Genomic DNA, 60,948 nt, shown 5'->3' with positions numbered 1-60,948 from the left:
TGATGTTAATGGAGCAGTCTCCTGCTTTTTGGGGAAGGAAACTGGTCTGCTTCTTCTGGATGGCACTAATTACCAGGGCTTTGGTTATGTACAGAAATAAATGCAGTGGGTTTTTTTTGTATTTTCTCTTTGACTCTTGACTTCTCTGGACAGAGAGGTGATCCCATAGATGCTCCCAGCCCAAACAACATGGCCAAAGCCCCCCCAAATCCGTGCTCCCCAGGGACCTGCTGTCTGGGTCCATATTTAGGGTGCCCTAGAGATGCGTACCCAAATGCCCCCAGCAGCGCTGCAGGATGGGGACATGAGGGGCCACTTCTGCTCCTGAAAACCCCCAGAGCACCTTTAGGGGTGACAGCAGCCCTGCGAGAGGTATTCCATGGGGCAGGAAAGGTTGTCTTATCCTCTCCTTCCTGTTCCTGGGAAGGTATTGGAGGCCATCCAAGACACAGCTTGAAATTTGGGCTTCCCCTGCATCAAGGCTCCGCTGGTTACGGGACGATCTCGCACAGAGCGAACCTCAAGGATGCAGCGAGAAACCACCCCGGGACTTGCCCTCGGGTCTGAACAGGAGGATCTGGGTGACCGTGGGAGGAGGCAGCCCCTATCTCCTTGTTGTGCTCACCAGCTCGCTGATAGCCGGTGGGTGAGCGAGGGAGGCAGCAGCAGCAAGCCCCCTCTTCCTCCACGTCCCACTCGCTCCCCATCTTCCCCCTTTCCCCAGGGAGCAGCCCATCATTTCCCATTTCCCATCTCGTGGTTGGGATTTGGGCGTTTCGCCAAAAATAGGTGGCACTATCTGCTTGTAGGACACCTCCTGGAGCACTTTTAGCAGCTTCGCGTGCGGAGCTGCAGATCAGCAGTGACCTCCAGCGGCTGCAGCCGGTCCCCGTGGGGGTGTCCACCCCAAAAACCTCTCCCCGTGGCCATACAGGGTCTGGGGGCACAGCACCAGCACCCTGCTCCTTCCCTCTGTGCCAGCCCATGCCCAGCACATGGCGTACAGCCCCTGGGGACACCGCCCACCAAACGGGGTGATAAAACCCTATCTGCCTGTCTACTTCAGCTTTCTGCAGACAAAACTAAGCCAAAAAAGCGTGCACAGAAGCGAGGAGGATGTGTGTGAGAGGACAGAGCACCCCCGGGGCCAGGCTCCCCACAGGAGGCATCAAGGTGCACATTTAAGGCACTGGGGCAGGACCCTTAACATCCCCTGTGCTTTCTCTCCTTGCAAGAGAAATAAAAACCCAACATTTCCAAGCTGCTAGGCCTCAGCAACGGCACAAACCCCATGGAAAAAATCCAGAAAAAAAGCAGTTTGCGACTCACCAGGTCTCCCATACAGCTGGGATCAGGCTACAGCGGGCATCCCAAGCCCAGGAGCACTTTGGGCCACGCACATCACCCACGCACGGCTGCAAGGCTCTCACAAAACACGTGCACAAGCCCCCAGGAGCATGCCCTGGTGGAGGAAACCATCCTGGAGCACCTTGCAAACACACAGGGGGGCAGCATGGTGGGTGGGGGGTGCTGATATACCCGCTGCAGCAATCAGGATGCAAGGAAGAAAGCTGAGGGGCTGCAAGCGGGCACAGCTGCGCAGCCCCAGTGGCTGTGGCGTGGGGTTATCCCCGCGGGGAAGCTCCAGGTGGCCCCATACAAGCAGGGGATGGACCAGGCAACCTCCAGAGGTCCCTTCCAGCCTCATCTGTTCTGTGATTCCGTGGTTTTGGATAACACGGGGATGTTCCAGAAAGCCCTCCTGGGCACCTTGCCCAAATATTTTGGCACTCGCAGCCTCGGAGGCTGGAGTCGAGCCTCGGAGGCTCAGCTAAGCGAGCCACGGTGATGCTGAGAGAAACAGAAACATCCACCCCTCGGCTACCATGGCTGGAGGAGCCCCTCCATGGCAAATATCACGCAGGGTAACACGCCACCGGCTGCTGTTCCCAGCCTGGCTGCGTGCAGCCACCATCCTCAGCGAGCCAGCCAGGGCTGGGGACCACCAAATCCGCATCTCAGCCGCGTCCCAGCCGCAAAAAGCGCAGCGAGTGCTGGCTCAGCAGGACGCACACCCTCTCCCTCCAGCCCCTCGCCGTGTCCTTGAGCACTCCTTCTGCCCAGCTGCTCCCTGGCAGCACTCCTATCTCCAGGTGCCGCCCCCCAGGCCGCCCATAAAGGCGCGAGGGGACGCCGCGGGGCGCCTGTCCCCGAGCCATGCTGCAGGCCACCGTCAAGCTGTGCTGCGGCATCGCCCACGACCACCTCCGCAGGCTGCCCGGTGAGTACCCGGGGAAAACGCAGACCTGAGGGGCTGGAAGGAGGTGCTGGGGGGGGTCAGAAGGAGAACTGGGGAGGAGATGCTCAGCAGGTCCGAAAGGAGATGCTCAGGGGGTCACCATCGTTTGTGGCAGACGCAGGAGAGCCAGGAGCCTCCTTTCCTTTACAGCCCCAAAAAAATGCACTTTTTTTTTAATGGTTTGCATTTTTTCACATGCTCAGTGGTGACCAGCACACGTCTCTCCCCCAGGCCTGAAGCTAACAGCCGTGGCAGCGATACAGAGGGACGTGAGAGGGCTGGTGCTGAGAGGCTCCCACCACCTGTCCCCCGAAATCCCTGCTTATATCCAGAGGCTCGTGGGGAAGGACGCTGGTAAGCAGCCTGCTCAGCCCACACCATGTTTTCCAGCCCCCTTTCATCGCGGGATGGGCAGTAAAATGCCCTGATTTGCCCCGTTATTATTTGGTGGGACAGAGCTAATTGGCTTCTCGCCTCTGCACTGGTCTCCAGTAGCCGAAAACTGGTGGCAAGCTGGGGCAGACGCTGAGGTTTTGGAAAGGCCAGGGCTTGGTTTGTGTCTGCAGTTCCACCTGCTTACCTAAAGTCCTAAAATATGGCAAATTCATCGGGCTTGCACTTCTCCTGTGCCCGACCCCCTATCCCAGACACGTGCAACCCCAAGCAAAGCTGGGGACGGGGGCGAGCAGAATTTTTCATATTTTTCTGCGTTCACGCTTGCTCCTAAAGCCAGGTGCGCAGAGCCCGGAGGAGACATCAGCACCCGCCGGTTCTCCAGCACAGATCTCTCCTACATCCAGCAAGGAGAACGAGCCCTGCAGCGAGCGCTGAGCATCCTGCAGCACCCCCCGAGCTGGCAGGCAGAGCCCGTGCTGGTAAAGCCCCCGAAACCAACTCCTTTACGCGCCACACAAGCTCGGGGGCGCTTGGGGGAGAAGGTTTGACGCGGTGCTGTGCTCCGCAGGACGCCGGGGCCGCCGTGTCCAGCGCCGTGCTGCCGGGGCTGGGCAGGGTGTTTCGGGTGGAGGCAGTCCTGGGCGCACCGCTGGGCTGGCTGCACCGCCAGCTCTTCGAGGAGCTGGAGCAGATGCCCCGCTGGAACCCCACCCTGAGCCGCGTGGAGGTAGGCAGGCACGTTTGGCCTTGGCCAACGTCCCATGGGGGTGGGAAATGGCTGCAGACCGAGCTCTCCGGGCCCGCAGGTGCTGCAGCGCCCGGGTGAGGACACGCTGGTGACACACGAGGTGACCAGCGCCAGCCCCGTGGGCCGCAGGGACTTCGTGAGCGTGCGGCACCGCCGGCGGACGCAGGCGGCCGTCTACCTGGTGGGCACGGCCACGCGCCTCGAGCGGCTGCCGGCACAGGAGGGCTGCATCAGGTAAAGCACCGGGGCTGGAAGGAGACCCCGCAGCGTGACCCCAGAGGGACCCTCGCCCCCTGAAACTCCCCTTCTTCGCCCGCCACAGGGCTGAGACGCGGCTGAGCTGCATCGCGCTGCAACCGCTGGCGGGGGACCCCGGCTGCACCCGCGTCACCTGGCTGCTCAGCGTGGACCTCAAGGCGAGTGGCACCCAAAACCGCCCCCGGCCTCGCACCCCGGCTCCGTCCTGACCCTTTGGGTGCTTTCCTTCCCGCAGGGCTGGATCCCCTCTGCCGTCGCCGACCGCGTCCTGCCGCGGTGCCAAGCCGACTTCATCGGGCACCTCCGCCGGCACCTCTCGGCCACCGCACGGCCGTGACCCCCACATCGCCCCGGGGGCACCCCAGACCAGCACCCCTTCTTTATTTATTTGGAACAGCTCCGCCCTGTATTTATACGTGTGTATATATGTACATAGGGATAGGATTTTCCCCTCCTGTGCCACCCGGAGCACGCGCAGCCGGAGCAGGGATCACCGAAAGCGCTGCAAAAAACACGGCGTGGAGGAGCAAAGCTGCACAGCCCCTGCTGGGGGTCACGAAACGTTAGGCAGCCCCTTCAGGGTGCTTGTAATTTATACGTCCAGCTTTTCTTCTGTCTTATTTATTGGGGAAAAAAATCGCTGTTGAAACAGCTAGGTGAAACTGGCTGATAAATAGGAGTTAAATAAAACAAAGAGCTGGTTTCTGACCCCGTGAGACTCATTTCAACCACATGCAGGTCACACGCTCATAAATTATTCCCCCACCTACACCCCAAGTAAATCAACAGAAACAGAGAGTGGTGTGCATTTTTCTCTTCTTTTTCTTTTTTTTTTTAAACATTATGTTAGAGTTCCAAAAAAAAAAAAAAAAAAAAGGCGAACCCAACGAAATTAATAAATATTAAAAGTTAAAAAGCTCTGAATCTGGTATGTACAAAACTTTACACATCGCATCGCTGGTGGCAGCGCGGGAGGGAGCAGGAGCTGCTGGGGTACGAGGGGCGTGGGGGCAGCACCCCTGTGCCAAAACCTTGTCCCCTCTGTGGCACCGAGCGCCCCAAAAAAACAAGGCACCGACCCCCTCCGCCCTACAGCAATGAACCACTGCAAAAAACTACTGCAAGAAAGCCCTAATGCCCAGGACAGCACCGACCAGGGGAGCACAGCTGGTAATTTTTTTTCAGGGCACCCAGGCAGCGGGAGAGGTCCGTGCAGCCTCCCGCCGGGCTCTGCACGGGGTGGGGATGCTCCGGGGAGCGCAGACGGCGCCCGAAGCGAAGCGTTCTCTTTGGCACAATAAATAAATGCTGCCCCTCCCGGCGGAGGGAGCTGCAAAAAGGGGCAGGGTGGGGTGCACCCCGCTCTGTCCGCGTCCCACAGCGAGGTGTGCCGGGTGCTTGGCTCGACGCGTGGCCCCGTGCCGTGCCCGATTCGTGCCTACGGGCAGCGGTGCGGGTGCTGTTCAGAGCAATGCTCATCCAGCCTCGACTCGGAGGTGATGGGGGGCAGGAGGAGCCTCTCCACGTCTCTTTGGCCCTTTTGGGATCATTTGAGTTCCTCTGAGCTGCCCTGACCTCAAACACCTTCTGACCACGCACCTGCTGTGGGCGCAGCACCCTGCCTGCGCATCCTAAAGGCTGCCAGCACCCCTGGCCACCTCGCCAACGCGCCCTGGAGACCAGGTGTGGGCGCACACAGCACCACAACCCTGCTGGATCACAGCCCGGTTGCTGGAAAGGGGGGAAAAGGAAGAGCACAGAGGAGCTGGCAGCCTCCTGCAGCTCTCCGTGCCCCGTGCACACAATGCATGGGTTTCCTTCCTGGAACCCGAGCACCGAAATAAAACCCTGTCTGCCACCTCTCCTCCGGCCACAAGAGGGAAGATGCTCAACGCCTCCTGTGCTCCCAAAGTGCTGTGCATATATTTAGTACTCGGCACAATGTTTTAAGGGCATTATTCACCCCCCTTCTCCCACTGTAAAACAAAAGTTTGGGGGGCGAGAGGGCAGCTCCCACCTGCAGAGGAACCCTCACCCCTTAGAGCTGAGCCCAGCGTGATGCCATGGGCACAGCGGCGTTCCTCCTGGCATCGGGGCTTCCTAGCTTTCCCCACGGGACCCCACAACATCTTGGTGCCCTACAGACACTGGACACAAGGGAGGAAAGATTGGGGTTTTGGTCATGGGGAGGCTGGAAGTTGGTGTTAGTACAAAGCTGGCCACGGGCAGTATTGGCTAAAAAAGTCACCGCCGGGTGACAGGCATTGTGTAAACCCTGTTTCTGGTCTTTGGCCTTGTCCTTATTGCTCGTGCTACGGTTGGTCCTCGTAGAGGAGGTCTCAGAAAAGAGGTTTTTGAAGGAGACCCCAGCTCCTACCCCCAAGCTGGGGCACCACAAGCACCGTGCCAAGCGCTCCGGCAACGCGAGGCGGGTCCTGCAGGAGGCAGGGGCTGGCCGGGGAGCCAGGGTCCTCCTCCCCATCCTATTTTGTGCTCCTGCTTGTGGGGAGAGGAAAAGGCAACATTAAAGCCCCCCGTTTAGCACCTGGAAAGGCAGTGGCCGGTGGCTCCCGGCCACCCGCAGAGGTAAGAGGCCCGTCCTGCAGCCGAGCTGCTTTTTACTCCTTTTGACCTTTTTCTTTTTTCATCCCTGCGGCACTGCCAAAAAAGTGCCATGGCAGGGAAGGGGGGAGGAATAAAAATCATGGGGAAACAGCGGTTTTCCCAGGAATTTCGGGGTGAGCCAGGTTGTCTCCAAACCCGGCTGCCTGTGAAAACCACTGCTGGAAGCGAGGGGAAAGAGAGGGGGAGATGGAGAGGGAGGAGGAGGGAGGAGGAAGGCTCCACGTGGCCAGGGGGTCCCGGAGGGGTTACCTGGCTGCACGGCCCCTGCCCTCGCCCTGTGTCCCCTCCGATGGCTCGCTTGGGGCTGGGGTCCCGGAGGTGGCACCCACCCCAGGTGCCCCCGGCCCTGGGGAGCCAGGGGGCAGCGGGGAAGTGGGGCCGGGGGTTCCTGCGGGGGAGCTGTGGGGGGTACCAGGAGGCGAGGCGGTGACGGAGGCTTTCTTGCCGCAGGACTCGCAGCACAGCTTGTTGTAGCCGGGGATGGAGCAGTAGCGGGCCAGGACCTCCATCTGGCAGAAGATGGACTTGTCCCCGAGGCACGGCTCCCCTGGAGAGGGACGGGGACAGAGCGGAGAGCGAGCATCAGTGAGCACGTGGGGGCAGAGCTGGAAAAAGGTTGAAGGCCAGTGCCCAGGGAAAGGCAGAGGCAGTGTGGTGGGTCCCCAGCTCCACGAGGTGGCAACCGAGCGCCGGGCTGTGCGCCACAGCCGGGCAGGATGAGGCAGCCGAGGGTCAGATTCAGCCCAAGGGGGCTGCGGGACGCATCCTACCCCCAAAACACCCCCACAGGAGATTGCAGGGGGTCACACAGGGGCTGGTAAGGAGGCAGTGAATGAGGACCAGTTCTCACCCTCGGACACTTACTGGGGGAGATCTTGCTAACGGGGTTTTTGGGCCCCTCCTGGGGCACCCACTGCCCTCCGGGCGTGACGTGGTCGCTGGTGTCGGCGCTGGCCGTGATGCTGGAGGGCTTCCCTGCGGAGAGAGCGCTGGGTCAGCGGGGACACCGTGGGTCAGGCTGCGGGCACTCAAAATGGATTAAAAGCGTGGTTTGGGTGTTTTGTTGTTCTTTTTACATAGATATTTATTTTTTTTTTAAAGACACAAGGTCCCTAGGGGATCCTTTTTGGGATGGCCACCCAAAATAAAATCCACATGCCCTGGGGGCACACAACAAGGCCAGGTCCCCCATACCCCCCGGTGCCACCGCTCTCACCCGGACAGACGGACACGTGGCAGCCCCGGACAGCCTCCGGCTTGTCCCCGTGGCAGCGCCCACCGCTCTCACCACCCTTGCAGACCACCTGCCGCTGCTGCACGCCGTCCCCGCAGCTGGCTGAGCACTGCCCAGGGGGAGAGAAACCGTGTGGGTGACATCTCTGGGGACACCCCGGTGGCTGGGAAGGGTCCCCAGAGCCCCAGGCAGCTCACCTGCGACCAGGCTCCTGTCCTCCACTGCGCCGGGCAGGGCAGGCGGCCGCAGGGCCGGCGTGTCTCCGGCCGCTCGCCGCTGCAGTACTTGGCGTGCAGGGTGCGGTTGGTGCCGTCCCGCAGGCGCTGCACGCACTGCACGGCCCGCGCCTGCAGCCCCAGCTTGCCGCAGGACTTGCTGCAGGCGCCCCACTCCTCGGCCACCCAGCTGCAAGGGTCGGGGGCAGTGTTCATGGAGGGGCGGGAGAAGCCCCCGCTCGCCACGGTTCAGCCCCGAATTGTTCGGTGAGGTGGGACGGGAGCAGACACACAGCCACACAACCAGCCACCCAACCAACCCATCCATCCACCCAACCAACCCATCTATCCACTCAACCATCCACCCAACTAACCCATCCATCCACCCAAACAACTACCCACCCAACCAACCACCCATTCATCCAACCACCCAACCACCCAACCATTCACTCAACCCATCCACCCAACCAACCCATCCACCCAACCAACTACCCACCCAACCAACCACTCATCCATCCAACCACCCAACCATTCACCCAACAAACCAACCACCTATCCACCCACCCAACCAACCACTCACCCATCCACCCAACCCATCCACCCAACCAACCACCCAACCACCCACCCAACCAACCCATCCATCCACCCAACCCACCCACCCAACCAACCCATCCACCCAACCCATCCACCCAACCAACCCATCCATCCACCCAACCCATCCACCCAACCAACCCATCCACCCACTCACCCACCCAATCACCCACCCATTCACCCAACAAACCAACCACCCATCCACCCACCCAACCAACCACTCACCCATCCACCCAACCCATCCACCCAACCAACCACCCAACCACCCACCCAACCAACCCATCCACCCAAACAACCCATCCACCCATCCATCCACCCAACCAACCACCCAACCATTCACCCAACAAACCAACCACCCATCCACCCACCCACCCACCCAGGGGGACTTACGCAGGCTGGGAGCACTCCTGCAGGTTGCACCGCCGGCGGATGGGCTTGGGCTTCTTGCCGTTGTCGCACAGGTTCCTGTGCACCATGCGGTTGTCGCTCTTCCGCCGGCAGCCGTACTTGGTGTACTGGATGCCTGGGGGAGCGGGGTGTGGGCACTGAGGGGTCCCACAAGGCTCCCCGGCCCCCTGCACCCCTGTCAGGATGGGTCCTCGGAGCTCCCGTGGGACCCCAGCGCACCGCAGTGCTTCACCCAGGCTTGCCGAGGATGCTCTGAGGGGTGCTGGACCCCCCCGGGGTGCACGCACAGAGAGGGGCTGCGAAGGCTAAGCAAACTCAAGACCTCCCCCAGAACTGGGTGTGTTTTTTGGGAAACTGAAGGAGCACAGCTGCGTTTCTGCAGCCAGGAGGCCCAATCAGCACACGGCAAGCGCGGCCAACGCGCTGCTGCGCTCTGCCAACCCAACGGCGCTTGCCCAGGAGCGGAGCAGATCAGGGCTAAGCTAGCGTAAAACGTGAACTGTCTGTCACCCCGCGGGACAGCCCCGCTGCAGCACGGCCAGCGGAGCAAGCGAGGGCTCGGTTCCCATCTCTGCGCGTCCCAGAATCTTCCAGCAGCCACGCCAGGAGTGGCAAGGCGCGAGCCAGCACAGCCTGCTTCAACCTTCTCATTTATTTCAGCACGGAGCCGTGGTTTACTCGCTCTGCTCCTTCACCAGCCTTGTGGCAGGAGGAGGAAAAGCCCAGGGGAAATAAACGCACCCGCCCTCCCTCTCAGCACCTCCTGCTGGCTATGCCTAATTCCACGCAGGTTTTGGTGGCCCACAAGATGCTGCTCCTTGGCCCAAACTGAACCCGCTGCTGCCTTAAACCAAAAGTGACTGCTACAGAGATGCCCCGAAGGGCTCAGGCACTGCCTGACACCCAAACAACCTCCCAAGTGCCCCCCGGAGCCTCCCACGAGGGGAAAAGTACCTCCTCCGCACGCCTTGGAGCACTGAGACCAGCTCTTGAGGGCCCACTCGTAGGAGTCCATCTCCTCCAGCAGCACGTTGTTGTTCCCGATCATCGGCAGCAGGTCCTCGTGGATGATGTACCTGTACATCAGGCTGCTCCGCGACTCCTCCTCCTCCCGAGGGACGACCTGGTGGCCCAGAGGACAAGCAGAGGCAGGGAATGAGACCGTGGGAGAGGGGAAGGGAAACAGAAGGCGCAACAAACCCCGTTACCACCTCCAGCACGGTTAGGTGGGCTCTGAACACAGAGCCTACCCTTTGGGAACTCACCTCTCCAGTTGCAAAGAAAGACGCTGCCCAAATTTCCCAACCCCAGCCTTGAGCTGCGTGCCCTCTGACTCCCAAAATCCCCAAATAAATGAGATCTGGATTAAAACGCCCTTCCTCAGAATCCTCCCGCACCCCCCCCATGCCACCCCAGACCATCTCCCCTCCCTGTCCCGTTGGGCAGTGGTTGTCCCCGATGGTCCCAGAGGATGTGTCAGCCACTTACCAAAACGCTGATGGCTTCGTGCAGAGGGCCGCTGGTTTTCAGGCTCTCCTTGCCATCTTCAATGGTATATTCCCACTCCAAGCCCATCTCAATGAACGCTTTGCTTTTGGCTTCTTTGCCCTTGGCATTAAGGATGAAGTTACCTGTAGCTTGATTCTTAACAGCTGGATAAAAAAAAAAAAAAAGTCAATATTGCAACTACTTCTCCTCCCATCACCACCTCTGAAGTGTTTGAATGACCTGAATAAAAGCCTCTGGGTGGGAATAGTTGGAAAAGGGCTGAGAATCAGCCGAGGGAGAGGTGAAGAGAGCTGAGCAGGGAGCAGGGAGCAGGGCAGGATGCCACCTCCACGTGGCTCCCCACCTCCCCAGCACTCAGCCCAGGCTGAGGAAAGCCATCCCTGCAGGACTCACCGATGCTGTGGGATGCCGGCTCCATCTCTTCTATCTGCACGTGCCTCGCCCCAGCAGGAATCTCAAACATCTTCAGAAGACCCACTGAAAGGGGCGAGAGGGGAGGACGGAAAGAGAAAGCTTTCAGAGGAGCAGCGGGGCGGGTGGTTTGGTCCCCTTGGATGCCACCTCCTCGTCATGCTGCCGTGGGACAGAGGTGGCTCCGGGGGTCCCCGTCCCGCTGCCCCCACTCGCAGGCTGGGCTACGATCGAGCACAACCCCCTCACCCTGCTGCTTGGGGGTCTTGGCCAAGGTGCCCTTCACCGTCCGGCAGTGGGAGTTGTCCCCGCCGCAGACCCCGCACTTGTCCTCCTGCTTCAGGGAGCCCACCTCCTTGTCGCAGCCGACGTGCTGTCACCCAGGGGGAGAGAAGGCAAAGAGGGGTTACGTCCCCACGGCACGGCTCTGCAGTGCTTGCTCCCCACATCTCCACCACCACCATGTGCCTGGCTGCACATCGGTTGGGTCTCCGGGCTCAAATCCACGTCTCCAACCCCAAAAAGTGTTGGGCGAAGGGAAGGTATGAGGTGTGCCCTCTCTCCTGGGCAGGGTCAGCTCCTTACCACGCACTCGCCCCGGACACAGATGCTGTAGGGGTCCCGGTAGCTGCACCTGGTACCGTCGTGAACAACCTGGTTCATGAACACCACGTCCCCCGTCCCCTCGGACTGGCAGATCAGCTCGCACTTCTGGGCATCTGGGGCAAAACACAAGGCAAAAGGGGAAAAAAAAAATGAAAAATGTTTGCTGAGATGCATTAGGCTGGGTGAAAATAGAAACCCGTCTCAGCTGGTGCCCGTGAGCACAGCCAGACTCCAAAAAGAGATGTCCGGGACCTGGCTGCTTGACACTGGATGATTGTTTCCAGCTCTGGAGGTTTCTACAACCCAAAATTCTGCACGTGTGGCACAGCCGCCAACCCAAAGCACTTGCCACCAGCACGGTTTCTTCCGGCAGGCAAGGCTACCGATGGCTTTTTGGGTGAGAGCACCAAGAAGGTGGAAGGGAGGCGCACGTCTAGGTATAACAGCACCCTACAGCAGGTCCTCGGGGAGCCACTACCACTCACCGTCGTGATGCTCGTAGGGCAGCCACGCGTGCTTGCTGTTGTCGTGGGTGTAGTAGGAGTTGCGCTTGGAGCACTGCTGGGCACGGAAATCCTCGTAGGGCCCCGGGCACTCCTCGCTGTTGCACACTTGGTGCTCGTAGGTGGCTCCCGGGCAGTGGCGCCCGCCATAAGCAGGACTAGAAAATAAAACGAGGGCGTTACGAGAGCACTGGGGTGGGGATGCTGCTCAAGCACGGTGCATCTCCAGCTTCGCCCAGCACGCTGGAAGCCACACGTACGGCGGGTCGGTGCAGCTCCGGCTGCGGGAGCGCACGCCGCCGCCGCAGGTCCTGGAGCAGGAGCCGAACTTGGACCAGGAGCTCCAGCCACCATCCTGGCTGTACAGCTGCTCCGACGTCTTCCAGATGCAGTGGCCCTTGAAGCACCACTGGAAGAGAGGAGAAAGAGGGGTGGCTCAGGTCTACAAGCAGAACCTTTGATTCCTTCTGTAACACCACATTTTTGAGATCCTGGGCTTCATCTGCACCCAACATTCAGCTTTCCACATCTCCTGGCTTCCCATTCCCCGTTCTCTGAAGCTGCAAGTCCTTCCGCATTCATTTAGTCATCATCACGGGCAGGTGGCTCAGAAGAACAAGGTCCTCGCCCGAGCACAGCCACGCTGGGCAACCAGAGTGGAAAATGGGGCATAACGCTACTTATTCAAGCAGGGGAGATGCCAAAAAGCCACGGCAAGGGGGTGGAAAGCCAAACACCCCCCGACACCAGAGGCAGGGCCAGTACCTTGCCCGAGGAGCACTCGGTGCCATCCAAGGGAGGCCCCTTCTTGGTCTTGCAGAAGTAGGGGTTGTCCGGGTGGCTGCACCACAGCTGCTTGCAGGGGTCGAAGGTGCGGAACTGCAAAGCCAACGGGACACGGGGGGTGGTGGGGCTCCCAGCACCCGTCCTACCCCATGGAGAGCCTTCTCCCAGGGCAGGAGAAGGCTCAAAGCTCCTGGGGGGTGCAGGCTGGGGCGATACCAGCAGGGCAGGGGCTGTACTCACTGCCGTGCAGGTTTTGTAGCCCACGCCGAAATCGAAACGGCACTGCTCGTCCATGGAGTAGTTGATGCCCGGCAGCTCGGGGAGCACGGGCCACTGGTGCTCAAAGGGGTCGTCCAGAAGGCAGTCGTAGGAACTGTTGGATGTGGGCAGAAATCTGGGGGGTTTCGCTCCTTCCCTCACCCCCAGCCCTCTCTCCAAACCCGGATATTACAAAATCCCAATTCTCTGAGCTCCATCAGCAGCCAAGAGCAACCCAATGACCTGCTCTGTCTTCAGGGTTTCCTGCTACTCTGCACGCCCCCCCCGACACACAAAACCACTCTGTGTGTTTCTACGGCCTTTATGCAGCACAAAAAAGAAAAAATAATGGGTAGCCTAAGGGCCTGGCACGGCCACGCCACGGGAGAGGAGGAGGAGTTGAAGGCGACCTACTGGATGTAGCGGTTGAGCTCCTGCTTGCTGCAGCGGGACCAGTGGTAGCGGTGGAAGGCAGCCTGCACCAGCGGTGCCATGATGCTGCCCATGCTGGTCTCGTCGGCGCACCGGTTGCCTTGGCCATCGTGCTCCATGCCCAGCCTGTTGGGAAAAGCCAGCGAGGCAGGTTTCCCACCAGACATGGCTTTGCACCCAGCCTTTTGGGCAGAAAGGGGTGCAAGAAGCTGCTTGGATCAAGCATTTGCATGGCAGTAGCTCTGTCCCTGTCACCTACACGTGGCCGGTCTCGTGGGCGACCACGAAGGCGGAGGAGAAGCCGTCCTCGTGGTTGAGGGTGCAGCTGCGGAGCGGGTGGCACATCCCCGTCACCGGCGCGTAGCCTGGAGAGAGAGAGGAGGAAGGAGAGAGGAGGAGAGGAGAGAGAAAGCTTTTGAGAGAGGCAAAAAACAATAAACACAGTGATAAGCAAGAGCTGAGCCAGTGGCAGTCCACGGGCAGGTCCCTGGGAACACAAGCCAAGGGAACCCAACCGTGCCAGAAGCTTGCCGCAGGAGCTCAGGCACAGAGCTGCACCTCCAGCACACACCTCGGCACTCGGTGGCCCCGGAGGGTCAGGCTGGTGCCCAAAACCCAGCCAGGGGTGCACACAGAGCTGGTCACCCTCAAACAGGACCGTCACCTAAAGGTGCTCGTAGTTTTCCTAGAAAGTGGTTGGTTTTCCTCTTCCCCACGTTCAAGCGGGCAAAGAGACATACTCGACACAACAAGCCAGCTCTCAGACAGCGACTGCTCCCCCAAATCGTGTGCTCCACGGACACCGCACTCAAAAGGAGAGCAAAAGTCAAAGCAGGAGCTTGGGAGCAAGACTCAGGTAATTGGGTTTAACCACACAGTAACGAGTCAAATCCTGGGTAAATCGTTTTAAAGGATTTTTTTTTTCCATTAAACTTTCCACAAGAAAGAGCAGCGATGTGGAAAGTTTTCTGCAGGAGAGCGAGTGTATTTTGTCTGGAGTGAGAAGGGGATAAATTCCCAACCCAGGAGGCTGTCGGTGTCTGGCAATGAAACGGGGCAGGGGAACACAGAGAGGTCGGTGGCTCCGGAGGGCAGGCACTGCCTCTCATAATTAAGACGTGGTGAGAAGAGGAAGAGGTAAAGAGGAGAACAACGATGAGAATTACCTGAAAAATACTTAATTGACACAGACCAGACCGCCTGCACACACGTATCAGGCGCAGAAGTGAGGACATGCTGATGTCCTCGCTTTATCAGCCAGACACAAACCAGTCTCCCGCTTCCTCCACACGCATTTCCTTCTTCTGCACGGATATTTTCCACCTGCTTTCAGCCCCTCTGACCATTTCTCCCACCTGGGCACGCTCGGGGGCCAACCACGCATGACAGAGGCGCAAGAAATAATTTTACACCTTGCAAAATTATCCTTCAGAGGAGGCCAGAAAGATCTCCAGCCGTGCCTTCTGCAGAGGGACACGGCGCTCCCCTCGCTCAGCCGAGGGGAATTGGGCATTTACCACCACCTGCCCGCCACCCAGCAGCATTTATCTTGGAAAAGCAGAGCCCACGTGCGAGGGCGGCGCGGCTCAGCCTCGGCTTCGCGCCCTCCGGCTCCTCTCCGCTCCAAAAGCCAGGATTGCATCAGCTTTCCAAGATTACTCAGTGCTGGCCACCGCTGCTCCCATCCATGCCGAGAGCTGCTGCCAACACCGGGAGGTTTTTATAAGCTCCCCGGGGCTCGGCTTGGCTCGGCAACAGAGAAGAGGGAGGCTGCGAAGCACGGCGCTCCGCACGGCCGCGCGCCCGGCTTCACCTGACGCTGTCACCGGCACGGGGAGGGAGGCACGAGCTGTGTCCCTGAGCCCCCAGGGATGGGCATTTTGGCTCCCTTCCTCCTGCCAACGTGCCAGAGAAGCTCCTCTTGCCTGTGCTCTTTCAGGCACAGTCACCTGGACAGATAGGTTGTAGAAAAATGGAATAAAAACTGGTCTTTCACACAGGGTGCCTCATGGCACCAAGACGAAGCTCCCAAAGCAGTAAGCACCCAAGGTGGGCAGCTGGCAGGGTGGGAGCCAGAGCAGGAGGCTCCTCTGCTTCTGGATGGCCAACACCACCTTCCAGTGGGCTCCCTTTGCTATTCCAGCTTTTTTCACACCATTTTTAAACTGCTTAGGGCACTTTGGGACAAGGGGAGGACTGGCGCACAAGATGAAGATGCTCTTTTATCCATTGGGGTGGATGTCCTGGATTAATTCTGCGTTTCTTCTGCTCCACACAAAAAACACCCATTTTTATGGCTTTTTCCTAGCCCCTGCTGGCCAATCAGCAGCCTGTGCTTGCGAGAAATCCTCTCCCCTTGCTGGCTGTCCCCCAGCAAACTGCACGTACCTGATGGCGATAAATACAGTACCTTGCATACCTGCGGGACCAAAATCTTGCCTGGTGAGGAACACGGCGTGGTCGTGGTGCTCGGCGTGCTCCGGGTCGGAGCGCTGCTGCGAGTGAGCCCAGCGGCACACCTGCTCCAAGCTGCGGGATGGGTTCCCTCGCTCTATCAGGCTGACTGACTGCGGGCAGGAACAAAAAAAATAAAAATAAAAATAAAAATAAAAATATTGTTATTTTTTTAAATCCACCGCCTGGATGCGCTGGAAAGCAGAGAGCATCCTGACTACGACAGAGCTTGACCCAGCAGGTGGAGGTGCTCCAGGGCTGTTTTAGAGATAGATTTAGAAAGAGATAGATTTAGAAATAGATTTTCATCTATTTTTCTTCACGATGGGCATTTTGCAGAGGTGCTGACAACAGCCTCCCAAGGGCTGAGCTGCACCTCATCGCCCCGGCTGGAGCCTGGATCCCAACATCTGCACATCGCTCCCACGTCACCCCCCGAACCTAAACAACGACAGAGCCGGACACGCCAGCTGCCTCCAGCGCAGGGTTTCGGGAGGATTAAATCATCCTGAACACAGCCCTCGAGTCCTCATCCCTCCGGTTGTTGGCCGCAACCCCAAAGCTCCGAATCCCTTCCCCTCCATACATCATCCCCCGGCCCCGAGCACGGACGGGGCTGGGAGGAAGCCAGGCACGCTGCTGGCTTTTGTGCATGGAGAGGACGTTCCCGGTCTGCCAGGAATCTCCCCAAATGAGCCTGCCTCTGTTTTATCCCCCTGCTCCTGAGAGCCATCGCTGGGTCTCTAGGATGCGCTTGTTTTTTTTTTTCCTGGCCAAGCAGAAACAAGCAGGGCTTTTCCTCCAAGACCTCTTGGGGCTGCTTTGTGGACCACACACAGATGTGACCGTGTTGGACTCATTAATTTTCTTGCTGGAGCAATTCACGTGGTGCAGGGGCTTGCCACAAAACCTATAGCAAACTGCACCGCTGCACAGAAAATCTTTTGGCTGCCGCACTCAAAAGAGCCTTAAAACCAAAAAGCAACCTGAGAAACCAGGAGAAACGTCCCCGTGCTCACTCTGCCCAGCCCATTCCACCTGCTAAATCCTACAGTGATGCCCCAGGGCTGCAGGGCAGCCGGGCAGGGCTGCTGGGACACGAGATACCTTACCTGGCGGTATCCCACCATGATCATCCTGACCAGCACGATGTTGATGTGAACGCCCAGGGACTCGTCGTGATAAATTTCATCCACCTGAGGGGGAAAAAAAAAGCAAAGCAGAGGGCAGCTCACGGCCTTCACAGCCCCGAAGCAGGCCGGTGCCTGCAGCCGCTTCTCCCTCCTTGTCCTCCGTGCTCAGCATCCTCCCACCAGCTCCCCACTCCTGCGCTCTGCTGGAAGAAGAATGGGTTAAAATAATCACCTTTTGGGGTTTTTAAAGCAAAACACTGGGAGGCAGAGCTGGCGGGGGTCCGAGGCCCGGGCCCGCTCTCTCATTCCTCTCCCACGTCCCAAGACCTCCCAAGACCAGGTGCAGAGAGCGCGTCGCCTCCCTCCTCCCAGCCCAGCTGCTTTGCTTCTTGTTGCTCTCGAAAAACCACAAAGCAAACCAGCCAAGTCTGAATAAGCGAAATTTCCCAGCAATCGGTGGCTCGGATGGCCAGGGACATCCCTGGGCCTGTCAAGAGCCTTCCCCCTGGGGACCTCCTCCACCAGGAGCACCTCACAGCGAGCCTTTGCCCCCTTGAGAGGACGAAATTGTCGGATAGAAGGAAACCCTTGGGCTTTTAACGTCCTTGAAGTTGGGGAGAAGCGAGAGATCTTATCAAAGCAAGGGCATTACTCAGTTGCAGCAGTGAGTCAAGTTTGACCCAGCACCTCAAAAACCCCCAGGAGAAATCCACAGGAGAAGCAGAGGAGCAGGGAGGGCTCGTGAGTCAGTGCCATGGACACCAGCATCTGCTGCTCTGCAAAGGAAATCATGAGTTACAGCCTTCTTTTTCTGTGCTTCAGGAAGAACAAAGTCTGAAAGGGTGGCTTTTCCCCCACCCTCTGTAAGTGCCACAAAAAGGATTTTTTCATTCATTTTTTAAACTCAAAATTCAGAGCTCACCTCCCCGTGTTCCCAAAGGAGGACCCAACAGCGCCCTGCCCCATCACCCCACAAGCGATGTGGGGAAAATGATTTCCCTTGGCTCTGCCACTGCTTTCCAGACTAGAACATGATGTTTATAAGCCAGATTTACAGCTTTTTTTTCCCCCTTTTCTATTTTTTTTTTAAGCTTACACTTGAAACAGAGGGCCCTGCCTGTGACAACCGACACAGATGCAGCGCGGACCCGAGGCTGGGATTTTCCAGGCGACCTGAGAGCTTTATGAGAGCCACGATTGACAGCCCGGGCTTCTGTCTGAAAGCCCGAGTCAGTCCTTTCCTAAACCCATGGAGAGCCAGCATTAACGCCGCCGCGTGACAGCCGCTCGGGGCTGTGCAGAGAGGTGCCCCCAGCCCTGATCCTGCCCCATCTTGAACGCGGCAAAACAGCCGAGAGAAATAAAGAGGTAAAGCCCTAGACAGGTGCCCGCTGTCTGAAGGCAAGGGATCTACCCAGGTGTTTGCAGCCCCTCGGCGGGGCACCGAGGGCTCTGAGCCCCCCAGATGCCAGCTCTGCAGTGACCTTTGCAGATAATTCAGGAAGCAGCCGTGGAAGCAGACTGACGGAGGCGGCCGGGGCTTGTTCCTGCAACCCCTCCCGCAAGAGAGCATTTCGGAGCAGGGAGGAAGAAGGGATTGGCACGAGTCCCCCTGCCCTCTGCGGATGCCATTAGCAAGTCAATGCCTTCGAAGAAAATCCCTGCAGCAAGCCCCCGCTCAGCAGACCGCCGCTGGAGGGACAGATGGTGCACAGAGCCCCTTATCTAACGCCGTCAGATGCCCGGCCTCTGCATCCCCGTCCGCTGCCAAAGAATGCTCTCCGATTTCACTGAGCAGAGAAACAGGGCAGAAAATGTTTTAAAAGCCCAGCCTAGCCGCGTGTCGGGGCACCAAAGCCGGCCCACGGGACCCCAGGGGGCAATGGCAAGGGAGAGGAGAGCGGAGACCCCGCCGTGTGCCGAGCCCAGGGCAGGCACCCGCTCCCCGCGGCGAAGCGCAGCGCGGCCGTCTAGACTTCCCCGCTCTTGAGGGAAGGCAAACAAAACGAGAGCACGAGAAGAATTTGCCAGACGAGCAGAATAGCTGACATTTACAAAATCCCAGATCTCGCGGGCAGCGCAGCCAAGTCATCTTCGGCTTCCCCTGATCCCCCTCCTTCCCTCTGCGTGCCCCCACGCGACAGGCTGCGCTGTCCCAAAAGCAGAGCAGCAACCACACCAGCCGATATTCGGGGCAGGGAGTAGGGGGGGGGCGAAAGTGCATGCATGTGTAAGAACAACACCAGAGGTATTTTTTGTTGTTATTACATGGCTAGCAAGGAGGCGGCTCGTGGAGCAGACTTTTATTTTATTTTGCAAGCTCCACGGGGAGGAAAGAAAATCTCCGCCGGTTTAGCCCCATAGTTAGGTAACCCCAGGTTAAAAATAAAGCAGGAGGCTCGCTTTTTCCCCCAAAACTATCATACGTGGGGTCTCGGCAACACTTTTTTTCACTTGCAAACAATGAACCTCCCGATGCGCCGGAGGGAGCACACAAGTCGCAGCCTGGATCTGACTCATGGGGTTTCCTTAGTAACCCGAAACAATGGGAAAACACCTCCGTGCTGTTACCCAAATTCTGGGGATGGCCCCGGCACCCGGCTGTGCTGGTGGGAGAAACCCCACTGGGTGCAAAGAGGTCCCACGGAGACCGCAGGGGAGAGGACCTTGTGTGCGCCGCGTGGACGTGAAGACGACAAAACCCTACAAGGACTGCGGGTTCCCGACGTTTGCCCCAAACCACGCTGTCTGAGCCCATTTTGCCCAGCCAGGCTGGCGGCTTTGGAGCGAGGCTGTGGTTTTGGAATGAAATGTGCTCTGTCGGGCACCTCCAGCCTCCGCGCCAGCCCCAGCCCACCCAGGACCTCCCAGCTCCACCACCGCTTGGTGCAAGCTCCTCCAAGCCCACAGCTCAGCCTCGCCCCCCTCCACGGGGCCACCCCAAGCCTCGAGAGCATCGGGACGAGCAGTAGGAACCCCAGCAAGACAGGGAGCTGACACATTCTGCTCCCCAAAATCACATTTCCCATGGCTGGGCTTTTAATCACCCTGATTTAATGGGGCAACTCCCGCTCCCACCCAACCCAGCTTCGGGGAGGCATTTCTCTGCATTATCCTGTTGTTTTTTTCCCCCTCCTTTCTTGACGTTGCTCCCCCCCCCCTCGTTGTTTAATTCACTAAAATCCCCGGCGCTGCCTTTATCTGAGCAGCCGGCACCCCGCGCATTCCCTCCCTGAAAAGCGCTGCCTCTAAAGCATGAAATGCGGCTGAAAAATGGCCTTTTGATGCGAGCTGGCAGCCCCCAGGCGCTCCGCCCGGCCCCCGGTGGGAAAGGGCAATGAGCTCATCTCCGGCACCCGAAACGCGGGAAGGGCCCCGGGTCAGGCCGGGGACCCCGGGGCACCTCCCGCTTGCAGGATGAGTTAATGAGAAACAAAAAAAAAACGTTCCAGAAGTGGATTTGTGAATACGGTGCCGGAATTTCAGAAGCCCCGGGAGAGAGCGGCTTTCCCGCTGCCCTGCCCACCTGCAGGACCTCGCACCAGCAGCGCTGGAGATCACAAAGCTGCAGCCAAGGCATCGGCTTTTTAAAAGCAGCCACTGCTCCGATTCCTTCTGTGTGTTTGGGGCTGGCCACGTGAAAAAGAAAACACTTGGGGTTGCCCTAGCAGCGGGGCAGACAGGCTCATACCTCTTCTACAAGGTGGCAAAGCAGCCAACCCTCACCCCTCGCGTGGATAATTCACCCTCCGCCACTGGCACTGCGGCTCGAGGCCTGCCTGCCAGGGCAGAAACGCTGCCAAAACAAGCAGGAGAGCAAAAAAAAAGCAAAACAAAACAAAAAAAAAAAAAGCAAAAGCATCCTCCTAGCTCAGTTATTTCGGAGCTGGCTGCACCTTTCTAACACTTCCCATGGCCACGCGAAAGGGAACTAAAAATAAAAATAGAGCAGAGGACAGAGCATAGAGAACTAAACCTCAAAAAAAAGGTCCAAAGCACCAAAAAAAAAGTTTTTTTTTTTGTTTTTTTTTCTCTCTCCCTTCCCAGTTTCTGAGGACCCCGTTTGCTATTGCGCAGCATTCCCCGAGGAAGCCACTCGAGGTAACCCTGGAGAGCAGCCACGCTCGTGCACCTCTGCCCCGCGGGGACAGCAGCTGGGAGAGGACGGGGCTTGGCTTTGGAGGAATTTCTCGCTGGGACCCATCTGGCGCGCAGATTTCTCCTGCAAACCTGAACAATCCTCCTCAACAGATGGGGACCTTTCAAAACAGAGGAGTGGAAGGCACCAACCTCCTTCCCAAAACTCGCCGGGATCTTGGCCGCACGCTCACAGGGTGATATAAGTTGGAGATCTTCAGGGCCACCAAGCCCAACACCAGCCCAACCCAATGAGTCCCACCACTAACGCACACCCCTTAGAACCATGTCCACGCGTCTCTGGGACACCCACGGGGACAAGAGCCCACCACAACCCATCCCAACGCCTACCCACCCTCTCCACAAAGAAATTCTTCCCGACACCCACTCCAAACCTCCCCGGCACAACGTGAGAGATGGCGACATCAGAAAGAGGAGGTGCCCTGGAGGTCAGTTAGCCCCCAAACCCTCGCCGATCCCCCCCCGAGGAAAGCCTTACGATGTTCATGAGGGTGAGGACGTAGTTCTGGACGTGCTCCTTCCCGTGGAAGCGCACCACCGAGTCGTCCACCGCCAGCAGGACCTCGATGTTGTAGTCGTCCTTCCTGGCGTGACGCCTCTTGCGCTCCGCCTCGCCCAGCCGCTCCTCCAGCAGCTCCAGGGAGTTGGGGAGCTCGCCCACCCGCACCCCGGGCACTACAAAGGGGGCAGAAGGAGAAAAAGAAGAGTTGAGGAGACCCAACACAATAATTTTGGGGCTGAATGGGGCACGAAGTGACTGGCTGGCCCCAGAGGAGGTGGTGGAAAGGACGTGGGGAACACATGCTGCCGGGGGTTGACTCCACTTAAGGAGACTCAAATGGCCTGGAAAAGCCCCAAACTGCCCCCAGAATGAGTTGAGGAAGTGTTGCAAAGCCAAAAAGAAGCTCGTGGTGCTGGGGGACGGGCGAGCCCTCGCAGGATAGAGACAAGGTGGTTGGGGGGCACCTTCCTGGAGCACCCCCCATCCTGGCACAGCCGAGGACTTTGCAAATCGCAGAAAACAGCACCGCAATTCCAGCCGCGATGCTTCCAAAGCAACGAGCCCGTTTGGGAAAAGTCAAAACCACAGCCCTGCTCAGGGAAGGCTTGCTAATTGCCGGGTTAATTGGCAGAGACGGGCTGAAGGCCCTACCTTCGGCGCGGAGGTGCTGCCGGATGGCGGAGCGGCGGTACACCACGTGGGCCCTGCCGCGCGCCTCCGTCTCCTGCTGCCCCCGCTCCAGCGGCTCGATGAAGAACTCGGTGCTGTCCGTCCGAATCAGCCCGGCCTGCACGATGAAACAGAGGAAAAAAGGGGAAAAAGGGGTTGTTTGTTTTTTTTTTGTATGCGTGGGTACACGTGCGTACTCAGGGCAAGGAAGGGGAAAGTCATCCCGAATAAACAGAATGTCCTGCTGCTGCCCCACCATGCTGGTTTAAGGTCTAAAGCCCACGAGAAACCATCGCCACCCCACGTCTCCTGGCTGCGGAGCTGTCTCACCACACGGTTGGACACCACAAGCAGTAATTTCGGACGTTACATCATGTTAACTCTGTGATTCACAGGGTGAGCTTGCTGTTTCGGGGCCAAACGGGTTTGTTCGACCACTGCACCATTCGGGAGAGCCATCCTACAAAGATGCCCGATGCCTCCACCTTGCCCAAACCAGCTTGAGGTGCCAGCCAAAAGTCACCGCGTGCACTGGGCAGAATTACAAGAGTCACACACCATGAACCTTAATTTCTTCCATAGATGGGGAGGAAAAAAAAAAGAAGAGGGGAAAACCAACCAAAAAAACCTGACCACACTTGGAGTTATCTCCTTTCTATGGCTCAGAAGCTCCTTCCCTTCCCATCAGCCAGAGGTTCCTCTGCCCCCTTCTCCCTGCCGGCGGTCACAGGCTCCCACCCGTCCCCAAACCACATCCAGATGCCACCAGGAAGGAACGTGGCCGTCTCGCCGGTGCTACTGACGGCGATCGCAGCAGGGAGGAATGAAAATAAAAACTCATCTTTGCCCGTGAAGCGTTTGGAAACGAGCGCAGGGGAATCCCTTCAGCCCAGAAGCTGGAAAGCGTTACGAGTCCCACTACCTCCCGGACCAGGGGAAGATGAATGAGATGGCAAACGCCGTTGGAAACATTGTCCTGGCTACCAAGTGCTCCTAATTAACGCCAAGCTCCCACAAAACCTGCCTGGCCGCCGGCCCGAGCGCTCCGTGGCGCAGGCAGCACCTCCAGCCCGATGGTTTTGGGAGCTCTGAGGACAAGGTGGGACGGGGCCATCGGCGCTGAATTTGCTGGCACCCATTGCACAGGCGCCTGGTTGCTGCTCCAGGGCTGCCTGCTGTTGAATCCCTGCCTGGAAAGCGCAGCAGGACCTATGGATGCGTTCCTAGAGCAAAGCCTCCCGCCGTACCTACCTACTGGAGTACTCATCAGGGTTGTTGGCACGGCTCTTTTCATCGAATAACGATTCGGAGACGTGCTGCACGGGGCTGGGCTCTGCCAACAGCAGGCTCCCCCTGGGCCACCCGGTCCCCCTCGCGTCCCCACGCTCGCCGTGGCACCAGCCAACCTGGCTGCGGCACGCTTCGTCAAATTTCCTGCTCCACTTCAGTTTTATTAGCTGCTGAACTCCTCTGGAAAGCAGGTTTGGGTATTTTTTTCCTCCTTCAGGAGGAATTTCGCCACGCTCGGCCGTGCCGGGCCCAATGCGCCTGACACGTGCACCTCAGGCCCTGCCTGCCACACGTCCAGGCCGGCTGCCCCAGGGGACACGGGGGGGACCCCAAGGCCACCAGGGCAGGACGTGACCAGAGCCCACCCCAGCACCCCGAGACGAGCATCTCGGGCTCAAGCAGGAGCCAGGAGCACCAGGCAAACCAAGACGGAGCCAGCCCGCCGGCCAGGTCCAGCAACAGTTGGGCAGAGGCTCCAAAAACTGCAGTTTTACCCCCCAAAAATCTGAATTTGCACATCACCTTTCAAAGAAATGCAGCATCTCAGCTATTATCACGCTTCTCCTTGCTGCCTGCAGCCCCAGAGGTTTTGGGCACGGGGTTTTACAGCACCCGTTCCCCATAGATGTAAAGGGGGAAGCTCTCATTTCAGGCATCCACCTGCCCCACCGAGGCTGCCAACAGCAAAAAAAAGGCGTTTGCCACCCAATTTCAGACCTTCCCCTCCACCAACGGGAGCTGCCGAGGTTACCCCACAAAGGGAGGCAAGCCAGGCACCCTCTCCTTGAAATAAAACTCGGAGGGCAGAGCCCCGGGCAGCCGCCCCAGGCATCGCAAACACGCTGGGATTGCGCACGCCTCAGCGCGCCGAGCATTTCCCACCGACGGGCGCCAGCTTCCCCGCTGCCACCCTGGCGCTCCCCCTGCTTCCCACCTTCCACCAGGGAAAAGGGAAAAGGTTCGTTTTGCGGGAAGAAAAGCCAGCACCGGCGCCTCTGCCAGCACACGGAGGGTGAAGGCTTTTTTCCAGCCATGGCAGAAAGGAGCTGGCCTCGTGCCACCGGGACCCACGAGCACCCCCCGAGCCACGGGGATGCCCCCAGCAGCTCCTCCCCGACCCCAAGGGGTAAAAGGTCCCCCGGGACCTCAGGAAATTCTGACGCCTCCCTGCAGCCAAACCGTGGAAAAATTAATAAACCCCGCTAGGCTCAGCCAGGGAAGCAAACAGCGTGGAGAAGGGGGGAGCAGAGACGTGCATATGGATTTTTCCTATGCGCTTCACACTTAATTTGGACAAAAAGTCCCAGAAAGCGGCACTGCATGAACGCACACCATGCTCCACACCCTTTGCAGCCAGGGGTCACACGAGGAGAGGGGCTTTGGGCAGGGGCACGGAGCCGTCCTCCGTTAACTGCTGCTCCCCAAGGCTCCTGCTGCCACCCCATCCCAGGGAAATGGGGTCAGAAAACATTATCTGTAGGGCTTGTGGCTTTGGTTCAGGATGAATGACTGCAGGGAGCAAAACACAAACACGGAGGCTGTAGAAAATAACCAGAATAATTCTTTGCCCTTCCTCCCCAGCAAAGGATGCGAGATGTGCAACGAAGGGCAGAGAAAACACAAAGCTGGCAGGCGCCCCGCTGCCGACAGCGCAACCCCAATTGCTCCAAATTCTTCTCCCCCTGAAAGTCAGGGCAGCCCCAGCTCGAGTCCTGCCACATGCTGCTAGAGGAAAGCCGGGTTGCCTGCAGGGAGATGCGTCTGCTGGGGGAGACTTTCTGCCGAGCGCTGCTTTAGCGTTTAGGAATTCGGTGGCTTGGACCAGCTCTGAAGCCGTGTTTTGGAGGACAGCATCTTCCCACCCTGCTCGCAGGAAAAAAGGCAGATTTGCACGCGTGGGTGCCTGCGGCAAACAGCAGGCAGGAAAGGTGCCGTGGGCTTGGCATCTCCAAAAAAAATTACAAAAAAAAATAAAAATCAGATCATTACATGGCTAAATGTGGATTTAGGAAAGGCTTAATTTGCACTGTCTTTTTCAAGAAATGTGTTTTGTTTTTTTTCTCGTTATTTATAATCTCAGTGCCTGTTTATACACAACATAATCTCTCTGTGTACACATTTGCAGTGTCCCAGAGCACTCTGCCCAACCAGAACAGAGCAGTCCCGCGCCTCCCACGCGCGCCATCCCGAGACTGGAAAAGCAAAAGATGCTCGAGGTGGATACAGCCCCCAAATCCCACCATCCCCACACTCGCCGTGCCACCAGGAATTGCATTTGCATGCAACCTGCATTACAAACCCAATTCCCAATGCAGAGGCAGCGCTACTGGTTGCTTGCTGGAGTCATCGGAAATATCTCCAAAGCTTTCAAGTGTGTCCAAATTCACCAGCCCCAGCAAGATCTGGGTCACGGAGAATTTTCTGCAATTTCCCAGCCTCGTCAGACTCAAAGGAGAGGCTTCCAAAATTGTGGATGATGAGCTAAAATTGCTGGCAAAAAATAAGCTGCTGGATGTATGCGAAATATTTATTTCTAGCCCTGCTGCTCTATCATTTCTGCTTGTATAGTAACACCACGCGCTGTATAAAAAGAAAGGAATGCCAAATTGTTTGTGCTAGCAGCCAAAAACAGCTGAGGAACTGCCAGAATAAAACAATAAAAAAAGAAAGGGGGGGGGAGCGAAATAAGTTTAGAGCAACCAAATAGTAACCTGGGAAGCAATACCGGGAGAAAATAGCAAGCACTGTCATGGAAAATGAGGACTGAATCGGGCTAAATTGGCTCAAAGGAAGTTTGAAGAGCAGTGATTCAAGATATAAAAAGATAAGGACAAGTTTTTAAAGTGCATCAAAAATAGGAGCCCCACGGGCAGGTCGCAGGCTGGGGATGAAGAGGGAATGCAGCCTGCCCCGAAAGCTCCAAACACATGAGCTATTGCCATAAACACCACGGTGCTCCCCAAAAAGATGCTCGGAGGAAGCAGGAGCTCATCCCGCTTTGGTTAAGAAGCGGGAGGCGTGGAAAAAGCCACCAAGGGGTGAGCGGGGAGGAGGCAGCATCACCCAGCTCCCCGCGGTGGTACCCAACATTTCGGCGCAGCATCTCCAAACCCCACACCTTGAGATCCTCGCCTCGAGCGACCCGACCCGCCGGCCTCGAGCTTACCAGCCCGTCGCAGTTGCTGATGGCCACGGCGGCGCCGGGCATGCCGGTGACGTCCCCGGTGAAGAGGCAGCGGTGCCGGAGGGGCTCTCGGAAGAGCACCCCGAAGTCCTCCTGCCACTCGGCCACGGCGCCCGGCGGCACGAGGCGCAGGTTGGGCCGCAGGCGGAGGTGCAGCTCCTTGCCGAAGACGGTGACGTTGAAGTAGAGCGAGCGGCCGGCGGCCCCGCCGCGCCGCGGGGACCCATGCAGGGCGTCGCGGGGGACGCGGCGGCGGGACGGGGATGGGGACGGGGACGGGGGGCAGGTGGCTTCGGCCGCCCTGGCCACCGCCGCGCCGCCGGACACCACGTGCGAGAGGAAGCGGCCCCGGCAATCGGCGCTGAAGGGCACGATCACGCCATACTCGCTCAGCTTGCCGGACAGCAGGAGCTCTGCGGGGACAGACGGATGGACGGATGGATGGACGGACGGATGGATGGATGGATGGATAGATGGTTGGATGGATGGACGGACGGATGGAGAGGGCTCTTGGGGAGAACCCAAGCGCAAACCTCACCGCGTCCCTCCGCTCCCACCCTCTCCGCTGCCAACCCAGCCGCCCCCTACCCACCTCCTCGCCCCTTCCCCGGCCGGGCAGGACCCGGTGCTCGCCCCCCGCCTCCGAAACCCCCTCCCCAGCCCCCCTCCCGGCTCTACCTGGGGCACCGGCGGCGGCCAAGCAGCCGTGCAGGGGGACGAGGCAGGAGAGCACCAGCCGCAGATAATCCATCGGGGGCCGGCGGCTGCGGGGCGGGCGGGATGCGGGGCGGGCGGGGAACGGTGCCCGCCTCCCCCCGCGCCGCCCCCGCCGCCGCCGCCGCCGCCCGGGGCCGCCCGGAGCCTCCGGGGAACGGGAATGGGAACGGGAAGGGGAACGGGGACGGGAACGGGGACGGGAATGGGGACGGGCGGCGCCGCGCTGCGCGCCCGCGGCCGTGCGCGCAGCGGGGAGGGGCGGGGGTGGGGCCTGGGGAAGGGGTGGGCAGAGGGGCGAGGTAAAGGGGGGGGAGAGGAGGGGAGGAAAGGAGGGAGGGGAAGGGGGAGAGGGAAGAGAAAAAAAAAGTAGGAAAAAAAAAAGAAGAAAAAAAAAGCAAGAAAAAAAAAAGCGAGGCCAAAAAAACAAAAGTGAGGTGACGCGGAAGAAAAGCGAAGCGTGAAAAAGTGGAGCAAAAAGAAAGCGAAGCGAAAAGTTGAAAAAGCAGGAAAAAGTGGAGAGAAAAAAAAAAGAAGCAAAAAAAAAAAGTGAAGCAAAAAGAAGAAAAGGAGGGGCAAAAAGAAAGGAAACCAACAAGGGAAAAAAAATGAAAAAAAAAAAAAATAAGAAAAAGGAAAAAGAGAAAAAAAGGCAAAAAGAAAAGAAAATAAACAAAGCAAAATAAAGAGCAAAAAAAAAGCACAAAAAATCAACAAACAAAAAGGCAAAAAAAAAGAGGAAACAATCAGCAAAATAAAAAAGTGAAAAATTAAGCAAAGAGAAATAGCAAAAAAAAAAAAAAAAAAAAAAAAAAAAAAAAAAAATGACCCAGAAAGAGCAAAACTTAAGAAAAAAAAAAAATAAAAAGTAGAAAATAGCACACAAAAAAAAAAAAAAAAAAAGGCATAAAAGCAAATGAAGCAAGAAATAGATGAGGAAAGCAATAAAATAGTAAAAAAAGTAGCAACAAAAAATTAAGAGAGGGGTGAAAATGCCAAAAAAAAATGTCATAAAAATATCTGGGGTGTGTTTTGGGGGAGAAACTGCCCTGCCCCAACCTCCCAGCCCCACACCAGCCCCCACAAAGGCAGTGGCACCAGGGGGTGCCCGGAGCCCCCATCCCTGCCCCAAGCCCCCCGAGCTGGGGCCATGCCCCAAGGGTGCAGGTGAGCGTCCCGCTGGGTCCTTGTTGGCCCCATCCCTCTGCCTTGGCCAGCAGATGTGCCACAGGAGGTGCTGCGGTGGCCACTTGGGTTTTGGGGTGCCTCTGGGCAAGGACAGAGGGTGCCCGAGATCCCAAAACACAAAGAGTTCACCCAAAGGCCAGGTGCAACCCCTCCAAGAAGGGATTTAGGGTCCCGGTCCCGTAGCTCAGTGAGAGCAAGACCCATGAGGGCATCTCTCTTCCCAAATTCCTGCGGTACCTTTTGGTGGGAATTGAGCTTTGCAGCCTCTGATTGTCACTAATAAATTAACAGAGCTGGCGGGCGGGCAGGGCTGGGGATGGAGGGGCTTCCTCCCCCCCTGGAGAGCCTCGGGTTCCCACCCCCCCCAGCTCCCCAAAATAAAGGGCCGCTGCCAGCAGGCTCGGTGAGCGAGCATGACCTCATCCCTCAGACATGCCGGGCCGCGATTAGATTAAAACAAAATATTTACTGCTGCAGCATCGGGGGCAGAAGGCGCGCGCGGGGGGGGAGCGCGGCCCAGGCCTCCGGCCTCCATGGGCAGGCCCGGCAGCGTGGGGCCGGCGAGCAGAGCCACGCGGGGCAGGCCTGAGGGGACCCCCGAGGATTTTGGGCACCGTGCTCTGCTTTTGTCACACCGATGGTGCAGAAAAAGCCTTGCCGGGGGGGCTGCGAAGTCAGCTTTTCCTCAATCCTCCAGCTGGAGGCCGGAGGCCGCCATCCCGCCGCAGCACGATCTGCAAGGCCTTGGGAAAGACAAGACGGGTCCGTCCCTGCTCCAGGCGGGACCATTCCTGCCAGATCCCTCTCTAATCCCTGCTTAAAGACCTCCGAAGCTGGAGGCAGCCTCTGCGAGACCCCGGGATAAGTTTCCTTGTGCCCTGCTAGGCATTCACACGGGCTCCGTGGGATGGCGGAGGCTGGAAGGGGCCCTTCAAACCCATCGGGTTTATAGGCACGGACGTCTTCCCCGAGATGTGGTTGTCCAACCCAACCACCAGCCCTCCCAGTGCCAGGGGAGCCGAGCGGCGAGCCTGGAGATGGGAAACAAGGTCAGGGAGATTTATCCCGACAGCCCTGGGCGGCTTCCAGACCCTAGTGGAAAAGGAGAAGGGAAAAAGTTGCTCTCCTTCTAGGAACCGCCGCTCCGGCTGAGAAAGCACGGTTTGGAGAGACACCCCTGCAGCCAGCGCCTGCACCCGAAATATTTTAGGGGCATGCCAAAAGGCTGCGACCCCGATGGCAACACGGGGCGGCGGGGATGGGGAGGAGGTGTGGGAGACACAGCACCGATCCCAGACCTGACACCAGGGTGATGGGCTCCGCACCAAGCTGCACGGGGAGGGATTTGTCCACAAACAGGCTAATTTCCTAAAGAAATACAAAAGAACCCAATAAATCGATGCGATGAGCCAGGCTAGCTTCGTGCAGCCTCCCTGAGGATACGCCTTCTCCTTTATGCACACTGACCGCATTATTCATTTTTAATCACCCTCGTGCTAAAGTGAAACTTACTGGTGTGTAAAACCCAAACCTGTGGCTTTTTTTTCTCGCCTTCAGGCCAGCCGCCGAGCACTTCCCGTCCCCCCGGGGCCTCGCTCATCCTCACAGCCACTTCGCGTTCTGGCACGGCCGCTGCCAGCTCGCCAGCGAGCCCCCCAGAGCCACCGCACTGCTTCCAATCTTCCACCTCAACCTGGGAAAAATCAATTTTTCATTCGCACGGGGGCCAGAAAACAGCTTTTCTGCCCCCAATACGCGAGGAAACAGCGAGGAAAAGCCTTTTCAAGCCCACGGTCTGCACGATGCCCCCAACTTCTGATTGTTGCAGTCGCTCCTTTTAATGGATGCAGTCTGGGGCTGCTCGTGCATGGCATTTATTTTTAGTTTCCCAAGCCCTTGGCTCTACAGAAGCATCTTAATTGCTATTCTTTCGCTGGAAAATGAAACCCAGATGCGCGTGCCGTGCCGAGGTCCAACAGCCTCCCTGTGCGGCGCGGAAAGGAAAACACGGGAACCTCCAAGGGAGCTGCTGGGTCGGGGCTGCTGCTCCAACAGCTACATAAATAAAAATAAAAATAAAAATAAAAATAAAAATAAAAATAAAAATAAAAATAAAAATCTATTTGATAAAATAGAGGCGGGCCCGCTGCCCCCATCGCTGTGCCATGAAGGACCAAGGGAGAGCTCCAGCCCGTGGAGGATGCAGCTTTGCAGGTCAAAGCCCCTTTCCCCAGGCTGCTTTATTTAAGGGGAGGTTCATGAGGGGTGAAGAAAAGGGTCCTTGCTCCCTTTCCTCCCCTTAAGCAGAGAATTTATCAATTTAGCTATTTTCTGACAGATCTTTTCCTTCTGCGGAGGCAGAGCTGGGTATGAATGGATGAAGACGGCGCAAGCGGAGCCCGATGAAAGCCACTTTCTTTCACAGGAGAAGCGAAAGGAGAAAAGAGACCAAAATAAAGAAAATGGGAAAAATAATAAGCACACCTTTACCTCCCGTGGCCAGGAAGGACCACGTAGCCCCGCCAACTTCATCATAACTCATCAGAGGCAGGCTCCCCGAGCCCCGCTGCCACAAAGGCCATGTTCAGCAACACAAATACCTTTTTTTTTTCTTTTTTTTTTTTTCCAGGGGTGGAATTGGGGCGTTTTCCTCCAAGTTTCCATGCCCCACCCCGGCCCCCGCGTGCATCCCGCGGGGGCACACCTCGCAGCACAATTTCCTTCCCATTTTTTCGCGCTCCTCGCCGGCGCCCTGGGTCAGCTCACCCCGGCTGCCCAACATCTTTAGGGCTTTATTTCACCACCCACGTCCCAAATAAATAGGGAACGCTCCATTTTTCACATCCACACTCATTCATACCCTCCTCGGCCTTTTCCTTCCAATCGTTTCTGCTTGAAATCACTTGTCACGGAGGTGGGAAAGCAGAAAGAAGCCTTTGAGCCCCCTGGTGCAGGTGATGCAAATCTCCAGCCTTCATTACCCAGATTAAAGGGCCGGGGGTCCGAAGCAATTAAAAACCTGCCTAATTAAGCCCCTGCTCAGCCTCTCCGCTGGTTATTAGGCAGGGTTTTGTGGAGGGCAAAGGGGCAGGAGAAGGTGCAGCCGCCCAGCGCGTCCCATTATTCCCCGTGAGCCCATTCCCATCGCTAAAAAAATGAACAGAAAACACCCAGCCGGGACAAAATATTTTTGCATTTAAAAAGGAAAACCAAAACACCCGGTTAAGGCAGAAATAAAACACCATCGAGGGAACCTTCGGGGAAGTGGGGCTCTCAAACTGCAGCAGGAGCCATGCCAGCGCTCAAAAAAAAAAAAAAAAAAAACCTCTTGCTATTTTTAAATTATTTTTTTTTCCACCCTCTGCTTTTTAATTTCTGCTGTCTGCACCTCCTGCCGCTGGCAGCGGATGAAAGTGGCTGCTGGGGCAGATGGAGTGTGTGCTGCTGCTCTGGTGCCCCGCATCCGGCCCTATTGCCCCGTCCCGTCCCAGCCTGCAGGGACGGGGTGCCCCACTGAGCACCCTTTCTTCCTTAACTCCATTTTGCACCCAATCACCTAATTAAAAATAAATCTTGCAGCGTTGATTATGCCTGTATGCATATTCCAGATGGATTTTCCCCCGTCCTAATGCTCAGAGGCAAGGCTCCCACTCACCCCCTGCCTTCCCACCGCTGCACCCCAGCCCCATCCACAGCTGAAAATCAGGAGGAACAAGCAAATACACCCCAAAACTAAAAATCCCCGGCTGTGCAAGGACCACGGCCTCTGTGAGCCCCAACCCAGGCATACACACCCACAGCACGCTCAGCATTAAGCACCTGGCCGACAGCTTTTTGTTTAATTTACAACCCTTTTATTGCGGCGTGAAGAACCCCCTCAATTCTTCTCCTGAAGGTAGTAGCTTCGGGGCTATCCCCTCCCTCCCTCTCCCCATCATTATGTTTTTTTTTTAATTTTTGTTTTTTCAGGGGGAAACAGTCTATTTTCCTGAAGGCAGCATCCCTCTCCGTCCCCCTACACCACATCCCCGCGGCTCTGCGCCCGCCAGCGCCCGCGCAGCCTCCGCAGCGGCTCCTCGTCCTCCGGCCCCTCCAGCTCGGGGAAGCCCAGCTGGTCCAGCACCTCGTAGACACCGGCCACGGCCGCCACCTGGAAGCAGAGCAGAGAGGTTGAGGCGGTTTTGTCCCCTCCACCCGTCCTCCAACCCCATAAAAAGGGCTGGGAGCAGCGGCCGTGGCGTCCCCGTGCGCGACCCCAAGCCGCGGAGAGGCACGGACCACCGCCTGCGTGGCACCGACCCCTCCCCGAGCTTCCCTCCAGCTGCTGAATGGTTTTATAAGCAGCTTTATGGTTTGTTAGCTTTGGCACCCTTCCGGAAAAGAAGTTACAATGTCGCCTTGTTGATGTGTTTTTTTTTTTTTTTGAGAAAGAACTGAAAATGCAAAGCTTGTGCTGGAGCACCGCGTGGAGCCAAAGGCTCCTTTGATGCGCGGTGGGGCGCACCTCCTCCCCGAAAACAGGGGCACAGGAGGCAGGGTTAAGCCCAGGATGAGGAAAAGAGCAAAATTTCTTCCAGAACAATGCGGCTGGAGGGGATTTCTTGGATTTGAGGTCTTCCCCCTCCTCCCCCGAGGTGTGCCTTGAGGAGCGAGGCTGGGGTCAAGGAGCTGGAGCAAGGGGAGGGACAAGGAGCATCACAGTGTGTTTTGCACATCAAAACGCGATAAAAAATTAAATACGGGGTGCTTTGTAAGGACATCCCTATGCAAACATCCAGGATACAACCTCCTGGATGAGCTAGGAGGAGGACCTGGCACCAGGAATATTTCCCAGCACAAATTAGCAGCACGGGGCAAGGGACGAGGCTCTCCCAGCTCGCCGAGGTGCAGCGTTTTCCTAAAACCCTATGTGTCTCCATCCAGGTAGGTTAACGAACAGCTTATTTAGGATGCTGTGTTGCAACCAGAGCCTTCCCAGCCCTGGGAGTGCTCAGAGCTGGTGCTTCGGGCTGCGATGAGAGGTGAGAGTGGGCTGGGTCCAGCACCCGTCGCACGAGCATGATGATGGCACGTGCAGAATGGCCGAGAACGGGGGCACCTTCCTATCACTCCAAACTCTGGTCCAAATAAAAGCCCTACCTCGCGCATCCAGAGGCTGAAGGGCCGCTGCCAGGAGTCCTTCTTCTCCAGGTGCAGGTAGGCGTTGAAGAGGATCAGGTAGATGTAGCGCTCCAGGTACTGCAAGCTCCTCAGCCGCAGCAGCCGCCGCTCCTGCTCGTCCTTGCCCGACCGCCCCTGGAAGCGCAGGGACAAAAAAGAAGCTCAGCAGCCTGAGCCCTCATCAGGTCGTGGCTTCCAGCAACATACTTTCATTTCTTTGTATTTTTTCCCCAGCTTTGCAGCCCTGTTCACAGCAGGACTGTGAGATCACGTCTGCCCTGGGTAAAGACATCTCCTCTGCGTGCACACGCCGATATTTGGGTAGAGTGGATCCTGACGTGGCTTCTGTGAGTGTTTCTAACCCTGCTCGAAGCCCAGAAGTGGCAGATGGAGAGGGCACAACTGGGTTAAAGACCACGAGCAGGATCAGAGCAACGTGGCCCCGCAGAAATGACCAATAAACCGAGGAACCTGACGCAGATTGTTATCCTCATAGCGATTATCCCAAAAAACGCTGCAGCAAACCCAGGACAGCTCTGCAGCAGCCGGGCTGGGAGGAAGCAGGCGGCTCTCTGCTGCCGGCTCCTGCCGAGGAAACCTCCCCAAACAACACATCTGCCGGCAGCGGAAGGAATGCATCAACCTATTTTTTCCTCCTGGGTTGGGATGGGAAGGGCTGGGGAGGAATCCGAGCCGAGCACCACACACTGTCCTTCCCTCCCGACCGTCCTAATCCCGCAGAGCATCCCCTGCAAGGCTCCGAAAGCTGCTCCCACCCACCCAAAGAGCAGGGTGCAACCCAAACCCATCTTGCAAAGCCCAGAAGGGGGTTTGGGGTGCCTGGAAGCACGCCCGTTTCTCCCAGCTTGCATCCACCAGCCAGAGCAGAGATGTCCCCGCGGAGCCTGCCCATCCCGGGCTCACTTTTGGGTGAAAAAAAAGGCAAAAAAAAGCAAGCCCTCTCCAAAGTGGCAACAAAAGGCTCTTCCTATGGCAGGGGAGCTGGGCAGCGGATGGCTCCCTGCTTATCTCCCTTCCCCATCAGGCCGGGCTGGAGGCAGCTGGCCGGGAAACAGGATGCGGCCCAGGAACAGCCCTGAGCTGCTCCTCGCTGCCAAGCACCGGGAGAGGGGCAGGGAGGTCGCGGGAACGGGCGGGCGTCTTCCGAGAAATAATGCTGCTAATTCATGGGAGCAGCTCCCCGCCGGAGCCGGAGGCAGCGGGGACGGGAGGAGAAGGGGATGGGGACGGAGCGGCCCTGCCCTCTGCCGGCTGCAGCGCCGGGACGCGGCTCGGAGAGGGGTGCGCGGGGTGCTGGACCACCACCACCCCAGCACCTTGGCTGAGGGACCCCAAAGGGTGGAAAAAACACCACCTTCACCCTCTGCTTTCCATTCAGCCCCCCTAAATCAGCTGTGGTGAGAGCCAAGAGCGCGCAGGCTGTGCTGGGATGTCCCACGGCATTTGGGAAACCCGTGGAAGACCCCAAAAGCCACCGCCGAAGGAGCCCCAGCATCCCCCTGGTGACAAATCCTGCCCTGCTGCAGGATCTGGCCGTCCTCCCCGGGGTCCCGAAAATGGAAAGGGGCCGGGAGGTGCTGCCCACCTGCCGGTAGGTGCAGATGATGATTTCCCGGAGGTGGTAGTGCATGGGCGTCATGGTCTCGCTGACCGTGTCCAGGGCCATGTCCACCTCCTTCTTCATCCGGTGGCCGTCGGGCAGGAGCTGGACCACCTTCATCACCACCTGCAGCGGGGACAAAGCAAAAGGGCCTCCACCTGCAGCCCCCAACCCAACCTCCCCACGCCCGTGCTCACCTCCTGGCCCAGGGGAGGCCCTATTCCCTCCAGGCGAGGCGGGCACGGGAGACCCTACAGCGGCTGCAGGACTCACCTCAAACTCCCCCTTGGTGTACTTGGCGTCGGGCACGCTCACGATCTCGTCCTCGCTCGCCTCAGGGACGCCCTGTGGAGGGGCAGGGAGGGTCGGGGAGTTAGGTGCCTGTAGGGCCAACCCCCCCAGCTCCCCACCAGCCATGGCACCGGTACCCACAGCGCAGTGCCAGAGCGCCAGCACGGCGATGACCATGGCCGTGGTGGTCCGGCCCCGGCCGCTGGCACAGTTGAAGACGAAGGCTGCCCGCGAGTCCTCGGCCAGGGTGGTCTTCATCGCCTCCAGCAGCCGGTCAAAGTCCTGCCGAGGGCGAAGCCGGGATTTAGGGAGGGTGCTGCCCCCCGGCCAGGCGAGGGGACAAGGGGACACGGGCGGTACCTGCTCCTTGGGGGCACAGAAGTCGGGGATGGGGATGCGGCGGTAGGTGAGGCCCGGGCAGGTGCTCTTGTGCTGGTTGAAGATCTCCTGGGTGGTCAGGCAGCTCTTGAACATCTTCATCTGCTTCTCCACCTCCAGGTAGACCTCCAGCCACTGCTGCGACTTCAGCAGGTCGCCCTTCAGCGCGGCCTCGAGCTTCTGCAGAGGATGGAGGAGCCCTCGCCTTCACCAGACCCGCTCCTCGTCCACCTCTTCCTCTTATTTTTATTTTTTTAATCCCCTCTCAACCACCCTGCAGCCAACACAGACCCATGTACCATGCCCACCACTTCTGCCCAGGGACCGTGGGCACCCCAATCCTCCCAGACCCCACAAAGCTCCTCCGTGCCACCAGGGTGCTGCTGGCAGCTGAACCCTGCTCCCTGCCCCAAAAAAAAGCCCCAAAAAAGGAGCAGTGAGGGCTGAGGGACTAACAGAGCCCGGTTTCCCTGTGCACATCTCTCAGGAGGGCTGTACAGAGAGGGAGATGCCTTTCCCTCAGCAGGAACACGACCTACGCCTCTGTCCCACATCCAGCTGTTTATCTGCAAAAACCTCGCAAGAATGGAAAACGAGGTCAGATTTAGCTCAAATGGGCCAGAGGGTAACGTTTGGAAGCACGAAGAAGAGGAAGGGCACAAAAGAGGCCAAGAGGAGATCAGCAGCACAGCCAGAAGCAGCGCTGGGGAGCATCCCCCAGCCTCCTGGTGCAACCTTTGCCCACCCTCCCCTCGTCCCTCCTGCCCCGAGGCAGGATGAGGCACCCCAAAACCCCAGGCTCACCTCCAGCTGCTCGGGCGTGGAGGTGGGCACGGGGACGAGCTCGTCGAGGCTCCCCGGCTCCCTGAGCGTGTAGACCTGCTCGTTCCCCTCCAGCACCACCTCCTCCCGCAGGTTGACCCACAGGATGCGCGAGTGCTTCCTCTTCGCGTCCGTCAGATACCGCAGGACGCTCCCAAGGGTCTAGGGGAAAGGGTGGCCGTGGTGAGGGGACGGCACTTTGAGGGGTGGCCCTGCCCTGTGCGGGGTGCGTGCTCCTCACCTTGGAGCTGGGCTGTGCCGTCCCGTAGATGGGCATTTTGGGCACCCGTCGGAAATTGGCCACGCTCATCTCCTTGACGGTGCTCAGCACATCCGGGCAGAAGCGCTCATCCGCCACCTGCAGCGGGACGGACAGGGCTGGGCGCCCCATCCTCGCCGAGCACCTGGACCCAGGGACCCCCAAAAACGCCCCTCCTGCCCTGCCACGGAGCGACCCCGCTCCTCCCACCCCGCCAAACCGATCTGGGGTCGGGCACCAGGACGGGTACTCACCAGCACCCGCGCCCCCTTGGCCAGGAGGTCCCCGGGGACGGCGAGCTCGGGGGAGCCGATGTCCGCCTGCAGCCGGTACAGCTCAGGGTGCCGGCACATCCACCTGCTGAAGCTGAGGGCAAAGCCCAGGGGGTACTGCCGGCGGGGGGCCGGGGGGGCGCGCCGTCAGCCTGGGCTCGCTCCCCCTGCCCGGCACCTCTCCGCCTCCGCGCGCTTCCAAAACCCCCCGGCGCTCCCGGCCGCGGCAGCTCGGAGGTGGCCCCGCCACCCTTACCTGCTCGTGAAGGTAGTAGTTGAAGGCAACCAGGTAGAAATAGCGCTCGAGGCTCTGCTGGACCCTCTGGAGGCAGTGGTCTTTGGTGCTGCCCCCCTGGAAGCAAGCGCGGGTGGCGTCACGGCCAGCACGGAGCCGGAGCCCCTTCTCCCGGAGCCCCGCACGCAGGGCAGAAGAGCCCCACGAGCTGGCACAGAAGAGCAGCAAGCAAGTTGGCCCAAAGCATTTTAAAACAGTCATTTTGGGGGAAAAGGAGATCGAAATCCCACTGAAATCCCTTAGAAGGTTTCATTTTTTAATTATTTTTTTTTTGCGTATTTACACTAACTTCACCGAGTTGTTTGCTTGGAAAGAAACCGCTTCCAAACGAGGAGGGGGTGAAAACCCTACAGAACCCTATCTGGAATCGTTTTTGCTGCTTTTTTTTGTTTAGTTTTAAAATGAAACATTTCGAGTTTTTCCACACCGAGTGATGCTCAGAGCCATAAATTCGCCTTTCGGATCAAACAAAGCCTTCCCCTTCACCCAGGGACGCGCCGGGAGCGGGTCCAACAGGACACAAGCTGCCTGCCTGTCCCGGAGAGACAATGTCCAGATGCTGACAGAGAGCAAAACCCAAACGGAGCGGGGTTGATCCACGCAAGGTGTTCACACCACCCCAGGCACCTCTACGGCCGAGGTGCTCTGGCTGCTGGGTTTCCCCAGGGGCTGCAAGCTGGGAACCTGGGGACTTTCTGCAATTCAGAAACCACCCGACCTCGATTTCGGGGGCCACGTACACCCAGTCCTCCTTCCCTGCAAGCAAAACCCCATCCTAGACACGATGGGAACCCTGAAATTCAGGAGGTGCACATAAGGATGAAGCTGTGCCGGGGTGGGACCGGGGAGGGCAGGGTACCACCAGGATGCGGCCGAGCATCCCACCCCAGCCCCTGCATCGCACCAGGACCTAAATCTCCGCTTTTTCCACCCAGCTCGGGGCAGTTCTTCGTGGGATAAATCCTCCGTGCCTTTCCTCTCGGCCTCTCCCCCCACCCGTGTCCCCCCCCGGCACATTTTCCTGGCCCCTGGCCATTGTTTAAACGTGCTCTCACTATGTGCAGACTTCAAATAAACACTCCTCTCGGCTAATTTACGGCAATCCCCGGCCATTTGTTTTCTGCCATCGAGGAAGACAAGGAGCAGCCCTCCCCGGTGCGAGGAGAGGGTCACCCAGAGCACCTTTCACCCCCAAGGCACCCAGCCTGGGCACCCACGGGTGCCCCCGTGGCTGCACCCACACCTGGCCCCGTGGCCGAGCGCACACAGCTTCGTGCCATCACCTGGAGCGGCACCAAACGGACCCAAAATCACCCTAAAAAAAAGGAACCGAGGGGGGAAATTTGGGGCTTCCGGCTCTAACGGCTCATTCATCACTCAGATGGAAAAATTCGCCTCCAAAAAGGCTGGAAGGGAAGTTAAAGGATGAGCCGGGCGCACCTGGGGTCTGAGCTGCCTCTGCCGGCCGAGAGCTGGCTGGGAGAGGCAGGAGAGTTGCTGGACCTCAACCTGCCGGTTCCCCAGTTTCGGAGATGACAAAATAATATTTTATAAATTTTTTGGGGCAAAAGGCATCTACCAGAGGCAGTGGCAATGCCCAGGAAGAGCAGATTTCCCCAACTTCACAGCCCTCAACCAAAAAAAAAAACCCCAAACGCCCCGCGCCCCAACCTTCCAGGTTCACACGTCCCTGGGACGCTTCCAGGGCGCAGGAAGTCTCAGATTTCCACAATTTACATTCTTCCCGTCCGCTCGCAGAAACATTTCTGTGAATTACTGCTGCCAAGAGGCCGAGCCATCCTCTAATTAACGGCTCGCTAACGAGGGCCCCCAGCTGACACCCCGGGGCTCAGCGTGGCGCAGTGTTGAGCGGGGAGCTGTTGCTCCTGGCCCCCCCAAAGCCGTGCGGGCGGTGGTACCTGGCTCTGGCGGTCTTCCCCAATCCCTTCCAGCTTCTTCTTGGCCTCGTGGACGGCTTCCTTCATGTCGTGCATCTCCGAGCAGGAGGCGATGGCGCTGTCCACCTTGCATGGGGAGAGCCGGTCAGCGGAGCCCTCCTTGCCCACCCCGAGCTCTGCGGGGGCCGTGCAGCTCCCCGCTTACCTCCTCCACCATCTGCTGCCCTTTGGGGACCACCTCGATGAAGCTCTGGATCACCCGAAACCTGCCCCTCGGCGACGTTTTGGCCGGCGGCTGGGGGCTGCCCACGGGGACGGGAGGGAAAATTAAAGAAAGGGGGCATCAAACCCATGCCCACCGGGGTCCCCCACGGCCCCGGGGACGGTCCCTGCTTACTCGGGCTTCTGCGTGGCTCCGCGGTGGTGGAGGAGGACGAGGGTGGCCATGGCCATGGCCAGGTTGGTCCTGCCCACGCCGCTCTGGCAGCTGAAGAGCAGCGCCGGGGGGGGTCTGCTGGGGTCCCGCAGCAGGAGGCCGGGGCTCTCCTAGGAGGAAAGGAGGTGGGCCCCAAAAAGCTGCAGAAAGCAAACCCCAGCGCCCCAAACCCTCGCAGAGCCGGCGCTTTCCCCCGCCTCACCCTGAGGAAGCGGATGAAGGCGTCGAAGTGCTCCTCCAGCGGGGCGCCGTGGGCGGGCAGGGGCAGGCGGTGGTAGCGGTAGGTGGGCAGGAGGAAGAGGGGCCGGCGGTACACCTCCCCCGTCACCTGCACGTCCTCCTCGCCCTGCACCCGCACGGCCCGCGGCTCGTCCCGCAGCCGCTCGACGTCGTCGTAGACGTAGTAGACCCCCTGGCTCAGCTGCGCGAAGTCGTGGATCTGGAGGAGACAGGGATCACCATCAGCACCCAACCCCACCGCGGGACGCCCAAAAGGGGTCGTCTCCGCCTCGGCTCCTCAAGTCTTTGCTCTGTTGGGCACCAAACTACGTGGAGATGAGCGTCAGAGCCTGGTGGCCCTTGCCACGGCCCCGCTGCCATCACCTCTTTGCGGATGGTGAGCTCCAGGTCCTCCCCGCGCGGCCCCCGGCGCAGGCCGTGGAGGTTCTCATGGAGGCTGTCCTTGCCCCGCGGCGTGTAGGCCACGAAGTCGCCCTCCACCCGCAGGAAGAGCACGGGCTCCTCGCGGACACAGAAGAAGACGCACTCCTGGAAAGACAGCCACGGATGAGGCGTGTCGGGGATGGCACCGCTCGTTTTAGGACAAGGCTTCCCAAAAACCTTCCCAAAGCCTTCCCTCCTCCATGGCCAGCAGCTCTGGAGCATGTAGGCCGCTCTCCCCAAAGATCTCCCATTGCTTCCCCATGCCCCCACTGCTCCTGTCCCACAGATAAAAGCAGAAACTCCCCGATTTTGAGCCGCACCAACCTTGTGGCCCTCCCTCTGCAGCTTCTGCAGGAGCAGCCTGAAGCCGTTGAGGCTGGGCTGCCCCATGCCGAACACCGCGTAGCCGCCCTTGGCTTGCCGAAAATTCGGGGCGCCGCAGCTGCCGGTGGTGTTCAGGACGTCCAGCTTGCTGTGCACGTCCCTGACCATGAAATATTTCCCCTGCGGGGTGAGAAAGAGATGGAGCCGGCTCCCAGAGCGGGTGGCAGGGGGGGGCCAGGCGCGGCGATGCCCACCTGCACCAGGTAGTGCTCCGGCGCCGCCTCGGAGATGCGCCCCACCGTGTAGTTGGCCTTCAGCAGCTCGTCATGGATCTGGAACTCCTCCCGGCAGTTGTACCTTGGGGAAAATATACGATATAGTCACAAAAAAAATTAAAAAATTAAAAAAATGAGATTTTTTTTTGCTGGAGTGGGACGGGAGCGTGCAGTAGGGGCACCCAACGCAACGGGGCCACCAAACGGCCGCCCCGACTCACGTGATGACCACGGGCGCCACTTTGTTGGTGATGATGGACTTGGCCTTGCTGTTGTGCAGCCCCAGGGTCTGGAAGGAGTGGATGCTGAGCGAGCGCTGGTCCTCCATGGTCCCGATGCCGTGCACGCTCTCGAAGGCGGAGGCCGGGCCGCTCTGCTGCGCCGCGCTGGCGGTCGTACCCATCATCCGCAGGCGGCTGCAGGGGAAAACAAGCAGGGGGGAGGTGAGAGGGATTTTTTCGGCCGCCCGGCGCGGCGAGGAGAGGCCCATTTCCGAAGAAACACGAACCCAGCCCTTCCCGTGCTCTCCGGTTTCCTTCCCGCGCTCCTTACGGGCTTTCTCCCCCCTCGTCCTCCGCCGGGCAGGGTCCGGCCCCGCTGCAGCCCAGCTCCCGGCGCCGCGGCCCCTCCGCCATCGGGGCTGGGTTTGCGGGAGCGGAGGGGGAAGGAGAGAGCCGGGATCCGGGCCCCAAAATCTGATGAGTCAGCAGATGGCACTGCAGAGTGACCCGGCGGCTTCCCGGCCCCGCAGGACAGCCATGAGCCCCGCCAGCAACGTGGAAAAGGCTCGGGAAGCCAGGAAATCTTGCTGGGCGTTTCGGGTGGCCCGAATTTCCTCCCGGGCTCCCCTCCCGCACGTGTGTGCGCTCACGGGGGGGGCGTGTGCGTGCACGAGGGCGGGCGTGCACACGCGTGCAAGCTTCATGCACGCACACGCGTGTGCTCACCGAGGAGGGATTGGATCGGGAGCGCGGAGCCCGCTCGTCCCCAAAGACAGAGGCCAGCGAGGAGCATCCCGCCACGCTCGGCCACCCCGGGACAAAGCACCGACTGTCCCTGCTGGGAAGAGCAGGGAAAAAAAAAAAAAAAGGAGTTTTTCTTGCTTTTAGAGCAAACACTCGGGCTTGCTGGATGGGCACAGCATGCGCTGGAAGGCGCGCGCACAGCCAGGCTCTGCGGGAGGCTGGATTTTAGGTGGAAAGCCACCCCACGTCCCCTAAATAACAAAGAATCGATAAAAAAATCCCGCTCACAAGCCACACGGCAAACTGCTGGTGGAAAAAGGGCGGTGTTTCCACTCACCGGCGGGCATTTCCCACCCCAAAAGCCCTCCACAGCCTCGTCGGCCCCCGAATTATCCGCGGGCAGACCGCGAGGCCGGGTCGGTCCCCCCGCGGGGAGCTGGCGGGGGCCCAAAGGCGGCGCTCACAATAGCCTAAATATAGCGGGGGGGCCCCAGCTGCAGGATGCATCTGCCACGGCCGGGAGGAAGCGTGCACTTGCCCGGCCACCTCATTGTCAGCGGGACGAGCGGGGACAAATAAATCACCGCCCGCATCCCCCCCCTGGTTGGGGCGTTTGGGTTTATGCCGCGCTGTGCGGCCAGGCGAGGATTTGGGATTTTTTTTTGCCCTGGTTATAGGGGCGACGGTGCCACCGTTGCTTTTCCTCATCCGCCCTCGTGCCCTGCCAACGCGACGCGGCCTCTCCCTGGGAGAAAGCCCCAAATTACACCCTGTCCGTGCTAGCCGGTGATTAGCAGCTTCCTAAATTAGGACAGGCGATGCCCTTCGCTGAGGGCACCGCACGGGTTTGGCTCTGGGGGGAGAAAGCTGCAGGCAGCGCCGCCCCGGCTTTGTGCAGAGTGGGGACACAGCCCCGATGGTCCCGAAAAATGAGGATTTGGGCCAAAAAGGGGCAGTTTGTGGTGTTCCCCGCTGCTGCGCCGGCAGGAAGCGCCGCGGCCGCCGGATGGAGCGGGGAGCACGCGGCACCGCCGAGCCGGCAGGGAGGAAGTGATGGAGCCCGGAGCTGCCCGTGCTCTCTCACCCTCTTTTCCCAAAAAAAAAGAAAAAAATATTCAATGAAAAATAATAATAAAAAAGAAAAAAAGCAAACAAACAGACGGCACATCCTCTCTGCGGCGGGGAGGGAGCCCCGGTGCTGAGCTCGCGCTTCTTGTTTTCGGGCAGCGGGGAGAAGGGCACGCTGGCGGCGTGCTGGGGCACACTGCGGGGCTTAAAAAGTAGAAAAATTGTTAAATAAAATTCATTTCAAAGGTGGAAAAGGGAAGGAAGCGAGGCCTGCCCCCCTCTATGCTTGCAGATTCAGCTTTTAGCCCGGAGAAAACAAGTTGGGGAAATAATCCTCCCCACCTGGGTGCAGGCACCGAAATCGCCCTGGAGTTTTCCCCTAAACCCAGCCTGTGCCAAGGGGTGCAGGATGGGAACGGGGCTTCTCTCACTGTGCTGGAAGGAAGCTGCTAAATTTGAGCGAAAAGAAAGCTAAAAAGGAAAGGTGAGAAATAACACACCCCTGGAGCTGCGAGCAAGCCGCTCGACCCCAAAAAGCCCTGAAACCGACCCTAAAAGCGCTTGGCGATGGGGAGCAAGGGGGCGATGCCCCGGGGCTCTCCTCCTGGGGGAATTTTGCCTTTCCCACCCCAAAAACGAAGTTCCAGCAGGCTGCGGCTCGAGAGGAAGATGCCAGGCAGGGCTTTGGGGGCTCCTGCTGCTCCCTGCGCACATGCCGGGCGCCCTTGGGAAGCCACCTCTGCGCTGCCCAGCCTGGATTTGCAGCCTCGTTAGTAATTTTAACGAGCTGGCACAGCCGGCCAACGCCACATCTCAACCAGCAGAAGTTTCCTAGAAAGCCCAGAGCGTTTCTCGCCCCCGGAGCACCCCAAAACCTCCCCCTGCACCCCACGGGACCCCCGGCACTGCGCTAACCCCATGGGGACGTTTGCCCATGTCCCTTGGCACGTCTGGAAATAATTTGCTGGGAATAAAACAGCTCGGGGGGGGCTCCCCATCACCGTGCCCTATCCGGTGGGAAATGGGGTGCCGGTCCTGGCTTTGGGGTGGCGAGAAGGGCGAAAGAAAGAAAAAGGGATGGGGAGGTGGGCTTGCTTCCCAACCCAACCCCGGTGCCGCCAGCAGAGCCGGACGGCGTCTGGGTGCCTGGGGAAGGAGTTTTGGGGGGGGTCCGGGTGGGATTTTCTGCAAAACCCTAGGGGAATGGCTAAGATGGGCTCGGGGATGGGGCAAAGTGCAGTTATAGGGCAGAATTAACGATGTGTGTCCCCCAAACACACGCATCCCCCCAAACACCCCCATATGGGGTCAAGCATCCCCCCGAGCACCCCCACAGGGGAACGAGCTTCCCCCAAACACCCCCGTATGGGGTCGAGCATCCCCAAAACGCCCCCAGAGGGGCTCGAGCATCCCCCCAAGCACCCCATAGGAGCTCCAGCGTCCCCCCACGCACCCCTACATGGGGTCGAGCCTCCCCCCAAGCACCCCAACGGGGGCTGGAGCATCCCCCACGGTGTGCGCCCCCGTGTGTGCCGCAGCCTTCCCCCCCCCCCGACCCCCTCCCCGGTCCGGTACCTGGCTGCGACCCCAACTCAGCTCCTCGGGGGGCTGCTCCGGGCCGGCCCCATAATAGGGGCAGAGGGGCCCGGGCTGGAGGCGCAGCCCCACGGCCGCCCCCCACCCCCGTCCGTCTGGCCGGCCGTGTGTCCGCCCGTCCTGCCGCCCGTCCGTCTGTCCGTCGGCGGGCGGGGAGGGCCGGGGGGGGCGGGTTTCAGCCTCCCCAGCGCTTCCAATGACCGCCGCGCTCCGCCCGAGCCCCGCGCAGGAACCGCCCCGGGGCAGGGACCCCCCCTCGGGACCCCCCCCCCCCGCCGGGCAGAGCCCCCCGCGGGGCCGTGGGAAGGGGCACGGGGACGGGAAGGACCCAGCGGGGGTGGCCGGGGACCCCCCGGGACGCTGCAGCCCCTTGGGGAGCCCCCCGCACCTTGCAGCCCTTTGGGGACACCCCGGTAGCTTGATGCGCCCTGGGGACCCCCTGGCACATTGCAGCTTCTTGGGGACCCCCCCACACACACACGGTCCCTTGGGTCCCTTGGGGACCCCCTGGGACCTTGATGCGCCCTGGGGACCCCCTGGCACTTTGCAGCCCCTTGGGGATCCCTCTGCACCTTGCAGCCCCTTGGGGACCCCCTGGCACCTTGAAGCACCTTTGGGGACACCCCGGTACATTGCAGATCCTTGGGACCCCCTTCCCCACACCCTACAGTCCCTTAGGGGTCCCCCCCACATATTGCAGCCCCCCTGGGACCCCTGGCACCTTCCAGCCCCTTGGGGACCCCCTGACAAATTGCAGCCCCCTGGGGACCCCCCTGCACCTCGCATCCCCTTGGGGACCCCCTGGCACCTTCCAGCCCCCTAGGGACCCCCAGCACCTTGCAGCCCCTTGGGGACCCCCTGACACATTGCAGCCCCCTGGGGACCCCCCCACACACACCCTACAGTCCCTTAGGGGTCCCCCCCACATATTGCAGCCCCTTGGGGACTCCCTGGCACCTTAAAGCACCTTGGGGACCCCCTGGCACCTAACAGCCCCTTGGGGACCCCCAGCACCTCGCAGCCCCTTGGGGACCCCCTGGCACCTCATGTCCCCTTGGGTACCCCCTGGCACCTTGCAGCCCCTTGGGGACCCCCTGGCACCTCGCAGCCCCCAGCTGCAGCCCCCACCCCTTTGGGGACACGCACACACACGCGGCCCTATAACCCTGCAGCACAGGCAGGACCGTGGGGGTGACACCAGCACAGCCTCCCGTGGAGACCCCAAATGCCCCGGCACTGCCGCCTCGCTCGCACGGGGCCACGTAAATATTTACAGAAGCCCGGCAGGCCGAGGGGAAGGAGAGAAGGAGCCTTGACACGTTCGGGTGGCACCGGGAAGGAGGGCAGGGAATGTAAACGGAGCCCGGAGGCAGCCCGAAAATGGTAAAGGCCGGGACGCGGCGTGGCGCGAGCATCCCACCGCCACCCCACCCAGGCTCAGCCCTGGTGCGAGGATTTAGGCGCAGGCATTTCGTGCCCAGCACGTGGAATTTTGTTCCCAGCCCTGTTTTTTCGAGGAGCAATTCACCACCCCGCGAATAAACGGGGCAAAACGCCCTCGGTGAGCACGGGACGCTGCGGGGCACCCCCAGCCCTCCGCCCCGCGCCGAAAATCCCCGCGGGCAGCAGTCGTAGAACCAAGATCTTTATTGACCTCGCTGTAACAGCAACCACCGGTGAGAGCTCTTCTCCTCCCCAACACCTCTTTCAAGAGACAGGAAAACCCCAAAAAGAAAAAACAAAAACCACCGACAACCCTGAAGAGCGGAGAAGGCGCCCCGAGAGGCCGGGCGCTCCTCGCTCTTCAGCCAGAATCCCGTTTAAGAAACAAGCCAAAAAAAAACCAACAGAAAAGAACAACGAGAAAGGTAACTCGGTAGAAAGTCGTAGAAACTCGGTAGAAAGCGGTAGAAACGTCGTAGAAAGTCGTAGAAAGGCAGGATGTCCCTTGGATTATCGCTTTTTCGGCTCGGGGAGCAGCGGTCCCGCGAGGCACCGCGCGGCTGACGGCCATCGCCCTCCCCGCTCCGCGCCGCCCCGAGGACGCGAGGGACCCCCTCGGATCGTCATTTTAAGGAAAAAAAATATATCTCTCTCTATATAACATATATATATCTGTGCACGTGTCACAAGCACCCACCCGCACGCCTATCCGCATCTCCACTCACGCAGCACCCCGATGCCAGTACCTGGCAAAGAAAATCCCCCCCCCGATCCCAAATCCCCCCCGGCATGAGGGCGAGATTTCTCCCTTTTTTTTTTTTTTTTTCCTGTTCTCCCCTTTTTTGCTCAGTACCAGAAAATATAAATATTTATCGTAAAACCAAGGGCTGCTCGCAGCGCACGGCCGCGTCGCGTTGCCCGGTGGAAGCGGGGAGCCCGGGAGCCGTCGAGGTCAAACCTGGACCCCAAAAGACTTTTCCCCACCCGGAGGGGCAGCATCGGCGGTGCTGGTACCTCCTCGGGTACCACAGCTGCTGAAATTTTCCGGGGGAGCTCAGCTGCTAAAAAACCAAAAAAAAAACAAAACCCTCGATTTCCAGGCGCTGTTCCTTAAAACAAGTTTTGGGAAGGGGGCAGGTGCACGGGAGCTGAAGGCGACGTGGTGAAAAAAAAAAAATAAACACACACACAAAAAAAAAAAAAAATGAAACGGGAGGAAAAAATCTGGGAAATGGCGAAGGAGAGCAGGAGGGCGCCCGGTCAGATGTCCATCTCGAACTGCGCGTCGTCCCCTGCAAGAGAGACGGAGAGAGGCGTGAGCGGGTCCCCAAAGCGGGGACACCCCCGGGGGCCCGGGAGGGGCCACCCCGCTCGCCCCGCTGCCCGTACCCGCCGACGGCTTCGCGTCGTGATTGCTCAGGCTGCTGCCGGCCTCCGCCTTGGGCTCGGCGGCGGCGGCGGCGCCGGGGCTGGTGACGCCGGGGATGTCGGGGAGGTGGCACGGCGGCGTCTGCGCCATGGGCGAGTTGCGGCGGTCCAGCAGGAACTTGCGGTCGTAGATGATGCGGGTACCTGGGGCGGGGGGACACGGCCTTCGTCAAACCGGCCTCCTCCTCCTCCTCCTCCTCCTCCTCCTTCTCCTCCGCTCGGAGGCATTTGGGCGGCCCGCCCGGACCCACCCCGAGCCTCTTCTGTTTGCAGAAGGAGTCGCCGCTGGCCGGCCACCATGGCACGAGGACACGCAGCCTCCCTCACGGCCTCCACCCCGAGCCACGGAGCCTCGAGAAGCCCCGAGGAGGCTCGAGAAGACCCGAGGAGGCTCGGGGAGGGAGGACGCAGCTCCACGCCGCCTCTCTGCCCTCTTATCAGTGCTGATAACCCGCCGCCGGATCAACGCCGCGGCGCGGAGCCAAGGACGCTCCAAAAGCCTCCACGGAGGCCCAGGGGTGCCGGAGGGAGGCCGATCCTCCCGGCGGGCACCGAGCGGCTTCCGTGGAGCGGTGACGTCCCCCTCGGCGAGGGGAGAAAGGGGTTTTGGGGTTTTTTTCCCCAAAACACCGCCTGCGCTCCCCAGTTTCGTGGGATTTTGGGGCGCCAACCCCATTGATCCCCTGCGCCAGGTGGCTTGGGGATCAGGGCGCAGCGATCGCCCCGAAATCCTAAATGAGCCCTAACGGGGCTGGTGCCGCTGCGTGGGGACGGGGGGTGCCCACGCCACGCGTGGGGGGGGTCCCACACTCCGTGGGGGCTTCCCACGCTCCGTGGGGTCCCCACACCGCTTGTGGGGGGGTCCCATGCTCTGCAGGGGGGTCCCACGCTCCAGGAGGGGGTCCCACGCTGCGGGTACAGGGTCCCCAAACTGCGTGGGGGGGTCCCACGCTCCGTGGGGGGGTTCCCACACTTCGTGGGGGGGGTCCCATGTTCCGTGGGGGGGTTTCACGCCCCGTGGGGGGGGTCCCATGCACTGTAAGGGGGTCCCACGCTGTGGGGACGGCTGTGGGGGGGGTCCCACGTTCTCTGAGGGGACAGGACGGCCCCGGGGCGCGGGTCACGCGTGGGTGACCGCCGATTTTAGGCTTTTTTTTCCCTCGAAATCGAGGACCGGAGGGTTGGGGGTGGGGGGGGGGGGGTGCAAAACTCCCCCGCCCCGCGGGCCACGCTTACCTCCCGGCGTGGTGGAGAAGAGGGTGCCGCCGGGGGTGGTGCAGTAGTCGGGGGGCAGCTGCGTGGCGTCGCTGAGGGCCACGGTGCGCGTGGGGATGGCGCGGCTCTGGCTGGGCGGGCGGCCGCCGGCGGACGCCATGGCCCCGCGCTATTGTCCCCGGGGCGGCGCCACCGCGGGGCGGGCCCGCCGCAAGCCCCCGCCCGGCACACGTGGCGCAGCGGGCAGCGCGCCGGCACCCACACCGCGAGGACGCGGGTTCGGGGCCCGGCTCAGGAAGGGAAGGCGGCGCCACGTGGCCGCCACGGGTTGGGGGGGGGGGGTTTGATTAGTTTTTTAATTGTTCTGGTCTTATGTTTGTTTGGTTTATGTTGGGATTTTTTATGCTTGGATTTTTTATGCTTGTATTTTTTTATTCGTACTTTTTAATTTGTATTTTTAATTTGTATTTTTTATGTTTGTATTTTTAATTTGTATTTTTTTATTTGTATTTTTATTTGTATTATTTTATTTGTATTCTTTTATTTGCATTTTTATTTGTATTTTTATTTGTATTTTTTTATTTGCATTTTATTTGTATTTTTATTTGTATTTTTTTATTTGCATTTTTATTTGTATTTTTAAATTTTTTATTATTTTATTTGTATTTTTTATTTGTATTTTTTACTTGTATTTTTTAATTTATATTTTTTAATATTTTTTTTTGTATTTTTTATTTTTATTTTTTATTTTTATTTTTTATGTTTGTATAACTTTTAACCTTTTCATTCTTTTCTCTTTTTCTCTTTTTGAATTTTTTATGTTTACATTTTTTTAATTTTTGGGCTTTCTACCACTTCTTATTTATTATTTTTGTGTGTTCATTATATTTTGCTTGTATTTTCTATTTTGGACTTTTAACCTTTTTTATTCTTTTCTCATGTTTATTGTTTTGAAATTTTATGTCTTTTTTAAACTTTTGCACTTTTTACCGTTTTATTATCTTTCATTTTTCTATTTTTAAAAATTTTCTTTATATTTCTTGTACTTTTTTCTTATTCTTGTATTCCTATTTTTTTATGTTTGTACCTTTTATTTTTGTACCCTATACCTTTTTATCATCTTTTGTATTTTTAATCTATGTTTGTGCTTTAAATTTTTGCTTTCTTACCATTTTTATTTTTGTCGTTTATATTTTTGCATTTTTTTATCTGTGTACTTTTTACCTTTTTGTGTTTTTTTTTTATTATTTTTTCTGTATTTTTGTTGTCGTACTTTTACTTTTTTGTGTGTATTTTAATGTTTTTCCTTTTTCCTGTATTTTTTATTTTTATTTTTATTTTCTTTTTTATTTTTTCTTTGCATTTTCCTTTATTTTTTTTTTTACTTTTGTATATTTATTTGTACATTTTTGTGTGTTTATTCATTGGATTTACCTATTATTTATCCCCTCCTCACGGCTTCCACCCCCCCCATCCCACCCCGGCTGCCAACCCCTGAGCAAAAATAAACCCAGGACACCCCTCCCACTGGCACCATGGCCCCCCCAGCTCCCGGGGCAGGCGTCCCGGGCCTTATTTTTTATTTTTAGCCGCCCGCCATCCCCGGCTCGGCGGCCCTATGCAGCGGCGGATGGGCGAGGCGGTGGCCAGGGTGGCCAGGAGGGTGAACGAGGTGGTGGAGGCCCGCGAGGACGCCCTGGGTAAGGCCGGGACCCCGAGTGCAAATCCCCAAAAACGCAAAGCCCGGAGGCAGCTGGGGAAGGGGACGGGGTCGCAGCCCTCTCCCCAAATTCTTCGTCCCGCAGCAGAGAGGCCTGCTGGGGAAGAGGGGGTGAGGGAAACGCGTGTCCCCGTGTGGGGCTGCGCAATGAGGGTTTTTTTGGAGGACGAACGTGGTGTTTGGCAGCCGCCGGCCTGCACCTGCCCCCGGCCGTCACTCGGCTCTCCCCGGGGTAGACCTGGCCGACTGCAAGCTGGTGGCCTTCCCCGCCGGCATCTACAAAGCCATGAGGAGCGTCGCCGAGGGCATCCACCGCATCTCGCTGGCCAACAACGAGCTCAGGGCCCTCGCCGGCCGCTTCGCCACCACCTTCAGCCAGCTGCGAGGTGAGGGGCTGCCCCCACAGCCCAAGGAACATCACCCCACAACACACTCCTCCCGGTGTTTGTGGTCCCCCGGAGGAGCTTTGTGGCAAAAAGTGGGCAATCTGCGCTTTTCTCCCCCAAATTCTCCGCCTTTTTTCTCCTCCAGAGCTCAACCTGGAGGGCAACCTCCTGCACCGGCTGCCCGAGGAGCTGGGGTCCCTGCTGCACCTGCGGGCCATCAACCTCGCCCGCAACAAGTTTCGGCGCTTCCCCGAGCCCCTGGCGGCCGCCCCTGCCCTGGAGAGCATCGACCTGGAAGGGAACGAGATCGCAGGTGAGACGGGGAGAGGATGGAGGTGGAAGCCGGGCGTGAAGGAGGTGCCTGTGCAGCTCCTCCTCGACCTCCTCCTGGGCTCCTCCATTTAGTTTAGCAGCAGGAGGGTTGCAGAAGGTTTGGGTTTTGGTGCTGGTGCCCTCAGCATCCCAACCACGTGTGGTTCCTGGTCCTGCGTGTCTTCTGCTGGGGCTGCCACCAGGCTGTGAGCCGGGCTGACGGTGTCTGGAGGCTCCTGAGTCACCTGCTGGGCACGCAGAGGCCGTGGGTGATGTTCTCCAGGGAGACAGGAGGACAAGCAGCTCAATTAATGCCTGCCTGGAGCCCCTGCGCTCCGAATCCAGGCTGTGAGTGCCACCAGCTGCCCTTTTCATCTCAAGGAGCTCTCAAGCTGCAGTGTAACCACGCGTAGATTAGTGCCAGGGCTTTTAACTCCTTCCCTGCTCATCCGAGGGGCTTCTGGAGCTGTGTTGTTCTCCCTCGAGGGTGATGCCACCACGCAGAGGCGTGCACCTAGTCGGAGCTGTCATCCCTTCCCTCGCCGATTCCCCAGCAGCCTTTGATCTGAGCTAGCTGGTTTTATTTCACCGTTGTTATCATATTCTGATCTGAGGAAAATTACTGTTGGCTTTAATTAGAAGCTTCTTGCTTTTTTTTTTTTTTTTTTTTCCCCTTGCTGCGTTTTAATGCCCGTATTCTCCTTCTCCAGCCGTTCCACTCGGAAAAGCAGGAAGAGGAGGGGGGAGAGGCTGTAAACACGGGCGCTGCAGCTCCCCAGCACCCCTTGCTCTGTTTTTTTGGGGGGTAAAAACGCCAGCCCTTTCTCCAGGAATCCCCCCTGACATTCTGTCCCCAATTTCCTCCCTCCCGCAGAGGTCCCGGTGGAGGTTCTGGCCTCCATGGCCTCCCTGCGGAGCCTCAACCTGCGTGACAACCCCGTGTGCCCCGACATGCGCCTGCTCGTCCGGCCCCTCGTCCCCTTCGAGCTGCTGCTGTCACCCGAGGGCGACGTCCCCGAAGCCTGACACGTCCTGCCTGCTGCAGCAGGACCTCCCCGCGGCCTCCACCTGCTGACACCGCCCGATTAAACGTGATTTGCACGCACTTTGCTCGCTGAATCGATGAGTTACCTCCTCCATAAAACCACCCCGCAGGTGCCCGCGGGTCCTGGCGCTGTGTTTGGCACCCTGGATGTGGTGGCATGTCCCCGTGGGGCTGGGGACATGGGGAAGGGCCTCCACGGAGCCCCGTGATGGACACGCACGTGTGCGCTGTGGTGTCCCGAGGTTTTCCCATGCCCTGGTGTCTGCGGAGCCAGGAGGACGCCGGGGGGGCTGCAAAGATGCAGGGGGGACACACAGGGCATTAGGAGAACCTTCAGGAGGTGGCCCTGTCCCCATCCCGCTGGGACACAGCTTTCCCTGCCTCCCTGCAGGAGCACACGCACTGGGGGGGCTCGAGATGTATCCAGGCTGGGGGTTCCCTGGGGGGCACCCACACCTGGGCTGCCCCCATCAAGGGGGGGTCAATATTTGCCCCCGCGGACTCGCCGTGCCCTAACGCCCCGTGGCAGGAGGCCTGGGGAGAGGGCTTTTTTTTTGGGGGGGGGACACCCCAGCCCCCAAGGTGACAAGATCTGCAAAGCTTCTCCGGCTCCATCCCCGCTGAGCCGCCCGTGGGTACCCCGGTATCCATGGCGATGGGAGGATGCCCCCCCCTCCGCCCCCCCAGCCGCTGCCGCAGCCGCAGCCGGCGGTGACGGTGGCACGGGAGCGATGCTCGGCGCTGGAGACCCCCGGCCGGAGGAGAGCTGGAGCTGGAGCCCCCCGGCCCCATGCAGGCGCTGCGGAACCCGGAGCCCGGCGGGGGTGAGTAGCGAGGCAGAGGTTTCCTTCCCCTCCCTGATTGCGTTTTTTTTCCTTCCCCACCAACCCAGGGAAGCCCCCGCCACCCAGATATCCCCGGCGGAGAGGAGGAAGCGTCCCCATATCCAGCTCGGGGCAGTGGGGCTGGTTTTTTCTCACCCCTTCCTCCCGCTCCCTCCTCCCGGAGCATCCTCCGGTTTCTCAGCCGGCACTGCTGCAAGAAATCGCAGCTCAGGGAGATAAAGTCGGGCAAAGTTTCGGGCTTAATCAAGGTGTCGGGCGATGCTGCTGTGGGCTCAGTGACTGCCCGGTCCAAAATTTCCCTTTTCCTGCCTTAAAATCGCAGCCTGAGTCTGCACAGGGTGAGCCCTCCCCTGCCCAGCATCCCCCCCAACCCCTGCCGGGGGCCGGTGCGCGGACCTGCTCCCCCTGGTAGGTCTGCAGCCGCAAAACGATGTCCCCCCGTCCACCAGGAGCTGCCCTGGTCCCAGGTAATTATCATAATTACATATTAATTAATGCTGGGTATGGGAGGAGAGTGCACGGGCTCCTCTTTCCCGGACACTGGGGATGCTGATGGACCAACCGGGCTGGAGACCACCACGTCGCTGCATCTGCTGCGTGGTCTGAGCGTTGCAGCGTGCCAGGAGATGGGCTTCCCCCCATGCCCTGCTCTCCTTGCGTGAGCCCTAAAAAAAGGAAAGAAACCACCAGGAGAACAAGATGCCCGCTGGGTTTCTTTAAACTGTACATCAAAAATTCATTCTGAGCTTGGAGGAGCATCCACAGCGCGGAGCCAGCCCGCCTGCTGGCCCAGCCCCCTGAGCTGGAGGCGGTGACACGGTTGGGATTCCCCATTTCTGAGGGCATCTCCCCACCTTCCAGGGCAATCAGGAAAAGCAGGAAAGGGTCGCTTCATCCCCTTCCACCTCCATTTTTCTGCTGTCCCTTCCTCAGAGCCTTCCAATGGCAGCTGGGCCAACGCCAGCGAGAGCCACCTCCTGAAGGAGAACTACACCTTCTTGGCCTACTACCAGCACTCCTCGCCCGTGGCCGCGGTGTTCATCCTGGCCTACACCTTCATCTTCCTCATGTGCATGATCGGCAACATCCTGGTGTGCTTCATCGTGGTGAAGAACCGCCAGATGCGGACGGTCACCAACATGTTCATCCTCAACCTGGCCATCAGCGACCTGCTGGTGGGCATCTTCTGCATGCCCACCACCTTGGTGGACAACCTCATCACGGGTGAGGCAGCAGGGCGGCAGATAGGTGCTGGCAGGGATGAGATTTGTGAAGGGAAGTGGTGGGAGACACCGTGAGCCTTCTCCTCACCCTCCCTAGGAGGCCACCTCCAAAACTCCTGCACATCTTTTGTGCTGAGGACGAGGAGGGCAGGTGGTGGGCCATGTCTGATGGAGGTTCGAAGCCATAACATTGCTTTCCATCATCTTGAGTGTCACAGGCCACAGCCAGGGGCAGAATATTTCTGTATTTATTTCACCTGCAATTTATTGGTTGCGGCCCCCTGCCCAGCCAAGGCAGGATGTCACATCCTCCAGCTTCCAACAGGCCACGGGCGTTTATCCACCACACCATATTTTGAAGATAAAAAGGGTTTCGGTGGCTTTGTGGCCCCACAATACCACCCGTGTTCCTGCTCTAGGGTTGTGCTTAACCAGTGCCATTCAACAGCTTAACGAGGGAAGCAAATTAAAGCCCTGCAGATCAAGAACCCGAAGGCTGGTCCCTCTGATAATAGCTGGAGTCCTGCAGAAACGCAGGAGAAAGGGCAAGGGGAAGTATTTATGATGTCACCTAGCTCGATAACCTTCTGAAAAGTGTAATACAAATCTTTTAAAACATATTTTTTTTTAATATCTGTACTGCTAAAGGCCATCTCTGTATGAATAACAAGCGAAAAATACAGCTCCCCTGCTTAGGACCAGGATTTAGCATCGCACGGTGGATGGGGACATCTAGAGGGAGTTACTGATGGACACGGCTGAGCCGAATGTGTTCATCCTCAGGGGTGATGATGCGGTAGGGGATGACGTGGGGAACGTGGGCCAGCCCACCACCCCCAAAGCTTCCTCTGTGCTTGCAGGGTGGCCCTTTGACAACACCATGTGCAAAATGAGCGGCCTGGTGCAGGGCATGTCTGTCTCGGCCTCGGTCTTCACGCTGGTGGCCATCGCCGTGGAGAGGTATGTCGGGGTGGGGGGCTCCTGAGACCTCAGCCTGCATCATGGTGGGGTAACCCAAGGCTGCAAAGACCTCCCGAGGCTAAGGAGACCTCCCGCTGCACGAAACCCTTCCCTCCCATCACCTTCCTTCCCCAGGGATGTCCCACCATGCGCACAGCCCTCATCCCAAGCTTGGCGTCCACACAGCACCACATTCCCGCTCTCCTTCACCTCCCGAGGTGCCCACAAAGGTGTGGCGATGGTGAACATGAAACCCAGGTCAAAGCCGTGATCGTGCTTTTGGCCACCTCCTTGGGGTCCTACAAGGAGGTCCTACCAACCCCGCAGGTTTCGCTGCATCGTCCACCCCTTCCGGCAGAAGCTGACGCTGAGGAAAGCCCTGGTGACCATCGCTGTCATCTGGGTGCTGGCCCTGCTCATCATGTGCCCCTCCGCCATCACCCTGACCGTCACCAGGGAGGAGCACCACTTCATGGTGGACACCTACAACAACTCCTACCCCCTCTACTCCTGCTGGGAGGCCTGGCCCGAGACTGAGATGAGGAGGATCTACACCACCGTCCTCTTCTCCCACATCTACGTGGCCCCCCTGGCCCTCATCGTCGTCATGTACACCCGCATCGCCTTCAAGCTCTTCAAGTCGGCGGCGCCCGCCCACGGCGCCCGGCCCGAGGAGCCTGAGGGGAGGAAGGTGTCTCGCAGGAAGGCGAAGGTCATCAACATGCTCATCATCATGGCCCTCTTCTTCACCCTCTCCTGGCTGCCCCTCTGGACGCTGATGCTGCTGATGGACTACGGGTGCCTCAGCGAGCGCCAGCTCCGCCTGGTCGCCGTCTACGTCTTCCCCTTCGCCCACTGGCTGGCCTTCTTCAACAGCAGCGCCAACCCCATCATCTACGGCTACTTCAACGAGAACTTCCGACGGGGCTTCCAGGAGGCCTTCAGGGCCCCTTTCTGCTCGCCACCGCGCCGGCGCCACCGCGGGCCCTACGGCGCCCGCAACCGCGTCTTCACCCTGGCCCGGGCCAGCGACTCGCCCCCACACTCCGAATCAGGGCCCCTGGCGCCTCGCCGAACCGGCGTCCCCGCTTGGGATGGCTGAGCAGCCATGGCCACCACCCTGCCTGGTCACCATGGGGCCTGGTGGGGACATCATGCATGACACTCTGGTACAGAGGAACCCCAATGTTGTCATGGTTTGGTGGCCTTGATGCGGGGCATGAACTTCCAACCCAAGGGCTTGTTGTGGGGAGGAATGAGGATTGAAATAAATGCACGTCTTGCTGATGCCATGTCCCCGAGTCCCACCGGTGTCCCCCCTTTACCCGGTCCCTGCCCCACAGCAGTGGGGAGAAGGTGTGTGAGAGTGGCCATGCCAGGAGAAACCATGCCATGCTGTTGACGCCATGTGATGCCATATCTTGCTAGACCACGCCATCTCATGCTGAGGCGGCCTTGGTGGACCACACAACACTGGGGCAGCCTTGGTGGACCATGCCATGCTGTGGTGGCCTTGGTGGCCCATGCCACCCTATGCTTTGGTGGCCCTGGTAGGCCATGTCAACCCATGCTGTTGAGGCTATAGTGTGCCATGCTGTGGTGGGCTTGGTGGACCATGCCACGCCATGCTGTGGCGACCTCGGTGGACCATTCCATGATGTGGTGGCCCTGGTGGACCACGCCATGCTACGATGGCCTTGGTGGACCGTTCCATGATGTGGTGGTCTTGGTGGACCACGCCGTGCTATGATAACGTTGGTGAACCATGCCATGATGTGTTGTCCTTGGTGGACCATACCACCCCAAGCTGTGGTGGCCTTGATGAACCATGCCAATCCAGGCTGTTGTGGCCGTGTGGTGCCACAACACACTGTGGTGACCATGGTGGACCATGCCACCTCAAGCTGTGGTGGGTTTGGTGGACCATTCCATGCTGTGGTGGGCTTGGTGGACTCTAACATGCTGTGCTGCTCTTAGTGGCCCATGCCATGCTGTGGTGGCCCTGGTGGCCCATGCCATGCTGCGGTGCCCTTGGTGCCCACAGGCGCAGCACCCCCTCCCCTCAGCGCCCTCCTCCCGCCTCTGCACACGTCACTCCGCGCACGTCACCCTGCGCCACGTCACTCCCCGCGGCTCCCCCCTCCCATCCACCCCCTCCCTCCCGCCCCCAGGCGGGCCGCGCATGCGCAGTGCGCGGCGCCGCGCTGAGGCGAGCGGCGCATGCGCAGAGCGGCGGCGCGGCGAGGGGCGTGAGGGGCGCCATGGCCGGGTACAGCGCGGAGGAGCGCGGCGCCCCGCACAGCGCCGGGTACCGCCTGTTCCTCAGTGAGTGCCCCCGCACCCCCAACACCCCTCCCCGCAGCCCCCCAGCCCCTCCCGGGCCGCCCCGAGCCGGGGGGGGGGCTCTCGGGGGACCCCCCCCAAGACCCCCCCCTCAGGCCTGAGGCCTGGGCCTGGTGCTGGGCCTGGGTCTGGGCCTGTTGCTGAGGCGCCCCGCTTGCCTTGCAGAGGACGCGGCCGGGCGGTACATCTCCCCCTTCCACGACATCCCCCTGCGCGACGGCGGCGCTGAGGTGAGCAGGGGACCCGCTGGGGATGGGTTCTGTGGGTGTCGGGCTCCAGGGGGGCGCTGGGAGAGGGGCAGGGGTCGCCCCCCCCTCGCCCAGCCCCGTGTTCGTGCCCAGCGGGTGACGCTGAGGCACCCCGGCTGTGGTTTCCACGCCTGGAGACACGCAGGTGTGTGCTGCGGGCATGGGGTGTGCATCACGCGCGGGCTCTAACCGCTGTAAGGTCGTTTTTGTGCCCCTAACCTGCCCGGCGCCAGGCGAGGATGCGGAGTTGCACCCCAGGACCTCAGGAGGAGCGGCTCGCCTGCCACATGCTGCTCGCGCCCCGCCAGCGGTTAGTTGCTTTGGGCTCTTCGAGACCGCTGCCCGAAAAAACGAAGCAGCTCAGTTCTGGGGTCTGCTCTCGGCGTTTTTCCAGGGATAACTCATGCTCCTCACCTCTGTAGCTTGCTTATTCATCTAACAAGTACTAAAAAGCCACGCAGCTCGAGGAACAGCGTGGGCTTGGATGCTGAAAAGGACACGCTAGAGAGCCACGTGTGCAGGTTAAAGAGTAGTTTTCCTGTGTTCTTGCACACTGCAATACTTTGGCACGGTCTTGAATCCCAGTGTGAATCCTTCCTGAGGCTTTCTCATCCTCCTTGCTATTCCCTGCTTTGAATTTCTCGTCTTACTAGGGAGGGCAAGCCGTAGGGGAGCACACTTACATGTGGTACCTCTGCCTTGTCTGAGGGCCCTGTTTGGGTGGGTGTAGAGAGGGCACAAAGCGTGAGTGCCCTAATGATGTGCAGCCCACTAGGCTGATCTCTGAGGCAAGCTGCTGGTCGCTGTCCTGCCCAGGCCAGTGCTGAGAATTGCTCTCATGGGGAAATGGGCGTAACACGGGCTGCTGAGGGGAAGGAGGGAGAGCCACCAGGCACCTTGCTTGCTGCCCGTGGCCAGCAAAAGGAAAATGGTGATCAGGGAGGGAGGGGAAACATTTCCTGCAGCTAGTTGGGAAAGCAGGCATCCGAAAGGTTACTTGGAAGGGAATATTGAGGTGGTGTCACACGTTGCAGACGCTTGTAGGACAGAGCTGGGAGCAGTACAGGGTGAGGAGGGTTTCGGTGCCCTGGTAATGATTAACACGCAGAAGGGGACGACTGACTTCAGGCACAGCGTGCTGCTCGCCAGCGCCTCGGTGCCAAGTCATTGAGAGAGAAGCGAGCTGGCATTGCACAACTGATCTCGCTGGAGCTCGTTCTTTCTGTAGCTGGAACGCTCTGCAGGGATTTTGCTTGTTGCTTAGCGGGTTCGTTAGCTGCAGCAGGGAGCCCGGCTCGGAGCACGAGGCTACCTTGCTGCGTGTCTGCTGCCTTGATCTTTATCCTTAGACTTCTGGCACTGAGCGGATTATCGCGGGGAGTTTTTTCAGCCTCAGGCTGGGATGTGCTGACCTCATCTGTACCTGTGCGTCCGGTCCTGAGGAGCGACCTTGGCTGCCCGTTGGGTGTCCGGGGCCAAGCCAGTTCTGGGACTCGGGGTGCTGGAGCTGGGGGGTGGCCAGCTGTGCCCCCAAGTCATCCTTCCCACCCTGCCCAGCCAGCTGTGGTCATCTCCTTCCTTTCCTCAACTTACCTATAAGTACAAATAACGTATATCGTTTCCCGTTTAAATTGCAAATGATCAGTGACCCCCCCACAATTAAGAGGATGCAATAAACTCATTAGGGAGGCACGTGATGTAACAGCGCTGGTTGCACAGTAGCAATCTATTTGTGGTGCAATACAGGTGCAAGGGTTTTAGCACGCCCCGTGTTACCTTTGCAATGCTAATGCTGCTTACCCTGGGGATTAGAAACCTGGCGGATGCTGGGGAGCAAGGTCTGATTTTTTTTATTAAAGGCTGTAATCTCCTCCTGCAGTGCTCATTAAGATTCAGGTGTGGAAGAGCCCTGGTCCTCTGGGCCCAGCTGGAGTCAGGGGTTACCCATAAGTGAGGTCCTGCCAGGTGTGGGGAGAAATATTTGGGAGCAAAGCTCTCAGTCATTTGGGATGTTTTGTAGGTACACGTGTTATTAAGGACGTGGCTACTCCTACAGGCATCTCCTGCTCTAAATGGCCAAGCTGGCTCTTGCTGTAGGAGCTCCACGCTTCCTATTTAATGATCACACCTAAAACCTCAGCTTGTCTCACCTGATGTTGTTTCTATGCTGCTGGTGTCAATTCACTCCGACGCACTGGTCTGTGAAAAGATGACAGGGATGTTCTCAGGAGGCACCTGGTGGAAGGTGTGCAGAAAGCTTGCAATCTAGCCTAACCTCATGGGATTAAAATCTGAGTAATGACATGTGACAGGTGTAGGCTGTGGGACTTCTGTCAGGTGTTTCAGAATTGGCACTGGGGGGAGGGGGAAAAGCAAAAAGTTCCAGTTTTCTTGCAGTCTTCCTGGTGTTCGTGCTTGTGTGTCTGCTCTGGTATGGTGTGACAGTGAGGTTCCTCCCCATTCACTGATGTTTTGCTTTCCTCAGAATGTGTTCAACATGGTTGTGGAAATACCTCGCTGGACAAACGCTAAAATGGAGGTAAGTTATTACTACCAGTCCTGCCTCAAGTGCTTCAGCTGTCTGGTCTATGAATAATCTTGGGCTGTGTTGCTCCTCTCCTTCTCCCTCCTGCCTCCTGAAGAACAGTCGAGCATCGTTGGTTCCATCACTTGAAAGACAGTGACTGAGTCCCAATAAATCAGGCCTTTCAAAACCCACCTTCCTGCAGAGTTGGTGTCAAGGAGGTTCTCTAGATGCAATTCTGGCTTCTCATGTAAATATTTGCCTAATGGTAAAGGCTGAAGTCTTGCAGGAGTTGTAACCACTTAGTATTCTTTTGTGGCTCCTGCCTGAAGCAGCGTGTAACCGGTCTCACCCCCGTGTCG

The 60,948-nt window shown here is 58.8% G+C and overlaps 7 protein-coding genes across 14 annotated transcripts in view; 4 read left to right on the top strand and 3 right to left on the bottom strand.

Moving 5' to 3' along the window:
- The first annotated feature begins 1,610 nt into the window (after positions 1-1,610).
- LOC137859805 (steroidogenic acute regulatory protein, mitochondrial-like) lies at positions 1,611-4,646 on the top strand. The gene is made up of 7 exons (XM_068689248.1): positions 1,611-2,281; positions 2,531-2,653; positions 3,029-3,174; positions 3,264-3,422; positions 3,502-3,677; positions 3,766-3,859; positions 3,937-4,646. The coding sequence occupies exons 1-7, from the start codon at positions 2,218-2,220 to the stop codon at positions 4,036-4,038; spliced, it is 864 nt and encodes a 287-aa protein (XP_068545349.1). The 5' UTR covers positions 1,611-2,217; the 3' UTR covers positions 4,039-4,646.
- Positions 4,501-27,649, bottom strand: ADAMTS14 (ADAM metallopeptidase with thrombospondin type 1 motif 14). Of its 2 annotated transcripts, none has more exons than XM_068689238.1 (22): positions 27,348-27,649; positions 26,652-27,082; positions 22,178-22,313; positions 21,503-21,699; positions 16,846-16,929; positions 15,699-15,846; positions 13,539-13,644; positions 13,262-13,405; positions 12,830-12,962; positions 12,569-12,682; positions 12,064-12,212; positions 11,786-11,961; positions 11,280-11,413; positions 10,944-11,067; positions 10,677-10,760; positions 10,263-10,426; positions 9,729-9,897; positions 8,757-8,889; positions 7,758-7,965; positions 7,543-7,669; positions 7,191-7,301; positions 4,501-6,873 (listed from the first exon to the last, which is right to left on the bottom strand). In XM_068689238.1, exons 1-22 carry the CDS (start codon positions 27,418-27,420, stop codon positions 6,572-6,574), a joined length of 3,447 nt encoding a protein of 1,148 aa, XP_068545339.1. In that variant the 5' UTR covers positions 27,421-27,649; the 3' UTR covers positions 4,501-6,571. The 2 variants fall into 2 exon arrangements, with proteins under 2 accessions (XP_068545339.1, XP_068545337.1); XM_068689236.1 differs by having other exon boundaries at positions 15,690-15,846; positions 27,348-27,648.
- A 4,859-nt stretch (positions 27,650-32,508) lies between these two features.
- On the bottom strand, positions 32,509-45,057 carry PALD1 (phosphatase domain containing paladin 1). Of its 4 annotated transcripts, none has more exons than XM_068688164.1 (19): positions 44,874-45,057; positions 41,487-41,681; positions 41,245-41,347; positions 40,991-41,170; positions 40,607-40,771; positions 40,206-40,442; positions 39,965-40,113; positions 39,773-39,869; positions 39,589-39,693; positions 37,631-37,726; positions 37,357-37,491; positions 37,085-37,201; positions 36,826-37,005; positions 36,004-36,201; positions 35,785-35,925; positions 35,626-35,697; positions 35,338-35,478; positions 33,711-33,866; positions 32,509-32,721 (listed from the first exon to the last, which is right to left on the bottom strand). In XM_068688164.1, exons 2-19 carry the CDS (start codon positions 41,669-41,671, stop codon positions 32,587-32,589), a joined length of 2,592 nt encoding a protein of 863 aa, XP_068544265.1. In that variant the 5' UTR covers positions 41,672-41,681; positions 44,874-45,057; the 3' UTR covers positions 32,509-32,586. The 4 variants fall into 4 exon arrangements, with proteins under 4 accessions (XP_068544265.1, XP_068544263.1, XP_068544266.1 ...); XM_068688162.1 differs by lacking the exon at positions 44,874-45,057 and adding an exon at positions 41,818-42,128; XM_068688165.1 differs by lacking the exon at positions 44,874-45,057 and adding an exon at positions 41,774-41,922.
- Positions 45,058-46,523: 1,466 nt separating this feature from the next.
- On the bottom strand, positions 46,524-49,184 carry EIF4EBP2 (eukaryotic translation initiation factor 4E binding protein 2). The gene is made up of 3 exons (XM_068688167.1): positions 49,002-49,184; positions 47,727-47,909; positions 46,524-47,629 (listed from the first exon to the last, which is right to left on the bottom strand). The coding sequence occupies exons 1-3, from the start codon at positions 49,138-49,140 to the stop codon at positions 47,598-47,600; spliced, it is 354 nt and encodes a 117-aa protein (XP_068544268.1). The 5' UTR covers positions 49,141-49,184; the 3' UTR covers positions 46,524-47,597.
- Positions 49,185-50,488: 1,304 nt separating this feature from the next.
- Positions 50,489-52,517, top strand: LRRC20 (leucine rich repeat containing 20). 2 transcript variants are annotated; one of them, XM_068688698.1, is made up of 4 exons: positions 50,511-50,680; positions 50,937-51,086; positions 51,232-51,399; positions 52,273-52,517. In XM_068688698.1, the coding sequence occupies exons 1-4, from the start codon at positions 50,599-50,601 to the stop codon at positions 52,422-52,424; spliced, it is 552 nt and encodes a 183-aa protein (XP_068544799.1). In that variant the 5' UTR covers positions 50,511-50,598; the 3' UTR covers positions 52,425-52,517. The 2 variants fall into 2 exon arrangements, with proteins under 2 accessions (XP_068544802.1, XP_068544799.1); XM_068688701.1 differs by lacking the exon at positions 50,937-51,086 and having other exon boundaries at positions 50,489-50,680.
- Positions 52,518-52,655: 138 nt separating this feature from the next.
- Positions 52,656-57,155, top strand: NPFFR1 (neuropeptide FF receptor 1). 3 transcript variants are annotated; one of them, XM_068688695.1, is made up of 4 exons: positions 52,656-53,267; positions 54,222-54,463; positions 55,372-55,471; positions 55,799-57,155. In XM_068688695.1, the coding sequence occupies exons 1-4, from the start codon at positions 53,107-53,109 to the stop codon at positions 56,571-56,573; spliced, it is 1,278 nt and encodes a 425-aa protein (XP_068544796.1). In that variant the 5' UTR covers positions 52,656-53,106; the 3' UTR covers positions 56,574-57,155. The 3 variants fall into 3 exon arrangements, with proteins under 3 accessions (XP_068544796.1, XP_068544798.1, XP_068544797.1); XM_068688697.1 differs by having other exon boundaries at positions 53,102-53,267; positions 54,222-54,512; positions 55,799-57,009; XM_068688696.1 differs by lacking the exon at positions 52,656-53,267 and adding an exon at positions 53,275-53,755 and having other exon boundaries at positions 54,222-54,512; positions 55,799-57,154.
- A 481-nt stretch (positions 57,156-57,636) lies between these two features.
- PPA1 (inorganic pyrophosphatase 1) overlaps positions 57,637-60,948 on the top strand; it is a 9,905-nt gene continuing 6,593 nt past the window's right edge. The window contains exons 1-3 of the mRNA XM_068688455.1: positions 57,637-57,796; positions 57,980-58,044; positions 60,548-60,601. Of these exons, the coding sequence (XP_068544556.1) occupies positions 57,733-57,796; positions 57,980-58,044; positions 60,548-60,601 (183 nt within the window). The 5' untranslated portion in view covers positions 57,637-57,732. The remainder of the gene's footprint in view (positions 57,797-57,979; positions 58,045-60,547; positions 60,602-60,948) is intronic.

This window comes from Anas acuta, chromosome 7 (genome assembly GCF_963932015.1).
Source record: "Anas acuta chromosome 7, bAnaAcu1.1, whole genome shotgun sequence".
Taxonomy (NCBI): Eukaryota; Metazoa; Chordata; class Aves; order Anseriformes; family Anatidae; genus Anas; species Anas acuta.
Note: the sequence above shows the minus strand (reverse complement) of the source record. Positions and strands in the feature narration are given on the sequence as shown.

Excerpts from the sequence above, each read along its gene's own strand:
- LOC137859805 (XM_068689248.1), top strand. The coding sequence starts at position 2,218 with ATGCTGCAGGCCACCGTCAAGCTGTGCTGCGGCATCGCCCACGACCAC. Across the intron at positions 2,654-3,028 it reads GCTCGTGGGGAAGGACGCTG|CCAGGTGCGCAGAGCCCGGA; the intron begins GTAAGCAGCCTG and ends TTGCTCCTAAAG. Across the intron at positions 3,678-3,765 it reads GCACAGGAGGGCTGCATCAG|GGCTGAGACGCGGCTGAGCT; the intron begins GTAAAGCACCGG and ends CGCCCGCCACAG.
- ADAMTS14 (XM_068689236.1), bottom strand. The coding sequence starts at position 27,420 with ATGGATTATCTGCGGCTGGTGCTCTCCTGCCTCGTCCCCCTGCACGGC. Across the intron at positions 16,930-21,502 it reads TCCTCACCCTCATGAACATC|GTGGATGAAATTTATCACGA; the intron begins GTAAGGCTTTCC and ends TTTCCCCCTCAG. Across the intron at positions 12,683-12,829 it reads GCTACAAAACCTGCACGGCA|TTCCGCACCTTCGACCCCTG; the intron begins GTGAGTACAGCC and ends TTGGCTTTGCAG.
- PALD1 (XM_068688162.1), bottom strand. The coding sequence starts at position 41,900 with ATGGCGGAGGGGCCGCGGCGCCGGGAGCTGGGCTGCAGCGGGGCCGGA. Across the intron at positions 37,006-37,084 it reads CGGCACAGCCCAGCTCCAAG|ACCCTTGGGAGCGTCCTGCG; the intron begins GTGAGGAGCACG and ends CCTTTCCCCTAG. Across the intron at positions 33,867-35,337 it reads TCATCTGCACCTACCGGCAG|GGGCGGTCGGGCAAGGACGA; the intron begins GTGGGCAGCACC and ends CTGCGCTTCCAG.
- EIF4EBP2 (XM_068688167.1), bottom strand. The coding sequence starts at position 49,140 with ATGGCGTCCGCCGGCGGCCGCCCGCCCAGCCAGAGCCGCGCCATCCCC. Across the intron at positions 47,910-49,001 it reads CTTCTCCACCACGCCGGGAG|GTACCCGCATCATCTACGAC; the intron begins GTAAGCGTGGCC and ends CCCCCGCCCCAG. Across the intron at positions 47,630-47,726 it reads CGACGCGAAGCCGTCGGCGG|GGGACGACGCGCAGTTCGAG; the intron begins GTACGGGCAGCG and ends TCTCTCTTGCAG.
- LRRC20 (XM_068688698.1), top strand. The coding sequence starts at position 50,599 with ATGCAGCGGCGGATGGGCGAGGCGGTGGCCAGGGTGGCCAGGAGGGTG. Across the intron at positions 50,681-50,936 it reads GGCCCGCGAGGACGCCCTGG|ACCTGGCCGACTGCAAGCTG; the intron begins GTAAGGCCGGGA and ends TCCCCGGGGTAG. Across the intron at positions 51,087-51,231 it reads CACCTTCAGCCAGCTGCGAG|AGCTCAACCTGGAGGGCAAC; the intron begins GTGAGGGGCTGC and ends TTTCTCCTCCAG.
- NPFFR1 (XM_068688695.1), top strand. The coding sequence starts at position 53,107 with ATGCCCCCCCCTCCGCCCCCCCAGCCGCTGCCGCAGCCGCAGCCGGCG. Across the intron at positions 53,268-54,221 it reads GAACCCGGAGCCCGGCGGGG|AGCCTTCCAATGGCAGCTGG; the intron begins GTGAGTAGCGAG and ends TCCCTTCCTCAG. Across the intron at positions 55,472-55,798 it reads GTGGCCATCGCCGTGGAGAG|GTTTCGCTGCATCGTCCACC; the intron begins GTATGTCGGGGT and ends CCAACCCCGCAG.